At 42.3% G+C, this 72089-nt stretch overlaps 1 non-coding gene across 1 annotated transcript; it reads left to right on the plus strand.

The window, feature by feature from the left end:
- Positions 1 to 27553: 27553 nt before the first annotated feature.
- LOC138434918 (small nucleolar RNA SNORA79) lies at positions 27554 to 27701 on the plus strand. The gene has a single exon (XR_011254975.1). It is a non-coding gene; the product is annotated as a small nucleolar RNA SNORA79 (small nucleolar RNA).
- The last annotated feature ends 44388 nt before the right edge of the window (positions 27702 to 72089 follow it).

Genomic DNA, 72089 nt, shown 5'->3' on the forward strand with positions numbered 1-72089 from the left:
TCACTTCTGTTTCACATGATGGACTAAGTGAATCTGTAGGTGTTGTTTTATTGGAAAGGTATTTTAATTAAAAAAATTCATGGTAAATTCTCAGAACATAATGAAAAATGTTTTCAAACTTTGGAACTGCAATTATGTTTGCAACTCTCTAGAAACGGAAATGTCTATTAATGCTAAAAATACTTTACTAGATCAATCATCTTAATAATAAAATCTTATTAAAACAATCTTTCCTCACCACAGGAATGCCAGTTATGAGACCTTGGTTAGGGAGATTTCCTTCTGTGGTACATAGATCTTTCTCCCAAGTGTTTTTGTTTACTGAACATTTTGAGACTTCTCAGAAGTCTTCTGGTTATACTGCTGCAGAAACCCCTGTTCAAGAAGCCAAGGTCAGCTGCAGTAGCTGCAGACTAATGGAACAGCATTCTAGTCCTTGACCATAAGCTGATACCAATGAGATGAAAATCAACAAAGATAAATTCTATGGACATAAATATAAAACTATTCATTGATGTTAACCCTAATGTAAAGTGAATTCAGGGAAGGGTAGACCTGATTTGACAGCAGTTCATGGGAAAAAGACATAGAGGAGTTGGGTGTCCTTAATTTGATGGTTAGCGACAGTCTGAAGAAGCTGTCAGAAGCATCGCACAGAGACTTCTCAGGTGGTCCAGTGGTTAAAGAATCCACCTACCAGCTCAGCAGACACAAGTTCGATCCCTGGACTGGGAAGATTCCACATGCCTAGGAACAACTAAGCCCATGTGCCACAACTACTGAGCCCTAGAACCTGTGTTCCACAGCAAGAGAAGCCCGGGCATGTCAGCTAGAGAGTGGCCCCCACTCTCTGCAACTACAGACAGCCTGCACACAACAGCAGAGACCCAGCGCAGCCAAAAAAATAAATGAATAAAAAAAAAAAAAGCACCAACACCATCAAAGCAGCAGTCATTGAGGTGTTGCACTGTGCTCAATCTGGGAGGTAGGAAGGAAGCACTTCCTCCTTTGCTGATTTTACCAGCCCTGAAGTGTTATTCTGAGCACCAACCTGAAAGGACACAATGACAAACGGGAAGCTTCTAGATAAGGATAACTGGCATAGAAAAGAAATTTAGGAACTATTACAGCAGCCAATACTAGGGGAATACCTGCTGTCTTTAAGTATTTGAAGGGCTTTCATGTGAATACGAGTGGCCCGTTCATTATATATAGCACCTCACAATCTTCATAGCTCTTTCATTTTTATTAATTAACATGATTCTTCCATTGGCCTGTGAGGGAGGCCAGGCAGATATTGCTCTCATTTTGTACATGAGGAAAATGAGGCTCAAAGAGGGAAACTATTTTCTCAACGTGGGATAGAAGTTGAATGGAGATTCTAGGAATAGAATGCAGGTCTCTTGACCTGTGTTTAGCGCTCTTTCAGTTACTGTAAGTAATATAACATTTAAGACTTCCACATGGAGCTGGTGGGCTACAGTCCATAGGGTTGCAGAGAGTTGGACACGACTGAATGATGAACACACACTATGCTCTGGTGGAAGGCAAATCTAAAACCAAAGGGTTACAAGGAACCAGAAGGCAGTAAATGCAACATAATGAAGATTTTAAAATATATTTGTATATGTCTGTAAGGGCTTTCCAACAGTGGGAGGGGTGGCTCCCCAGAGTCTTGGTGAACTCTGTCATGGATATACTTCCAGTGGAGGTTTGATAAAAGTCCTTTGGGGGCATTCTAGAAAAGATTCCTGAGTGGACAATGACACTGGACAGTCCTCCTTTTCCCAACTGGTATTTTATTTGTATTGGACTGAGAAGGAAGTAAAGAAATAGTCTGGCAACCTGCTATGTTTTCATCTGTCAGTTTGCTAACTAGAGCTGAATGAGGTCTGAAAAGAAAATTCCATTTGAAAAAAATATGATGCGGGCTGGTCCAGATAAATGACTCACTGATATGCTTATGTCAATCTGATTTTTGTTTATCTACTGACCATAAGCACATGGGTGCTGATGTCTCTTACTCGTCAGCCATTTCCCTTAACACCAGTTACTCACGCAGATGAAAGAATGAAAAAATCATCATGAAAAATCAGGCTCGGGGAACTGAGTTGCCAGACTGAGGGCTAAGGCCACGTCACCTTAGAGGCTCATGAAATCCGATGTTTATACAGCCTCAAGTATCTTTATTTTTACTGTGAATCTGAAGCTTCTGACATGATCGAGGTTAGTAACTATGGAGACCAGTGATTTATTTACCGCTGAGGAGGTTCAGCGCTGGCAGAACCAGAGCAGGCTTCCTCATGCAAGCAGAGTGTCTGCTCAGCCTTTCCTAATGGGATCTGCTGAAAAAAGGTGGATGAATGCAACTGAGGGACCTGAGGAAACAGTTTAAATGAAGGCACTTAAGAGCAAAAAGGAAGAAGAAAGGACTTGAAGAAGTACAGGACAGATATTCCTTCTTACCTCCATTTCTCTGCCAGTCTTCTCCTTCTGGAATACCCTGCCCCATCAGGAAAGGTGACCTTCTCCTAGCTTATCCCACCAACCCGAAGCCCACCTTCGACACTGCTGCTGCTGCTGCTGCGTCACGTCAGTCGTGTCCGACTCTGTGAGACCCCAGAGACAGCAGCCCACCAGACTCCGCTGTCCCTGGGATTCTCCAGGCAAGAACACTGGAGTGGGTTGCCATTTCCTTCTCCAATGCATGAAAGTGAAAACTGAAAGGGAAGTCGCCCAGTCGTGTCCGACTCTTCGCGACCCCATGGACTGCAGCCTACCAGGCTCCTCCGTCCATGGGAGTTTCCAGGCAAGAGTACTGGAATGGGTCGCCAGTGCCTTCTCCACACCTTCTACACAAAGGCATTGAAATAAAGCTAACAATATTCCTCCCTTTGCGGACTACGTCAGGTGGTTGCCTATTTACCATGAGTTTCATTGGACTGAACGTTTCCATTCTTGTTCCCAGGGTTGTCCCTTATGGCACACACACATGCATTTTGTGCTCTTCCCAAGGAGTTGTGTGGGGGTGACGTTCAGCCCATGCTCCTTTCTCTGTGCCAAAGGTGACTGTGTTAGTCGTCCAGTCGTGCCCGACTCTTTCCGATCCCACGGAGTGTAGCTTGCCAGGCTCCTCTGTCCATGGGGATGCTTCAGGCAAGAATACTGGAGTGAATAGCCACTCCCTTCTCCAGGGGATCTTCCTGACCCAGGGATCGAACCCAGGTCTCTCACGTGGCAGACAGGTTCTTTACCATCCGAACCATATATTTACCATGGGTTACATTGGACTGAACCCTTTCGTTATTGTTCCCAGGGTTGTTCCTTATGCCACAGACACATATATATTGTGCCCTTCTCGAGGAGTTGTGTGGAGGTGACATCTAGCCCATGTTCCTTTCTCGGTGCCCAAACAGGTTGCCTTTCTAGATTCTCACGTCAAATGCACTTGTGGTGGTCCTCACCAGCCTCTGAGTGCCTGGTATCCACCGTATCTCTTCAGTGAGTCATGTACCCCTTGAGGGCAGAGGTCTGTCAGATCCGATTCTGCACTCCACATAGGGCCTGGTCTTAGATAAGCGCTCTTTAAATTGATTTAAACAGAGATAAGGAATAGAAGGAAGCCACAATGCAGGAAGCACAGAGAAGATGGCCTACGAAACAGCGAAAAGGCAAGAAACTACAAGCAAGAGTTCACAAATGCAAAGACAGTTTCTTGATCCTGATTTTCCCCTTGTGCTTCGAGGGCAGAGGGTTTTTGCAGAGCATTTCTTGCTCTCTATCTCTAGTTCTGTCCAAGGTCTAATGAACCTACAAACCAGGGCTCCGTGGGCTGAGCTGCCACTATTATCAGAGCTCTGTTAGCCAGGTCTGGGTCCTGCCAGTTACTAGGGCAGGGCTGCGGTCTGAGTATTGAGGCCACGGTGCAGCCCAAATTCAGAGCTCAAAAGAGAAGCCACCTCTGTAGCTGCAGAGAGATGACCTGACACACTCCCCTGGCTCCTGTCGGACAACCCCTGAAAATCCTTCCTGTCCCCAGCAACAATGCTCTTCCCTTTTCAGAAAGTAGTGCCCTTTGTCAGCACTCGGGCACAGCCTGACTTCTGCCAGTCAGGTTTTCCAGTGGGGCTTACCTCAGAGTCAGTCCTGGCTGACCGCTTCACATTTAATTCCACTCTTTTCAGAATCAATGTAAATCGTGTGCATGAAATCACAGGCTACTTCATTGCTTCCTTCCTCAAACTTCCCCTGCCTCAAACCCCAAACCAAAAATACCATCAACTCAAAATGCTTGAGAAAGCCAGAGGACCCTGAAGAGTGACTGCAGCCAAATGCTAGCTGCAAAAAGGAAAAAAAAAAGCTGGGGGAAAACCCGTCAAAAGCATGGAAATTTAGGAGTTGCTTTAATTTTTTTTAGGCAGTAAGAAAGCTAGAATCATTTAGTATATGCAAGATTCATCAGCTGGGATGGGTTTTAGATGATCAGAGCAAGTAGAAAGGGCTGTCATTGTTCTGAGGAATCACAGAGTCCCCGCCCTCCCTGACATAGCACAGAACTCATTAGCTAATGCCTTTCACATCTGGGTAGAAGTAATACAAACAAAAACCATGGCTGATGCAGCATGAACAAACTGGATTTTATTGAATAGTAAAACAAAGCGCACATGGAATCGCTATCCTCATATAGACCCTTTCTGTTTAAATATGTCCTAATATCCATATGGGCTTCCCAGGTGGCTCAGTGGTAAAGAATCAGCCTGGCAATGCTGGAGATGCAGGAGACATGAGTTCGATCCTTGGGTGGGGAAGATCCCCTGGAGGAGGAAATGGCAACCTGCTCCAGTATTCTTGTCTGGAGAATCCCATGGACAGAGGAGTCTGGCGGGCTACAGTCCATGGAGTCTCAAAAGAGTCAGAAACAACTTAGCAACCAAACAACAACAATATCCATAGACAATAAAAGTGAAGAGTCTTGAAGTAGTTGTTGCAAAATCTGCCTAATGTCTACTCTTCAGCAACAGCCCAAGACTTTGGCTTTGTGGTATGGGATTGCAAAGGGGTTATTTCAGTTTTTTAGCTTTCTTCTTTGCACATCTGGAGAAAGCAGACTTCTGGGACCTCAGGCAAATCATCAGTGTCTGCAAACTTCAGTTATGTCATCTGCAAAATGGGACTTAAAGTGATATGATGTGGAGTGAGGATTAAATGAAGATGGTTCATGTGAAACAGGGGTTTAGGGCAGTGCCTGGAATATAGGGCTTATTAAACATTTGCTGTCACAATGGTTTAGGTATAATGCCAGCATATCTGGCTTTGGATCCTGCCTTTACTAATAATACTTACTGGCTGTGCAATCTTTGGCAAGTTACTCAGCCTCTCTGCTCCTGTCTGCTTAACTGTAAAATAAGGAACAGATCACCAAGTTGCAGGGTGATTGTGAGAGTTTAATGAAGTAACTTCTTGGAATGCTGACAGGCACACAGTGAGTGCTGTATAAACTTTTAATAATTTTCATTATTTTATAAAGAGAATTTTGTTGACTAGATGCTTCTCCTACCTATTCCCTACTCCCTTACTTCCAATCTTGGAATTCTCAGACTGTATAGCTCATTCTCTTTTAAACTCAAGTTACTAGAAAAGTCTCAATTCCCCAAACCTCTGAGGCAGCATCCCCTCTCTCCTGGTGACCTGGGTGGAGGCACCTCTGTGTGGAAAAATGGTAGATCCAGAAACCTTAGCTGTGCAAGAGCCTTGAGAACTCCTGCCTGCCCTTACTTTCCTGGGCTCAGCCCTGGAGACTCACGGATGGCTCCAAGGATCTGGGGCACCTGATCCAGTGCCTCAGCAGAGCCCAGGTTCTTGAGAAAGACTCAGAGGCTCACAGAGGACTTCAGACTATAGAGTGGAGCAGAACTCCCAACTCCATCTACTAACCAGTCTGCGTGAGCTCTCAACCTGCCAGGCTCCTCTGTCCATGTGAGTTCCCAGGCAAGGATACTGGAGTGGGTTGCCAGTTCCTTCTCCTGGGGATTTTCCCAACCCAGAGATCAAATCCATGTCTCCTGCATTGCAGAAGGATACTTTACCATCTGGGCTACTGGGGAAGTCTGCTAACCGGTCTGACCTTGGGTGAATTTCACAGTCCTGGGAAATCCAAGGCTTAGGAAGGTCACCTAGGTCTGGATGAACTGAAGACTTCCAGTCTGGAATTTTATCCAGGGCTAGAGAGATGCTAGCTATTTTCTGGCAGTGGTAGCAGGGTGATAGTATCTAGATTTTGTCAGCTAAATTATGTTATCAACATAACTTCCCTTTGTGGTTCTTGTCACGGAAATCTAATCTTAAAAACCACGGATCGTTCTGTTCATGGTCTATAGGAAAGCCAGCACTAGCCAGGAGGGAGAACCCAATGTGAGAAAACAAGAGTCAGTTCCAGGCAGCACTGTAATTGTGCAGGAAGGAAAGCGATCCTTGATGAAGATCTATTAAGTGTCAGCCAGCGTGGTCTATGGGCTTCCCCAGTGGCGCAACAGTAAAGAAACTGCCTGCCAACATAGGAGACGCAGGAGATGTGCGTTTGATCCCTGGGTTGAGAAGATCCCTGGAGGAGGGCATGGCAACACACTCCAGTGTTCTTGCCTGTTAAATCCCATAGATAGAGGAGCCTGGTGGGCTACAATCTGTAGAATTGCAAAGTCAGGCACGACTGGGTGACTGAGCTGTATGCTGAGTCACTGAGCATACACGCGCATTGTGCTTCGTATGCTGTTCCTTACAAGATTCCTGCAGGGAGGTACCATAATCATCCCCATTTTACACCTGAGGACTCAGGTTCCGAGCGGTTACCATGGGTCACACTGATGTTGGTATGATTGAGTCTAGACTCAATCTCCATTCTGTTTGATTTCAAAGCCTGTGCAACTGGCTGAAAGTTTCCAGCCTTTCCTCTCTGACTCCCTGTTTTTCAGGTATCTTCTATTCCTTTAGCCTATCCTTTTCAAAACCTCGACCAGAAAAGGAATTTACCACAGACATCTAAGTCTTTGTGTGAATTTAAATCAACATGTCACGGTGCTGGCAGAGGCCAACACAATATTGTAAGAGGGGGAAAAAAAAAAGATCCTTCATGAATTCTAAAGTAGAGGACTTCATTTTATTGAAGATATTAGGGTATTATCCAGTATTTTGGGAGCACTACTCTAATTCTCACTCTAAGGCTGGCCTTGCTAATAATAATAATGATAATAATAATAATAAATAGCAACAGGAATAATTGTATTGGGTTGGTCAAATAGTTCATTCCAGTTTTTCTGTAACATGTTAAGATATTACAGAAAAACCCAAATGAACATTTTATCCAATGCAATAATAATGATGACTGCAAGAACCATCTGAATAGCATGTGCTAGGCTACAGTGTGCTATGCCCTTTACGTAAATCATTTCATTTAATCCTCACCATAAGTCTCGCAGGTGAGTATAATTACAATAATTAATTTATAAATGAGAAAACTGAGCCTCAGAGAGGTTAAGCAACTTGCTTAGCTCATATAGCTAGTAAAGAGTTGGGATTTGGCCTCCTGAACATGCCTCTTCAGAGATGGGGGTGTGCCCGCCCTTTGTGCCATTCTGGAGAAAGTTAAGCTTCGAGGGGCCCCTTTTGAAACAGGTCAGAGGTCTTCCTTACCTTTCCTTCTGTAGCTTCTCCTGCCTTCTTGCACAGATGGCCTCATATGAGAGGTGAGGTGGAAGCAGATGCTCAACAGAGTTTCCATCTTGCAGAAGCAGCAACGGAATGATTCTGTTTCTGGCATCCCCATGTGAGGACTGCCAAGTCCTGAGACCACCCGGGCATTCGCTTAGCCGGATTCCTGTCAGTTGCTTACCTTGTCTCAGTGGGTGACGGTCCCAGGATCCTTTGCGAGCTACATGACTGATTTATTCTATGTGACTTTTCTGAGGAGAAATTAGCTTAATGGTTGCCTTTTGTACATACTCAACTAAATAATCCCCAAACAGAGTTAAAACAGTTCATGTTTCCAGGCATTTTATATGATAACCAATTTTCCCTGTTTTAGGTCAAGCCCCCAAGACCAAGGCTCAAAATACACTTAACATAATTATTCATGCTCTCCTGGGAGGAATCAAGGTTTGCAAAATACGAGAGAAGGCTGAAGACAATGCTAAATATTTCACTACTTCATAGTGATGTTCTCTGTGGGTTCTGTTGAAAGGCAGAAGAGAAAGTCTATATGTGATAGGCATTTGCTGTGCTGCTCAAACCCTCTACATTTGCTGCTGTCTAGTCAATTCTCCTGTAGAAGACAAGTAAGTGAATGGGAAGCCTAACGCTCACAGGAAATGATGAGAATGCATAGAAAGTAAGCCAGCAGTTTTATGAGATCTTGGTGGAACTCCTAAGATGGTAATTATAGATGATGACTAAGGCAATAGCTTGGGAGACAAGCAGAATTCATAAGATGTGTTATATATAGATAGTCAGTTAGCAATCTGTAAAACATGTTAAAGAAAGATAGAATAAATGAAATACCTGTGGGAAAAGAGAAGTATGTTGCTTACAGACAGAATGGGATGAAGAGGGCAGGCCATGACTATGCCAACTCTGTGTGGACAGATACATCATCCTTAAGTTGGCCACCCATTGGTGACACCTACTCTGGTCCCACGTGTCCTCTGTGCAAGAAATGAACATAAAATCCAGAGCATTTGGGCCATTAGTGGGGAGCCACAGCGGTGGCCAGGCAAGCTTGCTGCTGTGTCTCTCTGAGACAGCAAGTGTGTGTCTCCCGCCCAGGGCACTTTCCGTCTATGGGTCCCCTTGCTGCATTGTAATCACACTCTGGTGGTTCAGATGGTAAAGAATCTATCTGCCTGTAATGCAGGAGACCCGGACTCCATCCCTGGGTCAAAGAGAAGGTTATGGCAACCCACTCCAGTATTCTTGGCTGGAGAATTGCCAGGGACAGAGGATCCTGGGGTACTGCAGTCCGTGGGGTTGCAAAGAGTCAGACATGACTGAGCAACTAACACACACAAAACCATGCTATGAATGGGGAAGGCTGATGTCACACATACACGCCCCCCCCACACCCCCCCACACAGAAAGAGCAGATACGCATGTGGTCCTTCCATCCATTTGCACTTCCCACCCCCAACCCTCCCATCCCCATCTCTTTCCCTTTGCCTCTCATGGTATATTTTAATAGGTTTACCAAAACACGCAACTTGAACTTACTCTATTTTGATGCTTTGAGCCTTTCTGTTCTGTGACCTCAGGCATCATTTGACTGGAACTGTTCTCTGAGGCTCCCTTTGCTTTGAGGTGAATTCCCACATGACTTCCACGTTAGACTGTTTCCATTTGGATCTTTTCACTTGTCTCTTCTGTTTCCTTGGCTAAGACTCCAACAGTGGATACTTTTACTCCATCAGAGGACCTAGGAAAGATCTGTGCCAACAGGGTTTGGAATGGAGGCAAAACTAATTTTGGAGAGCTCCACTGTGTGTTGAAAAAGATAGCAATCAAATAAAAATGTGTTATATCACATCCTGAATATGGTCTCAGGCCCTCTGCCAGGTAGTCAGGGAACTTTTTTTTTAATGAATTTGATTTTTTTTTCCATTAGGAAAATTACCAAAGTTCTGAATTAACAAGAGCAGCACAAGAGGGACAGCATGGCTCTGTCATCCATTCAGAACACAGTTGGGAGGAAGGAAGAACGATGGTTTGTAAAAATGGGTCCATAAATAATGAATGATTTTAATACCTCTGAGTGACTTGGATGCTCACACTGAGTGACCTTCTCAATATATTATTTATACTTTTTGTGTTTTTTTTCCTAATATAGCATGTACCCCCCTCCCGCCCCCCACCCACCCCTGGCCTGGTCACAGTATTTCGTTGCCCATTTACTATGTTTTAAACCACAAACTTCTTGCCACTATCAGTCACATGGCTCTAAAGTGAATTATAGATTATGAAAGGAAACACTTCCCACATATTTATGAAATGGTTTCCAGCTGGTTTTAAAAGTGTCTTTGATTCCCCCTAGATATAAGTGTTTATCTGCTAATGCTTAGCATTTGGGAGTCTCCCTGATTGGTTTCAAAAGTGGGAACATGGAGATTCAGTCAATGTTTTAAGAGATAAGAATTTGAGAAACATAAAATTGGATGAAATAAATATTGCATATGTAGAAGAAGATTTCAATCATTATAGGATTTTGAAAAGGCAAAGGAACCAGAGATCAAATTGCCAACATCCGTTGGCTCATAGAAAAGCAAGAGAATTCCAGAAAAACATCTACTTCTACTTCATTGACTATGCTAAAGCCTCTGACCGTGTAGATGACAAAAAACTGTGGAAAATTCTTCAAGAAATGGGAATACCAGACCACTTTACCTGCCTCCTGAGAAATCTGTATGCGGGTCAAGAAGCAACAGTTAGAATGGGACATGGAACAACAGACTGGTTCCAAGTTGGGAAAGGAGTACGTCAAGGATGTAAATTGTCACCCTGCATATTTAACTTATATGCAGAGTACATCATGCGAAATGCTGTGCTGGATGAAGCACAAGCTGGAATCAAGATTGCCGGGAGAAACATCAATAACCTCAGATATGCAGATGACACCACCCTTATGGCAGAAAGTGAAGAGGAACTAAAGAGCCTCCTGTTGAAAGTGAAAGAGGAGAGTCAAAAACTTGGCTTAAAACTCAGCATTCAAAAAGCTGAGATCATGGCATCTGGTCCCATCACTTCATGGGAAATAGATGGGGAAACTATGGAAGCAGTGACAGACTCCTTATTTTCTTGGGTTTCAAAATCACTGCAGATGGTGATTGCAGCCATGAAAATAATAGAGGCTTATTCCTTGGAAGAAAAGCTATGATCAACCTAGACAGCATATTAAAAGAGCAGAGACATTATTTTGCTGACAAAGGTCCATCTAGTGAAAGCTATAGTTTTTCCAGTAGTCACGTATGGATGTGAGAGTTAGACCATAAAGAAAGCTGAGTGCTCAAGAATTGATGCTTTTGCACTGTGGTGTTGGAGACGACTCTTGAGTCCCTCGGACTGCAAGGAGATCCAGCCAGTCAATCCTAGAGGAAATCAGTCCTGAGTATTCATTGGAAGGACTGATGCTGAAGCTGAAGCTGAATCTCCAATACTCTGGCCACCTGAGGTGAGTTCAGTTTAGTTCAGTTTAGTCACTCAGTCATGTCTGACTCTTTGTGACCCCATGGACTACAGCACACCAGGCCTCCCTGTCCATCACCAACTCCCTCTCATGTCCATTGAGTCCGTGATGCCATCCAACCATCTCATCCTCTGTTGTCTGCTTCTGCTCCCACCTTCAATCTTTCCCAGCATCAGGGTCTTTTCAAATGAGTCACGTCTTTGCCTCAGGTGGCCAAAGTATTGGAAATTCAGCTTCAGCATCAGTCTTTCCAGTGAATATTCAGCATCATCTTTTAGGATTTGAAATAACTCAACTGGAATTCCATCATCTCCACTAGCTTTGTTTGTATTGATGATTCCTAAGGCCCACTTGACTTTTCATTCCAGGATGTCTGACTGTAGGTGAGTGATCACATCACCATGATTATCTGGGTCATGAAGATCTTTCTTGTATAGTTTTTCTGTGTATTCTTGCCACCTCTTCTTAATGTCTTCTGCTTCTGTTAGGTCCATACCATGTCTGTCCTTTATTGTGCCCATCTTTGCATGAAACTTTCCCTTGGTATCTCTAATTATCTTGAAGAAATCTCTAACCTTTCTCATTCTATTGTTTCCCTCTATTTCTTTGCACTGATCACTGAGGAAGCCTTTCTTATCTCTCCTTGCTATTCTTTGGAACTCTGCATTCAAATGGGTGTATCTTTCCTTTTTTCCTTTGCCTTTAGCTTCTCTTCTTTTCATAGCTATTCCTAAGGCTTCTTCAGACAACCATTTTGCCTTTTTGCATTTCTTTTTCTTGGAGATGGTCTTGATCACTGCCTCCTGTACAATGTCATGAACCTTTGTCCATAGTTCTTCAGGCACTTTGTCTATCAGATCTAATCCCTTGAATCTATTTGTCACTTCCACTGTATAATCATAAGGGATTTGATTTAGGTCATACCTGAATGGTCTAGGTGAGTGATCATACCATCATGATCATCTTGGTCATGAAGATCTTTTTTGTACAGTTCTTCTGTGTATTCTTGCCACCTCGTCTTAATATCTTCTGCTTCTGTTAGGTCTATACAATTTCTGTCCTTTATCAAGCCCATCTTTTCATGAAATGTTCCTTTGGTATCTCTAATTTTCTTGAAGAGATCTCTAGTCTTTCCCATTCTATTGTTTTTCCCTATTTCTTTGCACTGATCTCTGAGGAAGGCTTTCTTATCTCTTCTTGCTATTCTTTGGACCTCTGCATTCAGATGCTTATATCTTTCCTTTTCTCCTTTGCTTTTCACTTCTCTTCTTTCCACAGCTATTTGTAAGGCCTCCCCAGACAGCCATTTTGCTTTTTTGCATTTCTTTTTCCTTGGGGATGGTCTTGATCCCTGTCTCCTGTACAGTGTCACGAACCTCCGTCCATAGTTCATCAGGCACTCTATCTATCAGATCTAGTCCTTTAAATCTATTTCTCACTTCCACTGTAGAATCATAAGGGATTTGATTTAGGTCAAACCTGAATGGCCTAGTGGTTTTCCCTACTTTCTTCAATTTCAGTCTGAATTTGGCAATAAGGAGTTCATGATCTGAGCCACAGTCAGCTCCCGGTCTTGTTTTTGCTGACTGTATAGAGCTTTTCCATCTTTGGCTGCAAAGAATATAATCAATCTGATTTCAGTGTTGACCATCTGGTGATGTCCATGTGTGTAAAGTCTTCTCTTGTGTTGTTGTTGGAAGAGGATGTTTGCTATGACCAGTGCGTTTTCTTGGCAAAACTCTATTAACCTACTCTATTAACTTTTGCCCTGCTTCATTCCGTACTCCAAGGCCAAATTTGCCTGTTACTCCACGTGTTTCTTAGAATGTGAAGTCAAGCGGGCCTTAGAAAGCATCACTATGAACAAAGCTAGTGCAAGTGATGGAATTCCAGTTGAGCTATTTCAAATCCTGAAAGATGATGCTATGAAAGTGCTGCACTCAATATGCCAGCAAATTTGGAAGACTCAGCAGTGGCCACAGGACTGGAAAAGGTCAGTTTTTATTCCAATCCCAAAGAAAGGCAATGCCAAAGAATGCTCAAACTACTGCACAATTGCACTCATCTCACATTCTAGTAAAGTAATGCTCAAATATCTCAAAGCCAGGCTTCAACAATGCATGAACAGCAAACTTCCAGATGTTCAAGCTGGATTTAGAAAAGGCAGAAGAACCAGAGATCAAATTGCCAAAATCTGCTGGATCATGGAACAAGCAAGAGCGTTCCAGAAAAATATCTATTTCTGCTTTATTGACTATGCCAAAGCCTTTGACTGTGGATCACAATAAACTGTGGAAAATTCTTGAAGAGATGGGAATACTAGACCACCTAACCTGCCTCTTGAGAAACCTATATGCAGGACAGGAAACAACAGTTAGAACTGGACATCGAAGAACAGACTGGTTCCAAATAGGGAAAGGAGTACGTCAAGGCTGTATATTGTCACCCTGCTTATTTACTTATATGCAGAGTACATCATGAGAAATGCTGGGCTTGAAGAAGCACAAGCTAAAATCAAGATTGCCGGGAGAAATATCAATAACCTCAGATATGCAAATGACACCACCCTTATGGCAGAAAGTGAAGAGGAACTAAAGAGCCTCTTGATGAATGTTGGCTTAAAGCTCAACATTCAGAAAACAAAGATCATGGCATCTAATCTCATCACTTCATGGGAAATAGATGGGGAGACAGTGGAAACAGTGTCAGACTTTATTTTTCTGTGCTCCCAAATCACTGCAATGGTGATGCAGGCATGAAATTAAAAGATTCTTACTCCTTGGAAGGAAACTTATGACCAACCTAGATAGCATATTGGAAAGCAGAGAAATTACTTTGCCACCAAATGTTCATCTAGTCAAGGCTATGGTTTTTCCAGTGGTCATGTATGGATGTGAGAGTTGGACTGTGAAGAAAGCTGAGTGCCAAAGAATTGATGCTTTTGAACTGTGGTGTTGGAGAAGACTCTTGAGAGTCCCTTGGATTGCAAGGAGATCCAACCAGTCCATTCTAAAGGAGATCAGTCCTGGATGTTCATTAAAATGATGCTAAAGCTGAAACTGCAATACTTTGGCCACCTCATGTGAAGATTTGACTCATTGGAAAAGACCCTGATGCTGGGAGGGATTGGGGGCAGGAAGAGAAGGAGATGACAGAGGATGAGATGGCTGGATGGCATCACAGACTCGATGGACATGAGTTTGAGTGAACTCCAGGAGTTGGTGATGGACAGGGAGGCCTGGCGTGCTGTGATTCATGGGGTCCCAAAGGGTCAGACACGACTGAGCAACTGAATTGGAACTGGAACTGAATGGTCTAGTGGTTTTCCCTACTTTCTTCAAGTTAAGTCTGAATTTGGCAATAAGAAGTTCATGATCTGATCCACAGCCAGCTCCTAGTCTTGTTTTTGCTGACAGTATAGAGCTTCTCCATATTTGACTGCAAAGAATATCATCAGTCTGATATCGGTATTGATCATCTGGTGGCTGTGTGACACTGGAGCATCTGTGAGGAGATACCCAATGTCCAAGGGCAGAGAAGCCCCAGCAAGATGGTAGGAGGTGCAAAATCGCATTTAGAATCAAACCCCTTATCCACCAGAGACGCTCAAAGGGCTCAAACATACCTTGTGTGCACCAGGACCCAGGACCCCGCAGAGACTGAGACAGAACTGTGTTTGAGTGTCTCCTGAGGAGGTATGGGTCAGCAGTGGACTGCTGCAGGGGCAGGGGCTCTGGGTGCAGTAGACCTGGGTGTGGTATAAGCCCTCTTGGAGGAGGTCACCATTAACCCCACCACAGGGCAGCCAGAACTTACATAGGACAGGGGAAACAGACTCTTGGAGGGCACAAACAGAACCTTGTGTGCACTAGGACTCCAGTGAAAGGAGCAGTGACCCCACAAAAGACTGACCCAGACTTGCCCATGAGTGTCCAGGAGTCTCAGGGGAGGCGCGGGTTGGTGGTGGCCTGCTGCAGGGCTGGGGGCACTGAGTGAGCAGTGCGTGCATGGGACTTTTTGAAGGAGGTCGACATTATCTTCATTACCTCCACTATAGTTTGGCCTCAGGTCAAATTACAGGGAGGGAACACAGCCCCAGTCTTCAACAGAAAATTGGATTGAAGATTTACTAAGCATGGCCCCACCCATCAGAATAAGATCCAGTTTCCCCCTCAGTCAGTCTCTCCCATCAGGAAGCTTCCATAATCCTCTTACCCTTCTCCATCAGAGTGCAGACAGACTGAAAACCACAGTCACCGAAAACTACCCAATCTGATCCCATGGACTACAGCCTTGTCTAACTCAGTGAAACTATGAGCCATGCTGTGTAGGGCCACCCAAGACGGATGGGTCATGGTGGAGGGTTCTGACAGAATGTGGCCCACTGGAGAAGGGAATGGCAAACCACTTCAGTATTCTTGGCTTGAGAACCCCGAGAACAGTATGAAAAGGTGAAAAGATAGGACACTGAAAGTTGAACTCCCCAGGTTGGTAGGTGCCCAGCATGCTACTGGAAATCAGTGGAGAAGTAACTCCAGAAAGAATGAAGAGACAGAGCCAAAGCAAAAACAACACCCAGCTGTGGATGTGACTGGTGATGGAAGCAAGGTCCTATGCAGTAAAGAGCCATATTGCATAGGAACCTGAAATGTTAGGTTCTTGAATCAAAGCAAATTGGAAGTGGTCAAACAGGGGATGGCAAGAGTGAACATCAATATTTTAGGAAAATGGACAGGAATGGGTGAATTTAACCCTTAGAAAAAATGAAGTAGCCATCATGGTCAACAAAAGAGTCTGAAATGCAGTACTTGGATGCAGTCTCAAAAATGACAAAATGATCTCTGTTTGTTTCCAAGGCAAATTGTTGAATATCACGGTAATCCAAGTCATGATCAGGAATGCTGAAGAAGCTGAAGTTGAATGGTTCTATGAAGATCTACAAGACCTTCTAGAACTAACACCCCCAAAAGATGTCCTTTTCATTATAGGGGACTGGAATGCAAAAATGGGAAGTCAAGAAATACCTGGAATAACAGGCAAATTTGGCCTTGGAGTACAGAATGAAGCAGGGAAAAGGTTAATAGAATTTTACCAAGAGAATGCACTGGTCATAGCAAACACCCTCTTCCAAGAACACAAGAGAAGACTCTACACATGGACATCACCTGAGGCAAAGAACTGATTAATTAGAAAAGACCCTGATGCTGGGAAAGATTGAAGGCAGGAGGAGAAGGGGATGACAGAGGATGAAATGGTTGGATGGCATCATGGACTTAATGGACATGAGTTTGAGCAAGCTTCAGGAGTTGATGATGGACAGGATAGCCTAGCACGCTGCAGTCCATGGGGTTGTAGTCAGACACGACTGAACTGAACTCAAAGAAACAAACAAACAAACAAAAAATTGCAGCAACAAAATTCTCACTGTGTCAGAGAATATAAGCTTTGGTTGCTTTTGATCGGGAGGAATGATGTTGTGTATCAGAAGGGCCAAGGTTTAGGTGTGTGTGATGAAATCCCATGTGTACATCAATTCCTATAGCAGACCTCAGGTTCCAGGGCAGCATCCCTGTGGGAAATTATTTGGCAAAGAGAAAAGGACCAGGGCCCACTCCATATGCATCACTGTATTAGGGGGCTCCGAAGGCTTTTCCTGTGGCCACTTTGACCTTGGAGATGACTTCTTGGGACCTTGCTAACAGGAAAAGAGGGAGTCACCACTTCCAGGCAATTGTAAGGGACAGGGAGATTTCTGTGCCTGAATTTATAGGGTTAGATAGATATTCCTTTTCCTTCCTCTTACACAACTCTGCTCTTCCTTCCTAGGTTTATATCTCTCACAGGGTTCATCTGAGGTGCTCCAACTTTGGAGTTCAACAAGACAATGGCATCTACCCAAGACCTAGAAATTGCTTTCAAAATGTTAAAGCATTGAGGAGTCAAGAAACAAAGTCCAGAGCAACTCTCCAAGCTATAACTTGTTTCCTTTTTTTTTGTCACAGCATGTCTCACTGGAGATCTCAGTGACACAACCTGAGATCCAACCTGTGCCCTTTGCATTGGAAGCAGAGACTTGACCTCAGGGCTGCCAGGGAGTCCTCGAAGTTTTAGCTTTGTTTCTATAAGTCTTCTGACCTAGATGCACCCTCCAATCAAAGGTCTACTTTTTCCTTCATTTTAGCTGTCCGTGGCTCAAATGGGTGGGGTGAGACTCCTCTGTTTTCTATTGTATTAATGGGCAAGTAGCAAGATTTATGTCAGGAAATCTTACTGGAAAGAGTGAGTGGCCTGCCAGAGCCACCCAGTTCCACAGCAATAATATTTGAATTGAAATCAAGGGAGTGCTTCCCAAACAGGATTCCCCAGAACATGAGTTGGCCGAACTGCTTAATTTTTTTATTTTTAAAATGTACATACAGTTGACATCAGCAGGCTTGCTTCATGTCAGCTCCTTCGCGGCCTCACCTGGGAGCAGGGGCTGCTTCAGCTGCTCTGCCTACTTCTTGTCTGTGATGATCAAGGTATGAAAGTGGCTGCTGCATCGGACTTGAATCTTCACATTATCCCTCCTTTTCTTCAGCTTGACAGACTTGGCCTTCTTTTGCCTGGCTGTACGCAGAAAGTCCTTGATTTTCTCAATTTTGTGAGGAGCAGACAGCGTGGCTGAGAACAGCTTCCTGCAAGAAGCTGAGCTGACTTTTTGTTTAGTATTTTAACTATTGTGTATGGTCCAAGGAAAAGAGTGTGAAAAATCTTGGGTTGAACACATTTCAAGGAATTCCTTTCTCTGCAAGGCATAAGGAAAAAGATAGGGGAAAGGAGATGCCACCATAGGGATCCAGAGAATCAGTCCATTCCACTTTCTCTGTCTGAGGTAACGTCTCAAAGACCCAGAGGAAAGGGGAGAAGGTAACTACATGGACTCAATTTGCTTCCGGGCTTTTTCCAGAGCCTTTCTGGTAGTCCTTGACAAATTCAGCTGAGTGCCACACTTCACCAGGGTCAGGGATCCAGATCCTTATGTACTGAATGAGGAATGACCTCTGACCGTGGTTCTCAACCAGAGTATCTAAGTCTACAACTGTTCTGGAGCCCCACTCTCTCCATACCAAGCTTTTAAAATGGTCCCTTTGAATCCCCCTCCTGGGGGCTTCCCAGGTGGTACTAGTGGTAAAGAATCCACCTGCAGTCTAGGAGACCCGGGTTCAATTCCTGGGGCAGGAAGATCCCCTGGAGGAGGGCATGGCAGCCCACTCCAGGATTCTTGCCTGGAGAACCCCATGGACAAAGGAGCCGTCAGACATGACTAAGTGACTTAGCATGCACGCCTGGGGCTTGAAGTCAAGGGGAAGTGCCACCTCCTGTTTTGGTGTGGAGGAGGGACCCACAGCAGTTTCCTCCCCAGGGCAGTCTTCCTCCAAACCCTCCTTCTCTCCACTCTCTCTCAGTCCTATAATATCTCCAATGTTAGTCAAAAATTTAAAAGAGTAGATAATCACTTAATAGTTCAGTTCAGTTCAGTTCAGTTGCTCAGTTGTGTCTCTGCGACCCCATAAATCGCAGCACACCAGGCCTCCCTGTCCATCACCAACTCCCGGAGTTCACTCAGACTCACGTTTATTGAGTCAGTGATGCCATTCAGCCATCTCATCCCCTGTCGGCCCCTTCTCCTCCTGCCCCCAATCCCTCCTAGCATCACAGTCTTTTCCAATGAGTCAACTCTTCGCATGAGGTGGCCAAAGTATTGGAGTTTCAGCTTCAACATCAGTCCTTCCAATGAACAGCCAGGACTGATCTCCTTTAGAATGGACTGGTGGATCTCCTTTCAGTCCAAGGGACTCTCAGGAGTCTTCTCCAACACCACAGTTCAAAAGCATCAATTCTTCGGCGCTCAGCTTTCTTCACAGTCCAACTCTCACATCCATACATGACCACTGGAAAAACCATAGCCTTGACAAACCCTTAAAAATAATTTGCATCTGGACTCCTTCTGGAATGCGGCAACATTTGTATCTTTATGCCTCAGTTGAAACTTCAGTTTTAATTCCTTTACAAAGATGTTTGTATGCATATCTTCGAATTTCTCTTATACGATAATTTACTCCGAGATGGTTCTCCGGAAGGGAAATCATTGGTTCAAAGGACTTGGAAAGAGTATTTTCACTCTAAATGTGTGGTTGTTTTCCTTAGCCTTGAGACTGGAGGGGAGGGATGAGTCTGACTCAGGGGTGAAACAGGTTGTTATGGGAATACTAGACCCTGTGTTAAGTGGTGCCAGGGTGGGTACTGAAATTCTTCTAGAAACCTATAATTTGCTTATCCATGTAGTGCCAAGAGTTTGAGGTTCTTCATGCCTCAGTTCTTCTGAGCAACATCCAATGCAGGAACAGTTAGAAAGGGACAAGGCCCATGTTTGCAATGGAGATAGGAGAATCTTAGATGTCAGTGATGAGAGGTGATTTCAATAATGATAATTATTTCCTGGTGGCTCAGTGGAAAAGAATCTGCCTGCAGTGCAGGAGACACAGGAGACGTGGGTTTGATCTCTGGGTTGGGAAGATCCCTGGAGGAGAGCATGGCAACCCACTCCAGTATTCTTGCCTAGAGAATCCCATGAACAGAGGAACCTGGCAGGCTATGCTGTCCATGGGGTTGCAAAAAGTCAGACACGACTGAGGCAACTGAGCACACACGCATATTTATAAAGCATTGGGCACATGTCAAGCTCTGTCTTAGCTACACAAACATGTATTAATTTCTTTGGACCTCACATCAACTCTGTGAAGAGGCACTATTATTATTCCCATTTTATAGATGAAGAGGCTGAGGCACAGAGAGATTAAGGAACTGATTCAGTTAGTAAGTGGCACAGTTGAATGTTGAAGCTATGCCAATGTCTGTGCAGTGTGTGTCTAACCACTGCACCGAACTGCCTCTGACATTAAACACAGCACTCACTATTGGGATTGTCCTCAGAGGCTTTGTCACATTTTCAAAGAAGACTGGAAACGTTCTCAGGACTAACCTGGTTTCCAGGGGTGCCAAACCTGAATGTGCAAGAAAAGAATTGAGAGGGTGCTTGGGATCTGGCTTTGCTGGCTTCATTTCTCTTACCTTTGATGGTGAAGCGGGGCCCAGAGCACAGCTGTGCTTGGTGCATAATAGATGCTCAATCAAGGGCCATTGTATGACTGGATAAATGACACAGCCCACACAGGCAATGACACAAATGCCTGCTCTCTGCATTTGTGTCTTCTATCTTGTTATTATCTCTAATTGTCATAGCAACAGTGTAAGTTAGATATTATTACTCCTGCACTATAAAGGAGGAAGCTCAAGTGCAGAGTAATTAAGGGTGTTATCTTGTCTAAGGACATAGAGCCTGTCAGCCACACATTCAGGTTCCAGACCACATCAGTCACCTCTTTTATTCACCTAATATTTCCCACTTATGTCCTATGACCTTTATAAGAGTAATATTAAGTATTAGCTTATGTCTGTCCCCTTAAAATAGTCTGTTGAAAAGACCCAGCTAGTTTGTGCCCATTTAGAGTCCTCAAATTCAGTCTCACTATTTAAATACTTCTTTGTGTCTCCAAACTGATTGTTCACATCATTTTCATGAAAATTAAACCAGAATAATCTCTCCATAATTCAGAACACTACTGGGTTTGTTAGAAAAATCCCTAATTACATTTTTCTCACATGACATCTTTTGGAATTAATTATTCCATTCTGTCATATCCTCTTTCTGCACGCAAGCCCAGCAGCTCTGTGGGGAGCCTGGGAAGACCTTTCTTCATTGTGTCTTCTGAGGGTGACGATGTCTTGCTGCCAGCATCACAGGAACAGAGGCCCTGACTTGGAGCCAGAGCATCTGAATTCAGGTGGTACTCTGCCCCTCACCAACTGCTCTTGACTTCAGTTTTCTTCTCCATGACATGAACAGGTGTATGAGAGGTCAAGGAAATGCTAGGTGTGCCCAGGGCAGATCTCACTAATCTCTCCAGGAATCCCCCCTTGTTGATTCTCAATGCAGTTTCTCAAGCAAGTTCTATGGATCCATTTTAGGTGAAATCTATTATAAGTCTGTGAAAGTTAGTTGCCTTTGGTAAATAAGAATGCTCATTTCTCACACAGTCCTGCTCTTAACATTTGTGGTCTTGCAAAAGAGCATAAGTGGAGGCCAAGCACTACGTGCCTAAACATTTTAAAGTTATAAATTAAGCTAACAAACTGTTAAATAATGCATGTTTCACTTTCCTGTTTTGAAATATGTGGCTTGACTCTAACCTGGAATTCTCCTGCTCCTTAGAGTTCCACATTGGAATGTGGCAGGATGGGGAGAAATGGTTTACCAATTTTCATCTAATACCTGCAGTCATGTTATGAAGAACTTTGGGTGCAAGCGTGTGGTCACCCCAACCTGCACATCCGCACCGCCCACACTGCTGTAAACAGCTGCCCCCTGCCACCTCGGCCCCAGATGTGAGCATCCTAATGGTGCAGTCAGCCTTCAGGATTTGGGCAAGAGGACTGTACAAAACTTGGACTTGGGAGGCTTTTTGGGGAGAGGGTTCTAGGACTGTGGCTATGGATTTCAAGTTGAAACACCCTATAGGCCTTGTAGACTCTTTAGCTTGTGAGAAGGGATGGAAGAGGGCTAGAGTGAGCTCTCTGAAGAGCAAGGTTCCTCTGGTCAGATTGCCTCTCTAGACACCATTGAGGGTGAGCTCATCCTTTTCACCACTGATCATTTGTGACCATCTGTGTGGACTACTCTCAAATTTATGTGCATGCATGCTAAGTTGCTTCAGTCATGTCCAACTCTTTGCGACCCTATGGATTGTAGCCTGTCAGGTTTCTCTGCCCATGGGATTACCCAGGTAAGAATACTGGAGTGGGTTGCCATTTCCTTCTCCAGGGGATCTTCCTGACCCAGGGATTGAATCCGGTCTCTTATGTCTCCCACATTGGCAGGTGGGACATATTCTTTACCTCTAGTGCCACCTGGAAAACCCAGTTAGAATGAGATTTAGGGTCAAATAGGGTCAAATTTAGAGTCAAATTTTAAATGGAAGGATAAGAGAATGTTTACAGGCTGGGAGAAGGAAGAACTAGAGAGGGAAGGTGGAAGGTATAAGAAAGAAGGGCTAAGTGACAATGCAAACAGAGGATTGGGGTCCAGAGCACAGGTGGAGGGATTAAACTTTGAACCTGAGATGGGATTCATTTTCCAGAGTTGGAGATAGTGGCAATGTGGGCAAGTTTGTATTTGGGCTGTTAAGGCAAATTGTGATTGCTTAGATTTTTTTTCAATGAAGAGATAAAGCTACATGCTGAGAGTGAAGGGAGAAAAATGCAGCCTGAGGATTGAAGGAAAGTGTTGAAATTTTGGAGTCACTGCTTAGTAGAGAATGCAAAGGTTGCTGATTAAGACAGTTGAATTATCTAGTGGCACAAGGGGGCCAAGTTGAGTATGTTGAGTGTGAATGCTGCATGGCAAAAATCTGTGAGATTTTGTGATTTTTTTTTTTCTTCCTTAGAAGTAGTTAGCAGCCCTGGTAGTGGGCAGAAGAGATAGTCTGTGTAAATGACCTGGAGTAGGAGATGCAGGGCTGATGTGCAAAGCAGTTAGAAGAAACAGGTGTTTAAGGGAGGGGTGTGCATGTATGAGAGTAGAACAGGTAATCCTTGAGCTGTGGACCCAGAGACTGAATAGGGAGAGACGTGATGGCCCTAAGGGGTTGACCCATTCTGAGCTGAAGTCAAGGAACAGCATATGGAGTGCAGGTATGAAAGAACTGGATGGTAAGGAGAACCCTGGAGATGAATGCTCAAGATTCCAGAGGAGAAGCAGTTGCAAGTGATGACAAAGCCTTGGATGAGGCCTTTGGAATAAGTGATATTTGGCTGGAATGGAAGTGCCGACTGAAGTCAAGGAGATCATGGACATTCGACATCAAGGTTAATTAGAGTCTACACATTATAAGAAACTGACAATAATACAATAATTGTAGGGGATTTTAACACTCCACTTACATCAATGGATAGGTCATCTGGAGAGAAAATCAATAAGGCAACAGTGATCTTAAATGACGAAATATACCAATTGGACTTATAGATATCTACAGGATATTCCTTTGAAAAACAGCAGAATTCACATTCTTTTCAAGTACACATAGAATGCTCTCCAGGATAGATCACAAGTCTCAACAAATTTAGGAGGATAGATATCATATCAAACCTCCCCCTCACGTTGACCACAGTGGTACGAAACTAGAATCCATTACAGGAAGAAAAATAGCAAAGTAGAAACACATAGAGACTAAACACCATGCTAGTTGATGTTACACATTGTAATTAAAGAGCAATAAAGGGCTTGACGAAAAGAAAAAAGCTGTTAACACTGTATATAGGATCCTCATCTTATTCAAGGCACAAACTTTATGGACACGCTATTCACTCTACCTTTTTATTTATTTTCATGTACAGGAGACATAGAATACCATAGGGAGATGGGGATATAAGGGCAGGAAGGAGAGGGGTGAATCGTGAGGGTGTATTTTGGCTCCTGCCCAAGGCTGGCAGGGAAGCATGTCGGTTCCAAGTGGCACGTTGTGCTTGCTGGTCGGTTCTAGTCAGGACTTGGTAAGGCTGTGGGAGCTGGTCTGCTAGGTTCCATACAGGTTCAGCATCCCAGGAGTCAGGAATGTTGAAATGGACAGTCTCAGAAGACTCAGCTTTATGGGGTTGATTCCTTGAACTGCGGGTGGTGGGAGAAGCGAGGAGAGTGAATGGCAGAGGGAGAAGGGAAGAGAAAATCATGTTTTTTAAGGCTCATCAAGCACGTCACATACTTTCATTTAATTCTCATGATAATCCTGCAAAGGAAGCACCATTATTCTCATTTTATAAATGACATGTCAGCTTGCCTGTAACATGATGTGAATTTCTATAGCGATGCAGATTTTTCTTCCTGAATTCCAAAACTAGACAATGCACACACGGAAAGTCAAATAATACAGGGAAATAAAAAAGCAGGTCAATAAGCAGCACAGCTTTCACGGCTGCCTTCGGCTCCCAGACAATATTTTCTCATACCTTTCCTGTCTCTTCTGTTTAATCGTGGCTCAGGGCCTATCTGTATCATCATTTGACAGGATTCAAAGTGCTATTTCTAACCTTCACCAGCAAAAATATTCAAATTGCAGGCTTTAAAGAGTAATTCGCTTCAGATTGTCTCCCTCTGGGGAGGCAGTTCTGATGAACTGGAAATGCTGCATTGCAAATTAAAACCACGGATACTGGTTCCGATCCTTGCTGCTGACAAAATACGGGACCTTGGGCAAGATATTCAACCCCTCGAGTGTTCTACCTCTAAACAGGGAAAATGATATCTGAATTGCTCACCTTACAGGATTGATGTGTGGGGTAACTGAGATGGTGAAGGTGAGAAGGCATCGGTGTTATGCTGTTGGCAAGGACTGGTCTTCTCTAGAGGCAAGGTAACTCAGAACTACCTATTTTATGTCATGCCATAGGCAGCGTGGACTTGAAACAGCTGCACAAACCTTTATCTGAAAACTTTGTGGCCAATTTGTGCGTCAGAATGAAGCTGCCTTTTTCTGATTTTGGAAAGGTAAAGTGGTGCCCATGTTGCATATTACTTACCCCTATAGAAGTCCAGGCATTTCCCCGTGGCTCAGTGGTAAAGAATCCACCTGTTGCTAAGGGTTGGACACGACTGAGCGACTTCACTTTCACTTTTCACTTTCATACATTGGAGAAGGAAATGGCAACTCACTCCAGTGTTCTTGCCTGGAGAATCCCAGCGACGGGGGAGCCTGGTGGGCTGCCATCTATGGGATCACACAGAGTCGGACACGACTGAAGCGACTTAGCAGCAGCAGCAGCAATGTAAGAGAAGTGGATGCGTTTCTTGTGTAGGCAAGATCTCCTGAAGAAGAAAATGGCCACCCACTCCAGCATTCTTGCCTGGAGAATCCTGTGGACAGAGGAGCCTGGTGGGATACAGTTCTTGGGGTTGCAAAGAGCCAGACTGAGCACCTGTACACACAGCACACGGTAGGCTGAATAGTGGCCTCCCAAGGATATCATATCCTAATCCATGGAACCTGTAAATGGTACCCGGTGGAGAAGGGATATTTGTAGGTGTGATTGAGTGAAGATTTTGATATGTGGGATGAACCTGGTTATCTGGGTGGGCCCTGAATGTCATCAAATGTGTCCATATAAGAAGAAGGCACAGAATGCTTTGACAAACAGTGAGGAGAAGGTGATGTGACTTTGGAGGCAGAACCTGCAGTGATGCAGTCACCAGTCAAGGAATGCTGGCAGTCACCAGAAGCTGGAAGAGGCAACGCGTTCCCCTAGAGCCTCAGGAGGGAGTGTGGCCTGGCTGACACCTTGATATTGGCTCAGGGAAACTGACTTTGGACTCTGGTGTCTGAAACTGTGAGAGAATACATTTCTATTGTTTTAAGCCGCCAAGTTTGTGGTAATTTGGTACAGCAGCCACAGGAAACTAATTCAGTCAGGTTTGCTACCAAATGAGTTATCAAAAAAATTTCGAGCTGTCAGTGTTTTGCATTTGGGAATTGTAAATAGAGTGTTGATATGAATCTAGCACTGGTAACCAAGTATCTTTCAAAGTGGTTGTTAGGCTATTTGTTCATTCACAGCTGATCAGAATGGTAGGGAGGGGCCTAGAATTGCTGGAGAAGGGGGTGACAGAGGATGAGATGGTTGGATGCTATCATCAACTCAATAGACTTGAGTCTGAGCAAACTCCGGGAGATGGTGAAGGACAGGGAAGCCTGGTGTGCTGCAGTCCATGGGATCACAAAGAGTCCAACATGACTGAGCAACTGAACACCAACAATAAGTCACCCACTATGCAGTGAGATGGACATTGAGGTATTTTGGGGGAGGGGGGAAGTGTGAGTCTATCCAGTGACAACATTTGATCTGGAAGGGGGGCAAGGTGTTTTACTTAAGTGAAAAGTAAAAGTGCTAGTCACTCAGTCCTGTCTGACTCTTTGCCGCCCTATGGACTATAGCCTGCCACGCTCTTCTGTTCATGGAATTCTCCAGGCAAGAATACTGGAGTGGGTTGCCACTCCTTTCTCCAGGGAATCTTCCCGACAAGGAGCACAACAATTTCTAGCCATGAATCAGGCAAATGGCTGGTTCCTTCAAGGCATTCAGTAAGTAGCACAGTATCTCACAAGTTTGTGATTTAAGAGGCCAGGTACCAGGCACAGGGAAGGGAGTCTGGGTATCAAGTAGCAGGTGAGGTTCAGGTCAAGGGCCAAGAAGACATCAGTGGACATGGATTTCTGTAAGAGAAATTGAAGACATAGGGACTGATGCAGAAGCTCAGTTGTGTCAATATGTGTGTTCAGTTGTATCAATGAGTGCGTGTGTGTGTGTGTGTGTCTGTGTGTGTGTGTGTATGAGAGATACTGTTTAGGGTATTTGGATGAGAAAAGTTCTTTATTACAGAACATCTTGAGGTGAGTGGGAAAGGTGACTTGGGAAGAATATAAGCTCTGCCAATGTCCTGGGCCAAACTGGCAGCAAGAGAAAAACTCGAGTGAACCCCACAGGGTATGACTTGGGGTGCAAAGTAGGAACTTGAACTAACATTTTTTAAAGGTATTGTTTCAGTTCAGTTCAGTTCAGTTCAGTTCAGTTCAGTAGCTCAGTCGTGTCTGACTCTGCGACCCCATCGACTGTAGCACACCAGGCCTCCCTGTTCATCGCCAACTCTCGGAGTTTATGCAAACTCATGTCCATTGAATCGGTGATTGTTTAGTTTTTTTATTTTTATTATTTATTTTGGCTGTGCTGGGTCTTCACTGGTGGCCTGCAGGCTTCTTCATTATGGCATGTGGGATCTAGTTCCCTGACCAGGGATTGAACTCGAGCCCCCTGTGTTGGGAATGCAGAGTCTTGGCCAGTGGGCTGACAGGAAGTCCTCTGAATTATTGCTGATGCACTTATCATGGGTCAGGATGACCAGGGGACGTGATCAATACTGTGGCCCAGTAGTTTTTTCTTCACACCAAGCTGACTAGGAAATGGGGGCTGAGTGGGATATGTGGGGACAGGAGGGTGACCCAGCAGTAGAGAGCCATGGGCCAATGAAGGGAAATCTCTCAGGTGGGGACACACACACACACACACACACACACACACACACACACACACACCCAGTGTGGGAGGAAGTGGAGAGGCAGAGAGGACAGTTGCTGATGCTGTCAATATCTTTGTCTTCTTTTGTTTGTTTTAAAATCAACTTCCTTTTGATGGCTGTTCCTCTCACTGCTTGGAGCCTTAAGTAGTGGGATTTTAGTCCATCATATAGCTAAACTGACTTGTCTTCACTCAGGGCACTATGGGGATGGGTTGGCTGTCCGTTAGTGCCTTCTGATTTTTGCGGAGTCAAACAATTGTGAAAAAAAAAAAAAAAAGAAAAAAAAAAAAAAAAAAAAAAAAAAAAAAAAAAAAAAAAAAAAAAAAAAGAAAAAAAATCAACTTCCTGATGATAAAATAGTCCATGTATCATGTCATGGATGTGTCTATGATGAAATGACTTAAAATCTCCATGTAAAAACTCATTAAGTTTATCTGAAGGCTATTTTAAAAGTTATGATCTAATCTAAATCACCAACACAGGGCCCAGTTAAGTAAACTGTGGGCATCTATGCAACCAAACATTTTACAGTCATTAATATTATGTTTACAAAGAGTTTCTAAAATCTTGGGAAAATATTTATGTTATGACGCTATGTGAAAAAGGCAGGATACAAGATTGTTTACAGAATATGAAGAAACAAAAAAAGTAAAAACCAAGTATGAAAAACTATCTAGTAGGAAATCCATTGAAATATTTATACAATGATAGTCTCTGGATAGTGGGGCTAATAGCATTTTTTAAAATCGCCTCTCCGGTTTTCTGTTTTCCTAATTATCTATACCTTTTATTTCAGTTATATTACTTTAGTTTATTTTTAGCTATTTTAGTTTTATATATCATATTACTTCTGCAAGGGAAAAGACTCAATAAACTCTCCTTTCTGAAAGAGGCTACACCTAACTTTCTTGGACTTTGTTCAAAATATTTTGTGTTTCATAGGGCAATAGTATCTACAAAGACAAATGTTACTGCATTAAGCCAGTTGTATGAACTCTAGATACAGAAGGTAAAAAATAAATGGCTTTTCCCCACTCCTGCCCAATAAGCCTAACAACAAATGGACTTACTGATTTTTTTTTTTCTTTTCTCATGAAAACAACTGGCAAGAAACTTCAGGCTGTGGAAAAACACTTGAAATAGATCATATTATGGCGCAACAAGGCTTGAATTTGCTACTTAAACACTTTTGCTGCAGGAAGAGGCTGCTTTCAGAGGTGGGTGTGAAGAGGAGTGGCTGTCTCCTGCAGATTTCCTCTAGGAAGCGGATCCTTCCAGGCTCTTCTCAGACATTCTCTCTAGATTCCCCCCAACCCCACCCAATCCTGAGCTGGAGTACGTGTCCTCCCTGTGCATGTCTCCATCACTGTCCATATCACGAGACATCGTTTCACCAGTGAGGTAAGAGTCGGAGAGGCAGAGACTGTGTTTCACTTGGGCTAGTCTTCACAACACCTACCTGAGCTCTTGGCAGATGACAGGTGCTGAATAAATATTTGTTAAAGAAGCCGAGCAAGTCACCCGAAGTGTGAGAGAAACTGTACAAGCTTCCTAGGGTTGCCATGATAAAGTACAGCAAACTGGGTGACTATTCAGGAAGTCAGAAACCTGAAATTGCGAAGTTTGGTTTCTTCTGGAGGGCCTTGAGGAAGGGTCTGTACCATGCTTCTCTCCTGACTTCTGGTGGTTGCTGGTGATCCTGGACATCCCGTGACTGACATTTGTCCCATAGACTCCGCTTATGCTTTAGGACGACGGTACTCTCTCCGGATGTGTCTCTTCTGCACCCTTGTGTCCACATCGCTTTCTTCTTTTAAGGACATCATTCATACTGGATTCAGTATGACTCTAATTCAGTATGCTGCTGCTGCTGCTAAGTCGCTTCAGTCGTGTCCGACTCTGTGCGACCCCATAGACGGCAGCCCACCAGGCTCCCCCATCCCTGGGATTCTCCAGGCAAGAACACTGGAGTGGGTTGCCATTTCCTTCTCCAATGCATGAAAGTGAAAAGTGAAAGTGAAGTCGCTCAGTCGTGTCCGACTCTTAGCGACCGCGTGGACTGCAGCCTACCAGGCTCCTCCGTCCATGGGATTTTCCAGGCAAGAGTACTGGAGTGGGGTGCCATTGCCTTCTCCAAATTCAGTATGAGCTCATCTTAACTTGACAATGTCTGCAAAGACCCCATTTCTACTGAGATTAGGACTTGAATATATTTTTTTAGGGGACACAATTCAACTCACAACAGAAACTATAGTGAATTTGAAATTGAGTGAAGTGGCCATAACCCAGCCCTATACCCAATGTAATATAACGACTAGGCTGAGAGAGCACCTGAGTCACTACCAGCCATAAGGGGCCAGGAGTAGAGGTGCTGGGTCGGCACTACTGGGTGGTAACGTGGAGAGTCAAGCACGTGGGTACAAAGAATAAGAAAGGAAGAAACTGAGTTTCAGAAATTGGGCCAAGTTGCCAGGCATGAGGAGAGAGGAATTTGGGTTTAGTGAGGGAGTAGAGTAATTTACTGACATCTATCGAACCACCCCCATCTTGTCCACCCTGTTTATCACTTGTGTGTCTGGTCATCTTCAGCTCATGGTATTTACTTAGTGTGTGTGCGTGTGTGTGAAGTCGCTTCAGTCATGTCTGACTCTGTGTGACCCTATGGACTATAGCCTGACACACTCCTCTGTCCATGGGATTCTCCAGGCAAGAATACTGGAGTGGGTTGCCATGCCCTCCTCCAGGGGATCTTCCATTACTTTGCTTAGCATCTGACCCCAAATCCACATCAGAAGGTCTGGCATAAAATAGGTAGGAAAAGAGTTAAGCATTTTTCTACTAGGAGTCAAAAGAGAAAATATGTGTTGACTCTGTTCTGTGGGAAACACACTGAGCTATACTCTACAGTTGTCCTAATCATGTATTTTCTGGCATATAAATTCCACAAGAATAGGTAGCATATTTAGCAAAGACTAAATATTCATGAGAGGCTATATATGAAATTTTATATGCAATGTACAACTCTGTGTTTTGAAGAGCAAAAGATGACATGTTGTACCTTCGCTTTAAAACTCATGGTAAAGAGCAATTAATAATAAAAAAAAATTGGAAATTATCTCCATAAATGAACACCCCAAAGAGGAATGGTTTCCATATGCTGTTCTTTTGGGAGAGTCATTTTACCTGAAATCTCAAATGAACTGTTCACTGGTGAACCTGAGAAGAATGTGGTGTAGAATCGTAACATTTCCAAGATAAGGGACTCCAACCCTTTCATGTTCGCAATCCCTTACTATCTATTTCTTGACCAAGAACATCCAAACTTATGGAGATTTTCAGACTTGAATATCAGAAGGTTAAAGGAGAAATGAATGAACTGAAATGCTCTTGCTTGGCTCAGGGTCATGCCATTTGAATTTAGTTTAATTGAAGTAAATACATTACAAGTGGAGGAGAAACATGAGGAGGAGGTAGCCTGAGGAATGCTGAACTAGAAGAAGGGGGAGCCCTGGGATGCAGATCTATCAAACTCCCAGGAAAGACTGCTTACTCCCCAGAATTCTGAACAGGAGATTGGGATTTGCAAGGGCAAAAAGAGATGAGACCTGGGCCTTGTCAAGTGCAGTCATGGTTTTCATGCGGGCTTTGAGTCTGTTTTGATAACCAAGCATTTCTTTTGTAACCCAGGCATAAGGGAAATATTTGTCCCACCAAAGGAGCTAGACCAGATTTGTGGGATGAGCTGTGAGCATTCCAGCCTCAAAGATAATGAAGATGCAAGAAGTTTTCTTCTTGAGCAAGAGTTCAAGAAAAGTTTATACTGACTTCACAATTGGCTCTGACCAAAAGTTCCAGCACTCTTCTATTTGAGGTATTAACTTACTTGACCCCTAGTTTGTATATGCAACTGGTTAAAGAGAGAGGGGGCAACAAGAGAATGTATTTTAAAAATCTGACTTTGAACTATGCCTGGTATGCTAAAATATTTAATTCTTCAAAATTTGGCATTTAGAGTAGAGGATGGATTTAAATAGAGGTTGACCAGCTGGCTAATTACATGTTGCCAACATCTTCTTCTGGCTACTTATTGGATGATCCTGTTTATGTCAAAAGCTGACTCTGTGCTTTATCCTCTCTTGTGGCCAAGAAATGGAATGCCATGCATTTTACTCAATATGAAATGTTCGGGTGAAACCCAAGGCAACAAAGCCCCACTTCACTCTCTTGGTGGGCCAGACAAAGCAGGTGGTAGGAGAGAACTGGGGAGGGGCTCCAGGACAGGTTGAAAATGGTGAACAACTAGGAGTCCAGTTTACCATCTTCTGCATCTCCTTTTAGAAAAGATAATTTCCTCTCCTTAAGATATTGTCAAGTCAAAAGCTATTGATGAAGCGGTGGGTGGGAGGGAGGCCCAAGAGGGAGGGTATATGTATCAGTTCAGTTCAGTTCAATCACTCAATCATGTCTGACTCTTTGCGACCCTATGGACTGTAGCACGCCAGACTTCCCTGTTTATCACCAAATCCTGGAGCTTGCTCAAAGTCACGTTCATTGAGTCAGTGATGCCATCCAACCATCTCATCCTCTGTCTCCACCTTCTCCTCCTGCCTTCAATCTTTCCCAGCACCAGGGTCTTTTTCAGTGAGTCAGTTCTTCACATCAGGTGGCCAAAGTATTGGAGCTTCAGCTTCAGCATCAGTCCTTCCAGGGAATATTCAGGACTGGTTTCCTTTAGGATTGACTGGTTTGATCTCCTTTTTGTCTAAGGGACTCTTGAGTCTTCTCCAATATCACAGTTCAAAAGCAACAGATTTTCAAAGCTCAGTTTTCTTTATGGTCCAACTCTCACTTCTATACATGACTACTGGAAAAATCATAGCTTTGACTAGACAGACCTTTGTCGGCAAAGTAATATCTCTGCTTTTTAATATGCTGTCTAGGTTTGTCATAACTTTTCTTCCAGGAGCAAGCATCTTTAAATTTCATGGCTACAGTCACCATCTGCAGTGATTATGGAGCCCAAGAAAATAAAGTCTGTCACTGTTTCCATTGTTTCCCCATTTATTTACAATGAATTGATCAGATGCCATGATCTTCATTTTTTGAATGTTGAGTTTTAAGCCAGCTTTTTCACTGTACTCTTTCACTTTCATCAAAAGGATATAGGTATACTTCATTGTAAAGCAAAACTAATGAAACACTGTAAAGCAATTATCTTTCAATTAAAAAGAAAAGCTACTAATGGCACATCCAAGGCTAGGTTTTTCAGTGTGAGAACAGAAACTGATTTCTTAAAGCCCCATCAGTCTGGCTGAGCTCTGTGTATATAGTGAGGGTGAGGTCAGCAGAGTTAATAACTGTAAAGGGGAGGGGGGGTGGCCTCTACTTGCATGATTTTTAAGAAAATGAGTCTCCAAGGACCTCTGAAGTGGATTGCACATAAGAGGAACCAAGTATAAATTTGATAGAGGCTGGAAGAAAATGATGCACAGAGATAGAAGGGAAATGAGGGTACATGTGAGGGTCACATGCTGGATGTATCACCTAAGTCCAACCATAAGAGGCCCATCAAAAAGGCAGACTCTGGTAGGAACTGCAAACTCAAATGCCTCCAGGCAGGGACTAGTAGATAATATAAATGTTAGAGAGTATGAGACTATAGAGAATGTCAGGGACCATGTCAAACTGCAACACACTTATCTGGTATAAAGGCATTAAAAAAAAATTAAAAACACCATGCCTATCAAACAAACTGTACCTGTGAGCTGCATTTTATTCTGTAGCTGTCAGTTTGTGACTGCTATCTACTGAGAACTCAACTTTGAGGGTCTGAAATTTGGGGCTGTGTTTATTTGTTGAAAGTGGCTTGTAAAGCTGCTTTACATAAGGGAAAGCTATTGTCTAAACTTCCTGTCATGATGTCAGATTATATAAAATTCCTTTTTTTCCCCTGTTCTTTTTCTCTTGTTGAAAAATGAAGACTACATCCTTGGAAGGAAGACATTCATCTTGGAAATTGTCAGGGGGGGCTGCCCTTCACTTCCTCAATGAAGAGCTAGAGCAAACACTCCGTAATCCCCCTCTGTCACCCACCCTCACCTCAGGGGTTATCAGCACACCATTCTGGGCCTCTCCTTAATTCTAGGCACACTCTGCTCCCTGCTCTGTCCTCTCCAAATCCCAGTGGCTCCATGAAGGAAACAAGCCATCACAACAGTTAAGTTTTAAGTCAATTTTGTGAATAGGGCCGGAAGTTTTTGTTGATTAGAAGGAGAGATTACTTTGTTGCTCTGTGTAAATAAATAAAAATAAATTCTTCTTAACATAGGTGCTCCTATGGGGAGAAACTTGAATGCCTAAGATCTACAGCTGGGATAACCTATGGCTTTCTATCCTCTAGGGCCCTAGAGACCTCTCACTGGAGAATTTCTTAACTCTTCATTAGGGATATTATTTAAAAATAGCTTTGCTGTCTGCTGTGCTTAGTCACTTAGTCTGCGTCTGACTGTGACCCCATGGAGTGCAGCCCGCCAGGCTCCTCTGTCCATGGGGAGTCTCCAGGCAAGCATACTGGAGTGGGTTGCCATGCTCTCCTCCAGGAAAACGTCCAACCCAGGGATAGAACCCAGGTCTCTTTACCATCTGAGCCAACAGGGAAGCCCTTGATGTTAAAAATAGCTTTAACACATGGTATATATCCCTTGAGCACATCTGAGGCTAAACATTATGATAGCTCCATGCTACTGGCCTCAGCTCACCCCTCTTACTATTGCTGAGTTTCCCAGCATCCACTGTGCTCAGACTGGAGCTTCTGTGCAAAAGTTTCCTCTGATTAGACCATAGCCTTCAGGATCTTTTGCTGTGGTCAGACATAAACATCCTTACTCCAGACTGCCAGAGCAAAAATAACACTTGCAAATAGTTTCCAACTGTTTATTGCCTACCTAGTAGTTGTATATGAAAAGTGAAACAGAAATATGTATTAGACAGGTGATAGAAAGAAAAGAGCCATCATTCTAGCTGGAGCAGGAGGCTGGAAAAGCAGAGCAGAGCTAGGTTACGTGCAGTGTTTCTAGCCTGAGGAGTTCAGACATCTTCCTGATCTAGGGAACCCTTGAAAGTTTTTGAGCAGAGATGTAAAATGATGGAAGAGACTTTCTAGAAAGCTTGACTTGGCAGACATCTGCAAGGTGGTTCAGAGAGGGAGAGACAGAGGCTTAGAAATCAATGATAATAAATCCAAGCGTTAAACCTTCTGTAGACTTACAGTGACAAAGGGATACTGAGTTATAGTGAAGACTAGTCAACATTAACTGCATGCTCTGATGTGCCAACAACTGTTGTAAGTGCTTTATGAGCATTATTTAATTTAATATTTGCAACGGCACTTAAGAAAATATTTATTTTTATTTATTTATTTTCTTTGGCTGTTTTGGGTCTTAGTTGCAGCATGCAGGATCTTCAGTCTTCATTGCAGCATGCAATATTTTTAGTTGTGGCATGTGGGATCTAGTTCCCTGATTAGGGATTGAACACAGGCCCCCTGCGAAGGGAAGGATGGAGTCTTAGCCACTGGACCACCAGGGAAGTCCCCTTCAACAGCGTTCTTAAATATCACTCTTTTTCAGACAAGACAACTGAGTCTCAGAGCAATAAAGAAACTTTGTAAGCATTACCTGGCTAGGAAGTATCAGAGCTGTGGGACAAACCCAGGTGGTCTGGCTTCAGGGCCCTCATCTTCAACCACGCTTTCAAAATTTTTATTTGAACATCTCAGTTCCTGGCCTTGCCACGCTGAGGCTGGGACCAAGCATGGGAACACTGCCATCACCCTACCTCATTGTCTGTTATGTTTGTACATGGACATCTACCTTAGATAGCATGTTTGCCTAGATGTTGATTTCAAGACACTCAAAATACTTGCAAATGCTTGTATCTAATTCAAAGGACAGGCTTCCCAGATGGCTCAGTAGTAAAGAATCCTCATGCAAAGCAGGAGACACGGGTTATCCTTGAGTCCAGAAGATCCTCTGGAGAAGAAAAGAACCACTCTAATATTCTTGCCTGGGAAATCCCTTGGACAGAGGAGCCTGACAGGCTATAGTCCATGGGGTCACAAAGAGTCAGACACGACTAGTGACTAAACAACAACAATAACAATTCAAAGGAGACTTGTGAGCAAAGAAGGGAAAGACGAGGCACAAATACCATGAAAATATCTCCAGGACTGCTCATCACATTCTCGCAGAGGAAGGAAGGAAATTCAGGACTTTTGGCCCTGTTACTTTTCATTAAATATTAATGATATTACTTCTCTGGCCTCACTGGCCTTGGTTCAGTAGATTTTGGACTCATTTACTTCCAAAATGAGAGATCTGGAACTTACCTGATGGTAAATTGTTTAGCATTTTGCTGGCTCTTTCAGTCACTATCATATGAGAAAAATTTACTGTGAACCCAAACTGACTACAAGTTTTTCTCAAAGGTACTGTGTAAGATTCCTGAATGTTTTGAGCCTTCAGACAATCTACACAGTCCTCTAAGAACAAAACCAAGAATAGATGTTTGCCATTTAAATTTAACACTATTCATACAAATTTTAAGTTGGGTGCAGATTCAACCAGAAGGTGGCCTAATTAGATCATGCTTAAATTGAGGTAATGTCATATAGGTTGCCTAGAACAACTTATATTTTTTTCTCATTGAAAACCTTTCTTGTATAGAGACATCCATGAACACAGAACATTAATTTTGGCTTGGGCTCTGGACTTACATATTTACTCTTTCACACCATTTAATAACAAACATATCGAGTTCAAGGAATTCTGTTGCAGAGAAACAGACAATACCTTGATTGTAGACCTAACCTTTTACAGATTATTGTCTTCATATCAGGCAATGGAAGAAGTTTACACGCAGGTATTAGATTAGACATCAGTCTCAACAAAACATTGATTGAGGACCTGCATATAACTTAATCCATGTGATGCCAGTTTATTACTAGGTTGGATTCTCAGTGCTGAATTGCCTCATGTATAAGTTGTTTACTGTTTTAACTAGATGCCCTCTAGCCAGGTGTAGCCACACTCCACTGCATCAGCAGATAAACTTATTGATTAACTGCTAAGATCTATTTTTAAGTTAAAACTTTGGCCAGGCAGTGATTGAAACGAATTTATTTTTGCAAACAAGCAGATTACAGAGGCAAGCAGGCTTGGAAGGACAATTGAGAAACCTTGAAAGCATTTTCTTTAGGGAGTTAAATGTCTTTATTCCATAAGATAAATATCTAAGTCTGCACAGTAGAGGTTCTATAAATATTGACATTTAAATAAGCATTAATAAATTTTCAGCTTTCTCTAAAAATATGTTACTGAGATATGTAAGGTTAAGGCTATTAGAAAACTCATGCAACTTGTTTGAAAAAGTTAAAGTAATTTTTATTTGATTTAGTATGGGTCCAGCTTTAGTCAGAATTGATAACAAAAAGTAGGACTTTTTTTTTTTAAACAGTAGAGAAAGTTCATCAAATCCTTGAGGAAAAGTTTAACATTTGGGTCACTCTTCCTAATAATATTGGGTTGTAGAATTGATATCGATCCAGGACTAAGAATTCTATTTCTGCTTAGGAGTTTTAAAAAATTGATTTTAGAGAATCAGTTTTTAAAGCCAACCTTCCTCAAATCCAATTTCTTATTAACTTTTATTTTACATTATTTTTACTGTATTTTCTTTAATATTTTGCCTATAGAACTGACACTTTTTCTATTAAATGATAAGATTCCTTAAAATGGGTTTGGGTCAGGTGACATGTTAAGAATAATTAAACTGTATAATATGCAAACATCTTCTAATAAAAGATTCAGATGGTATTGTTTGAAAGACTGTTCCCACCACTCCCACCAACATTACTTCCAGCTATACTTCTGTGCGTTCAGTTCAGTTCAGTTCAGTTCAGTTGCTCAGTCTTGTCCAACTCTTTGTGACCCTATGGACTGCAGCACGCCAGGCCTCCCTGTCCATCAACAACTCTCAGAGTTTACTCAAACTCATGTCCATTGAGTCAGTGATGCCATCCAACCATCTCATGCTCTGTCATCCCCTTTTCCTCCCACCTTCCATCTTTCCCAGCATCAGGGTCTTTTCCAATGAGTCAGTTCTTTGCATCAGGTGGCCAAAGTATTGGAGTTTCAGCTTTGCCATCAGTCCTTCCAGGGAATATTCAGGACTGATTTCCTTTAGGATGGACTGGTTGGATCTCCTTGCAGTCCAAGGGACTCTCGAGAGTCTTCTCCAACACCATAGTTCTGTGCGTGGTGCTTTGCATAAACAACTGTCTTGGCACATATAGATTTTTGAGTTCCCCCTTTACTTTTCTATTCAATTACCAAATCCGTTTTGTCAGTAAAGCAGTACGTGTACCAGACTTAAAAGGATAAATAATGTTTACTTCCTCCAGCTAGTTAGTAGTAAATTAACAGTTGAAACAAGAAGTTAAACACATGTATCTCATTAGGGAATCTCTTCTATGGCCCTATCCTGTCCACAGGTGGGTGATTCTTCGTTAGTGTCCAGGGGAATATAGGAGATGTGCCACACTCCGTCCAGACCCTTAATTTGTTTCTATCCCATGCTATTATTTTTATGATCAGAAAGAACAGGGCACCTGAAACAGATTTTGATGCTCTTCAAACTTGCCTTATCGTCTCTTCTTTCCTTCTGGTCTTATTCTCCCATGATTGCAGCTGATCTTTTTTAAAAATTTTTTAAAAAAAAAATGTGAATCATTTCAAAGTCTTTACTGAATCTGTTACAATATTGCTTCTGTTTTATGTTTTGGGTTTTTGGCTGTGAGGCATGTGGGATCTTAGCTCCCCCCACCCCCTCCCTGATCAGGGATCACACCTGCACCTTCTGCATTGGAAGGCGAAGTCTGAACCACTAGACTGCCAGGGAAGTCCCGGTTGTTGATTTTTGAGATAAACCATACATTTGTTTGACAAGTGTAGTCATATTTGTCTAGTGGGTTACACCCAAATGTTAGTGAGCACTGATTTCCTGGCACTGTGGCACACTGAATTCTATAGACAGAGAGACTATCTCTCTGTGGCTGTAGCAAATGACTACATCCAGCTAACCTTAGGATCCTCGAATAAAATGGGGGTAATAAGATCTACCTTATATATGGCTAGTGTGAGGAAATAATGAAATAATGTATGTAGTATGTAAAATTCCCTAGTATAATCTCTCAGTAAAGTGTGGTTATTATCACAATAGCGTCAGCACTTGCCTTGAGGATGATGGGGGACACAGGGAAAAGCTTGTAAATCTTTTTTTTTTTCCCCTCCCTGGAGAGTTTTTGCCTGTACTCTTTCCTAAGATCTGAGCACTTTCTCTCTTCCTCATCTGACCAGGACCTTCAAGTTTAGGCTTCAAATTAACTCCCAGAGAGGCTTTCTCAGGCCAGCCTGTTTAAATTAGACTCTCTTCCCCATTTCTTTCTTTTCATGCTTAGACTTTGATTTTCATATTAGTTTTAGATTCATAGACTAATTGAGCTAGACAGTATGCAGAGTTCTTAGGCAGCCCCTGTGTTGTTTCTCCTAGGATTAGCATATAGTTAATATGTTAATATAGTTAATTAATAAAGGGAGTTACAATTGTTTCAATTAATAAACCAACACTATTGAAGGCAATGGCAACCCGCTCCAGTAGTCTTGCCTGGAAAATCCCATGGACGGAGGAGCCTGGTAGGCCGCAGTCCATGTGGTGGCTAAGGGTTGGACACAACTGAGTGACTTCACTTTCACTTTTCACTTTCATGCACTGGAGAAGGAAATGGCAACCCACTCCAGTGTTCTTGTCTGGAGAATCCCAGGGACAGGGGAGCCTGGTGGGCGGTGGTCTATGCGGTCGCAAAGAGTTGGACACGACTGAAGCGACTTAGCAGCAGCAGTAGCTATATTATTAACTGAAGTCCACATTTTATTCAGATTTCCATAGTTTTTATCTCCTGTCCTTTTTTCTGTTCCAAGGTCTCATCTAACTCTCAGTAAATCTTGATGCATGGTTCAGCTTCTGGGAAGGAATTTTCTGAATTGGCAAAATGTTTTGTGGAGAAGTGGAGAAAGGAGGGATTAAACGTAAAGTGACTCAGACAAGGCACTGGGTAAGATATTTTGAATTAGATTAAGTTCCAAGGGGTAAGTACAAAAAGTTCACAGGACAAAATCAAAACACTACAGCGCAAGATAGGGAAAGGTGGAGTTCAGCTTCATGTGGTGACCTTCGTAGAACTAGATGAATGAGTGCTGATTTATTTATAGAACCAATAAGATAGTGGGACCTAGAGAAGGCCAAGGGCAGGAAGTGGCCTGTTAGCTTTTCCCTGTGCTGGTCTGACCCCAACTGTGGCCACTCTGTGTCTCCCCTTTAAGGAGGATGTGGGGAACTGGCAGAACTCCAGAGAAGAGCAAAAATGTAATTAAAGCTTGGGAAACAGGGCTGAGAGCAAAGGCCACAGAGCTGTGGGGTTATTTAGCTTAGAGAATAAAGGTCTAACAGATTGGAAGGGTCATTATATGAAAGACATCGGTTGTTTTCCATCTCCGCAAATGACAGGACAAGAGGAAAGAAGTTTATACTGCACTCTAGAAGGTTTGGGGCTGTGAGAATTATTACCAAGGAGACTGTCAGGCTCACACTAGCATCTGAAAAGAAAAAGGATTTATGTACAACTGGGGATACAGGGCCTTCCCTGGTGGCTCTAGTGGGAAAGAATCTGCCTGCAATGCAGGAGATGTGAGTTCGATCCCTGGGTTTGGAAGATCCCTTGGAGGAGGAAATGGCTACCCACTCCAGTATTCTTGCCTGGAGAATCCCATGGGCAGAGGAGCCTGGTTGGCTACAGTCCATGGGGAAATGCTTTGGGGCCTCCCTGGTGGTTCAGATGGTAAAGAATCTGCCTACAATGCAGGAGACCCTGGTTTGATCTCTGGATGAGGAAGATCCCCTGCAGTAGGGAATGGCAACTCACTCCAGTATTTTTGCCTGGGAAATTCCTGTGGACAGAGGAGCCTGGCAGGCTGTGTACGATCCACAGGGTCGCAGAGCTGGACACAACTGAGTGACTGAACACAAGCACGCATGGGGATACAGCATTCACAATTACCTGGAAAGAGAAGGAAGGTAGTATTCAGACACTAGCCTTTGGATTATTTTGAAAACAAACCACCTATCCTTTGCATAAACTCATAGTTGTTTACCATTTAAATTCAGTTGTTAACAAAAGTTGGTTTGAAGGTATAGACATAAATTAGATAAGTTCGTGATTTCTTGAGATAAGGTCCTGCCCCATTCAATTCATTTTGGCTAATACCAACTAAAATGCTCACAGGTTACCTTTATCTACCATGTCTTGATAATTTTTTTTCCACTTCTTGTTACTGAGTTACATTTTCATTACATCTTAGCACATGGCATCATCAAATCCACTTAACTGTATTTTAGAGATTGTTAACTGTGCTCTTTTAGTAATGACAGGAATGTAGCAAGAACACGTACTCCTCATATACTGTTTACTTCCATAAATGGAAGAAACTCCATTCTGTGTGCTATGTATTGAGAATAGTACAACTTCAAACCCTCAAGAGTGCATTTGCTAGAGCTATAAACAAGATAAACATAGAATAGTAGCCATGAAAGCAGACTATGCACAGGAGACAACAGAAGCCCAAGGATCTTGGTGAAAATTGGATTCTTTCATCAGCCCATAATCCAAGTCGTATAATCTAAAGTAAATGAAGTCTTTTTTAGTATTGATTAGATGAGTCTGTAACGGCGGCTCCCTTTGTCGCTTTGGTTTTGGAGATGTGTATTATAATGCTTGAAAGCTGGGAACATCTTTTGGACTCTCTTTTCCTTTAGTTTGTCCTTAGCGTGCTTGCATGCGAAGTCGCTTCAGGCATGTCCAACTCTTTGCGACCCCACGGGCTATAGCCTGCCAGACTCTTCTGTCCATGGAATTCTGCAGGCAAGAATTTTGGAGTGGATTGCTATGCCCTCCTCCAGGGGATCTTCCTGACCTGATATCGAATCCATGTCTCCAGTGGCTTCTGCATTGCAGGTGGATTCTTTACCACTGAGCCGCCAGGGAAGCTCTTATAAACACAGAATCACTGGTAAGGAAAGAAGGAAGCGTAGCACATATTTCTATCAGCTACTTGGGCTTTTCAGCAAGATGCCAGCTTTCAAGTCAGCAAAATTGCCTTAGAAAGGCCCTCAAAGTTAGCGATACTTAATTCTTTGTTTCCTCCAAAGTGGACATAAATAAATGTTTTCCCTGCTTTAATGCAGACTGTCTTTCTGCATTAAAGAATGAGAGAGTCAAGGCCAACCCCACATCCATTGTCTTTGATATGGTTGTAGTTTTCTGATGATGATAAACCCACAAAACAAGTTTGACTCTATGATCTGACAGAAAAGGTTTTGTTCAAAGTGAGTTGTGATTACTGCGATAGAAATATACTTTGAAATGTTATTTCTGGAATGTGTCATATTGTGATATATAAGTCTGGAAGGAGATATATTCCTCCTTCCCCCAAATTAAATCATCCTGATACCCAAGAAATGTTAACATTTTGGTAAACATTCCTTCTAATGTCTCTATGTGTTTATTTTGTCCATCTATGTCTGTGTGTGTATTTATGTAAATGATACAATATTCTGTTGTGCCCTGTTTTTTACTCAGTGATCTGCCATGGAAATTTTCTTTCCTTTAGTAAGTGTCAAATTCCTTTTAACAGCTACATAACCACCCAGTGTTTGGACATATCAGAATTCAATTCCCAAATAATGGATATTAGATTGTTTCTAAAGTGAAATGTTAGTTGTTCAATCATGTCTGACTCTTTGTGACCACCAGACTCCTCTGTTCATGGAATTCTCCATGCAAGAATACTAGAATGGGTAGCCATTCCTTTCTCCAGGGGATCTTCCCAACCTAGGAACTAAACCCGGGTCTCCTGTATTGTAGGCAGATTCCGAGGCTTAGCTGGTAAAGAATCCGCCTGCAATGCAGGAGACCTGGGCTCGATCCCTGGGTTGGGAAGATCCCTTGGAAGGGGAACGGCTACCCACTCCAGTATTCTGGCCTGGAGAGTACCGTCTATGGGGTCGCAAAGAGTCGGACACGACTGAGCAACTGTCACTTTCACTTCCTTACAATCTGAGCCACTTGGGAAGCCCCAGGTTGTTTCTAGTTTATGATGACAATAAGCAAGTGCTGAGTGAACATTCTTGTACCTTTATCTGAAGAACTTACCAGTAGAATAGACGAATTCCCAGAAGTCTGATCTATGTCACTCATTCGCTTTCCAAAAACTTTTTTGTTTTATCAATTTTCATTTCTACCAACAGCATTGGAGAATATGGTAGCAGATCCTTCAGCTCACTGACCTGAAAGTCTTCAAATATTCAGTCCTAATAAACATTAATTTTGGCAGACAGGTGTCAAGTGTTCTTACTGAGTAGATCAAAACAGACGTGACATTAACAATTAAGAAGTCTTTCCAACTGTGTGCCAAGCTGTCAGAAAAAAGTTTCTTTTCCACATTCCTACACACAATACTTTGTATATCGTCTCTTGAAACATATTTGATTTTGTCATATATTCTTAGGTGTCTTTCCAATTGAAATATTAGTTCCCTGAAGACAAGAATTGTCCTGCAACCCTGCAAGTATCTTGTAAACTGTGCCTGTCTGTCTCACAATAAACTTTGTGGATGAACAACCACAAAATTTTCTGTTTGCTTCTCCCTCATTTAGCAGCTTCCACCTCCTTCTTTTCCTTTGGCTTTTGAATATAAGAGTAATATTTGCCCAGGGCAAACAGACTTGGAGTTTCGGAGGCAGTATTGTGTAATGGATGTTAAATCAGCCAGTTTAACTTTTGGCTTTCTCATTTGTTAGCTCTATAACCCTGGGCAAATTGCGTAACTCTTCTAAATCCTAATGTTCTTCTCTGTAAAATGAAGATAATATTTGACTTCAAAAAGTACAGATTAAAGGAGATCGTATTTTAAAACCTTTAGCATGGTGCCTAGTATAATACTTAATAAATAGTAGCTGTAACTGTTATTTCATCAAAGGAACTGATATACTAAAAAAAAAAAAAAAAAAAAGCCAAAACCCAACCCACCAAACAAAACACAATGTCACTGGCTATTTCTGTCTTCTACTCTAGTGGACACATTAACTTCTGGATTGGCAGCAACCAGAAGCTAGAAGTTAATGTTGATTAGGTCTGAGATGCTTAACAAAATCAATCTAAAACATATTTGTAGATAAAAATTAGGTTTTTCTTTTTCAAAACTAAAAGAGGTGCTCAGTTTATTGAAATAAGGGAAGAATAGGATTGGGCCAAGTAGAAGTAAATATCGAGGATTTTATTTGATTAAAAACTGAGTTTAGATAGTCTCTAGCCTTAAGTACCTCATTATACAATTCCAGGGAATTTTTTAAAAAATGTGAAAGTTGAACTATTGTGATCTTTGTTCTTTCCTAACTAGCAACTGACCTTTTGTAATGACAACAGTCTGTAACCTTTTTTGCACTCGGACCATTTTGGGTTTTCACCAGGCTTGCCTCATTATACTTGAGCATATATATGTATCTGAGCTTATTTTCCATGTAACCATTGAGTCTTACAAATGTGGGAACATCTTATGGATCTGCTCATTAAAGCGTTGATCAGGTCTCCGTATTTGCTGCTAGAGGTGGCTCAGAAAAACTTAGCATCACTCGTGTGTCATATTTTCAATACTTTCTTCCCTTCACCTGAACTTCTTGTATAATAAGCTGATGATAAACAGTGAGTGCTCTTCTAAAAAAAAAAAAAAATCTATGGCATCAAAGGTGGCAACATCTTCTGCACATAATAAGTATTCACAAATCTTTTCAAAGATAGCTCTCTTTGAAAAGCAGAATTAAAAAAATGATGAGTAAAATACATACTTCATGAGACCAAGTGCATATCCTCTTCTATGGAAGCAGACACACTTCTCCCCCTTCCTCTAAGGAAGCCAAATCCTGATTCATTTTTCGTTCAAGACTCAGCAGAAACACAATGCCTCGTTTTGTAGAGGCTTATTACAACACAGTGACAGCACTATAATTTCCTCCAGGGCAAAGTGCCTCACTTGGCTTTAGGCCAGCTAAGCTCTGCGTCATTTAGCACTTCTATAGCTTCTGACAGAGGCGACTACCCTCCCGTTTGTGCGTTCTATATTCCTTTAGGAAGCATTTTTAAAAACGTTGTTTTAAACGTTTAGAAGCAGCAGTTAGATTACGTAAGTGCCAGATTTCTTTTCCTTTATGCAGACATTCAGACAGTCTATGGACCGTTGCAAGTGACTTTTCCACCCACTTCTTCTGAGGCCAAAGTAGTCTTAAAATGTTTGGCATGCAGGGGGCCTTTTGTCATAGGAAACCTGTAATTGTAAAATTCCTCCTTGGTCTCATTGTTCACATAGACCTACATAGAGTTCCCTTGTCTTTTTCTGGTTATGCAATGTGGTCAGTCTTGACGTTGTTCTGAAGAAGTTATAGACAGTTAAGTAAACATCTTATGGAAATAGCTAAGATCTAAAGCTAGAAACACTTCATATTTTTTGTCTATTGAAAAAAAAAAGGCATATCTTTTTTCTCAGAAGGCCTGTGACCCTACCCCGCCCCATGCCTTGTTATCACTGTGGACTTTTGCCTCAGGAGACTATGTCTCTACATAAAAGTTGTGTAATCCTTGTTTCCTGAATGGGACCTACCTAAGTGCTTACACAGAATAATCACCTCCCACGTGGACAGGCATGGTGGCTGCTGTATGAGGGGAGGGGACATTCCAGAGACATGAGGGGAGGAGTCCACAGAGGCAGGCACAGCTGTGGAGCAGGTCTCTGCTCCAACAGCCAAGCTGAGTCCAGCCAATTAGAGACATTGCATTCTCCGTTAGCAATGCTGCATGACATGGCAAGCATGCTGAGACTGCTTCCAAAGATTCCCCTCCTTTTGGCTTAGACTGGGGGTGGGATGAGGATAGGAAACAAAAAGTCTAAAGGGAAAAACAAATGATTTGTTTCTTCATTTATTGACTACAAGCTCAAACATTGACTAGGTGCTCTTTGTTGGGCCAGGTACTGTGCTCAGCATTTTACATGTAATCTCTTTCTTAATTCTCATAATACCATCAAACAGGTAAGTTTTAATCTTCATTTAGCCGTGGAAGAAACTGAGCCTTTGGAGAGGCTGAGAAACTTGTTCAAGGTCACACAGGAAGAGGCAAAGCTGGGGCAGTGTGCTGCTAGCAGGCCAAGCCTGTGCTCTTAACCACTGCGCTACACTGCCTCCCTGTGTTAGGACATCTTTTCTCCCCAGCATAGTGGAAGCTAAGTAGAAGATAAGAAGTCTGCTAGGTGGTAGATATCAGCAGGCACTATTTCTTTGTCATTGTACTAATATTATGTTATTATAGTTCAGAATGTTAAATGGTTATATTTATACAAAACAACTGAGAAACTTAAATTGGCTTGAGCAAATGTAATTTGAGCTGTTTGTGATTATAAAATGCGACAATCATGATGGCTGTCTGTTGGCCTCTATCTGTCTCTGATTTTCTGAAGTGAGCTTTTGTTTGGCAGGAACAGTTGTTAGGGAGCAATACCAGCTGCAAGGGAACAATTCTTGACGTTACCTCCTCCCCAATCTCTGTCTTCCCTCCTCACAACCTCCGCTCCTGGCAAGTTTACTGTGGGACAGATACAGTTTACAAGATCCTTGCAGGGTTGCAGGACAGTTCTTACCTTCAGGGAACTAACATTTTAATTAGAAAGACACCTAAGAATATAAGCCAAAATCAAATATGTTGTAATAGAGCAATATACAAAGTATTGTGTGTAGGAGTGTGGAAAAGAAACTTTTCCACAAATACTCTTAGTTTGAATGGATATTGCCAGGGACGGGAAACTCTCGTATTTATTTCTCTGGTACAATTTACTGAAGCCAAATCTTCTTCAAAAGAGGACCCAGCATTGTATCTGGCTCAGGGGAGGAGAAAGTCTGTCTATGCTATTTAGTTGGAAGCTACAGAGACAGAAGGAGGAGAACACTTTGGGAGTTTTGAGCACTCTGATGTTCACAGTCTTCTATTTTTGGCAACCTGAAGGACATCTCAAAGCAGAAACTGGAATTCAGAGAACTTCTGAGATCATATAATGTTCTCTGTTGGTGACATTAGATTTAGGGTTGATCTAATTTACTCTTGAGAGTCCCTTGGACTGCAAGGAGATCCAACCAGTCCATTCTAAAGGAGATCAGTCCTGGGTGTTCTTTGGAAGGAATGATGCTAAAGCGGAAACTCCAGTACTTTGGCCACCTAATGAGAAGAGTTGACTCATTGGAAAAGACCCTGATTCTGGGAGGGATTGGGGGGAGGAGGAAAAGGGGACGACAGAGGATGAGACGGCTGGATGGCATCACTGACTCGATGGATGTGAGTTTGAGTGAACTCCGGGAGATGGTGATGGACAGGGAGGCCTGGTGTGCTGCGATTCATGGAGTCAGAAAAAGTCGGACACGACTGAGTGACTGAACGGAACTGAACTGAATTTACTTATATGAGTTTGAACAAACTCCGGGAGATGATGGACAGGGAAGCCTGGTGTGCTGCAGTCCATGGGGTTGCAAAGAGTTGGATATGACTTAATGACTGAACAACACAAATTTACTTTGACTACTCAGTTCTGAAAATGGCCTCTGGGGTGCAGAATCCATCCTTAAATTAAGCCTTCTAACTCCATGTTTCCTGCAAGGGAATATGTTTGGATAATCAAAATCAGATAACCATACAGATAGCCAAGATCTGTGTGTATTCCCCAGGTCTTGCACAAAAGCATAAAGCTTTCTGTTATATTGGAGGTTCTCAATCTTCCGTGTTTGTAGCATGCTTTCAAGTGCCGGAATTATTGGCAACACAAAGGGCTTCAAAGAATAAAATCTATACCACCAACCACATAATAATAAAACAGTATCTCATGGTGTTCATAAAAATAACTACAGCAAGTCACAGCTTGTGTGCTTGCCTTTCTGTGCCATGTCTAGGTTCAAGGACAGCTGTTTCCTACCCTTACTGTGATGTCTAACATGTTTATGGAAAAAACTAGTTACATGTTTTAAAAAACATACAATCTTTCTTTGTTGCTGGTCTGCTATTACTCTTTGCAAGATGAATCTTGACTTCTTAGTGACAGTATGTATACTCAGTTGCATCAAATATTAATTTTTTTTTTCAAAATTTGGTGAAGGGTTCAGTTTCTGGGGTGCCACAGCATAATGTTTAGAAACCATTGCCTTATATACTTGAAAAATAAATCACAATAAAAGGAAGAACAGAATGAAAAACCAAAAATACATCTGGAGGGAGCTTGCCCAAATGGCCCTACACTGGCCTCTGAAGCAGACCTTTATCCTTCTCTGGGTGGGGTGACAATGCTTTTCATGGTAGTGACACCGAGCTGACTGCTCTGGGAGACATTTAGACATGAGTTAGCTTGGTAGAGGCTGGATAATGAGCCAAGAATTTCAAAGGATTCTCATAGTTTGATGATTTAGAGGTGGATATGTGGAAAACAGTATTAAATATATATACTTTAAAGTTGTCACTTGTTTGGTATTAAAGGATCAGGTTGACAAGTGCCTGGCATGCATTTAGAGAAGCTTGTGGTATTATCACTCCATGTTCAAAGTTCCCCAAGTGATTCAAAGGAGATTAGGCAAGTTTATTTTATTTATATGCACATTAATTTAGGAATTCAGCTGAAAAACTTTCTTTCCCTTTCTCTTAAAGCAAATATTTTTAGTCAATCCTTTTTAAATACTGCAGAATTCATTCCTCAACTTTCTTAGTAGCATAGGCAAATGTAATTCTGAGTAGTTTTGAGAAATAGGCCAGAAAGAGAAGGGACGAATAAAACCCAGCATATGTCGGAGTTAACCTGTGCCTAGCACTTATATGGGGTGTGGCTGGACCAAAGCTACCTGGTTCAAACATTTGTTGATGGTCTACCATGTACTGAGTCTAAATTTTAAACTCTGGGGATATAACAGTAAGAGGATAAGTTTGCATTGTCCCTGATCTTAAATTTTACTAGAAGGGATGAATAATAAGCAAGTATAAGACATGGTAGAAAAGGAGGAACAGAGAGTCATGGGGTGGAAAGGGAGACACCAGGGCTAATTCATAATGGGCACTTAGATGAACCATGTGGGTATCTGTGCCAACTGTATTCCAGGCTTGTTGCTGTTGTTCGGTTGCTAAGTTGTGTCCAGTGCTTTGTGAACCCATGGACTGCCACATGCCAGGCGACCCTGTCCTTCATTATCTCCCAGAGTTTGCTCAAACTCATGCCCATTGATTTGGTGATGCCATCCAACCATCTCATTCTCTGTTGCCCCCTTTTCCTCCTGCCCTTAATCTTTCCCAGCATCAGGGTCTTTTCCAATGAGTCGGCTCTTTGCATCAGGTGGCCAAAGCATTGGAGCTTCAGCTTCAACATCAGTCCTTCCAATGTCTATTCAAGGTATTCCAGGCTGAAGAACATCAAAGGCAAGGAAGCAGAGGTGGCAGCATGACTGGCAAGCTCAAGAGAAGCAAGAAGACCACTGTGACTGTTTCAGAGTGAGCCAGGATGGCACTGGTTAGGTGATAAGATGGAGGGTGTGGGGAGAATCACGTTGGTCCTTATTATAGATCACTGTAGGACTTGGCTTTTATTCTGAGTGAGAGAAATCCACTGGAGAGTTTCAAGCAGAGGAGTGACATCATCAGGCTTCTATTTTGGTTGCTTTGTGGGAGACATGGTGGCAGGGAGAGTGGGTAGGAGGCTATTTTGATAATCCAGGTGGGAGATGATGGTGGCCTGGACCCGGATGGTAGTGGTGGTAGCGGTGAGAAGTGGTCAGACTCTGGCTGGATTTTAAAGATAGAACTGATGAACGTGGAGTGTGAAAGAAAGAGACAAAGACGACTCCAGGGTATTTGCCTCTTGAAGCCCAGGGAAAGTTTACTCCCCTGGGCAGGACTTCTAGACGTGAATTGTGGGTGGACTGTGGGGAGTGAGGGCACAAGGAGGCAGGATATACTCAGAATGGGGATTTAGGCGGCCTGTTTCTCTGTGCCAAACTACAAACGGCTTTGGTTCAACCTACCCCTTCAGTACCCAGAGTCTGTAATGATGTTTGGGAAACCTCAAACCCAAACCAGAGCATTTTCCCCTGCAATTCTGAAGGCAGTTCTGGCTACTCCTCCTCAAGAATGAGGAAGGGTAGAGAGGAGGGTATAGAGGGAACATTGTTTAAACACCTGGAGGGCAGACAAAGAAGTCTTTTCTCTGGAAGAATGAGGAATAGTTCAAAATTTGCAAACTTATGAAGGGCAGGGGGAAAAAACACAGATTTTTTTTCACCATTCCTTTCAACATTAGAATTTGTCTCGTTAAGCTTAAAGAGTTAGTATTTAGGCAGTGAAAAGGATCTGTTATTTTGCACAGTAGATAATAAATAAATAGAACTATACTCCAAGGATGATACAGTTTGACAATATAAAATTTAGAAGAGTTTAGAAAATTCAGTGATGGTGTATATAATAAATTATTATGCAAACTAGGGATTCAGTTTTACTTTACCAAAATTTTTTGAGTATGTGTTTTTGTTTATTATACTAACTACTATTTGAGATATAGTAATAAGTAAAATACAAACCCTTTGCTCAAGAGTTTATAATCAACTGTAACCAATCAGTTGAAGCTGAAGCTCCAATACTTTGGTCACTTGATGTGAAGAGCTTTGACTCACTGGTAAAGACCCTGATGCTGGGAAAGATTGAGGGTAGGAAAAGTTGGTGACAGAGGGTGAGATGTTTGGATGGCATCATCGACTCTTCGGACATGAGTCTGAGCAAACTCTGGGAGATAGTGAAGAGCAGGGAAGCCTGGCGTGCTACAGTCCATGGGGTTTCAAAGAGTTGGACACGACTTAGCAACTGAATACCACCACCACCGCTACCCCAACACACTTCATGTCCCTCCAAGCAATTGATACCTGAATTCCTAAAATGGGACGTGGTCTCTCATGCCTTTCTATAGTCTTTATCTGTTTCTGAAAAACCCTTCATGCCCCTCTCTTCCTGATAGCAAGCTTAGCTACTCCTGTGGAAAGTCATCCTAATGCCCCAGGCTGGATTATGTGCTTCTTCCCTGTGCCATGGAGACCAGCTCTAGCACACACTGGTAAGTTTATTAAAAACATTTCTTTACCTTAATGTAACAGAGTTCTAAGTCCTGTAAAGAAAGGAGAAATATTAAGAAAACCGAGAAGCCTTCATAGAAAAAGCAGTAGCTGAAATGCTCCTTATGGATGGAGAGGGTTTTGGAGGCAGAGAACATGTCAGGCAGAAGTTACAGTCATGAACAATGGCAAAGCAGTACTCTGGTGGCTCATTTGTCCAGGAGCATTGTGGTGGAGAATTCATAAGCTGTTGCAGTGGGACAGGTTGGAGAAGGAAATGGCAACCCACTCCAGTATTCTTGCCTGGAGAATCCCATGGACAAAGGAGCCCGGTGGGCTACAGTCCTTGGTGTCGCAAAGAGTTGGACACGATTGAGTGACTAAGCACGTGGGACAGGTCCATTTTCTGGGGGTTTAAATAGCATGTTAAAATATTTGCTCCATTTTGTATGGGAATGTTAACATACAAATCATATTCCAATGGGTTACTTTGGAAGCAGAGTGTACAGTATATTGGGGGTCAGAAGAGAAGGAGGGACTGGATACGTGGAACCATCTCTGGGTTTCTGGAATAATCCAGACAAAAGGCAGTGGTGATAGTGGGAACGTGTATGAATATATAGGACAGTCACTAAATGAGGATGTTGGGAAAGAGGAGATAATTGAAGATGACTCAGTCATCAGAAGATGACTCTCCTAGTATCTAGGAAAGAGGAGCAGGCTTAGCAGAATATTAAGTCCAGTTTGGACACATTGGGTTTGAGAGGCATGTAGGTGGAGATCTCTAGCAAGCACTGAGAAACAGGGACCTGGGAATCAGATCAGAACTGGCACATTTGGGAATCTTTTGTCTATAAAGGATCATCAGAAGTACAAAGTCCAGGAAGATGAGAAGCTCCAGTCAGATCCACACATAAAGCCTTTATTCATGGGGCAAGAAGAGAACATGGAGCCTGTAAGGGAGATAGAGACAGAAGGAGAAACTAGAGCCAGATGAAAGGACATATTGGACGAGGCAAAATGGGAGCCTAGACTGGGATGGTACCAATTTCAGATCAGAAGAGAAGCCAATGAGAATGAGGGCTAAGAAGGCAGGAGTGAAATTGATCATTAGCAGGACGATTGTGGGTCTTTCCAGGCAGTGCTAATGGTAAAGAACCTGCCTGCCAATGCAAGAGACATAAGAAATTTGAGTTTGAGCACAGGGTGGGGAAGATCCCCTGGAAGTGGGTATGGCCACCTGCCAGGAGCCACCACGGGAGATCCCACCCATGACAAGGTCATGTGGAAGAGAACTGTTAAGCAAGGCTTCAGAACTCAACGGGCTCCCTAGGCTTTCTTGAGCATCTACCCCCAAACCAGAATCTGTCTGTTTTACTATTTCATGACTTTCACCAACTCCTCTGACATTAACAGGGGGCTATTCCTGACCACCTTTCTCTGGAGAAAATCAACTTAGGGCTATAGCTAATAAGTCTTCTGGACATGAGAAGAATATTTCCAATCAAAACCCCTCTGTTAGCATTTTAGCTTGCTTGGCAGATATATCCAGACTCTTAACAGCTACACATGTGATTATTTACAGCCTCCCAACTGTGAGAGGCACAGAAAGCCTAAAACATAGAGCCTTTCAAAGAGTTAAAAGTTATTAGAGCAGTGCTAATGTAGGATTTCATTATTGGGCCAATGCTTGTTGCTGAGTTCCCATATCTCTTATCCACTGTGCACCTGGGAGTGCATTAGTTAACATAGTTGGAAAGTAAGAAAAACAAGTGTAGCCTTGAAATTAACCACATCAGATTTTTGAGCTAATTGGTTCTTTCTTGTAACTCACTGCACCTTTGCTTCGTGAGACTGTAACTCTGTTTAATACTTTTTGAGGCTGACGTAGATTAGAAATATAAGAAAAAACATTTCAAGGGGAAATAAGTTTTCTAGTTGAGAAGCCTTTATCAAAAGAGGGTCATAAAATGTTCACAGGCCTCCAAGGCCAGAAGATAATGTACACAAAATTGTTTATGGGAAAGGTTTGCAGAAAAAAATCCCGGTTTTGATAAAGACAAAACCGATGTAATGTTTGGGCTGACTCTGTATGACTTTGCATCTTTCATTTCCCTCTATGTACAAGTAAAGGTATAAAAGATCCTTTTGAAAATAAAAACAATGGGCCTCACTTGAAGAAGCTTGGTCACCCCGTGTTTTTCTTTTCTCTCTTTTTTTTTTCTCTCTTACTTTCTTTTTCAGGCTGATCTCTTGGAGCATAGAGGCTCCCTGCGTTCAGTTATTTGCCCGGGTTTCTGAGACCTGAATGGAAAGACGTTCTGCGTCTTCACCCCCTCGGGAGACCAGGAAAGCACCTGTGGCCTCCGTGAACAGGGCAAACTTCTTGTTCGAAGTTTTATTGGCTTTCTATGTAAACCAAGGAATATCAGCCTCTTTCTCCCCTCTATTTTCTTATCTACAATATTCTTTCCTTATCTCTCTCTAAATCATCCGCCGACGCCGTTTTTCCTTCAGGTTTCCCTGGATCCTGCGGGGGCTGGACCCCGGCAGCCACCCACTCCAGTATTCTTTCCTGGAGAATCCCATGGACAGAGGATCCTGGTGGGCTAAGTCCACAAGGTCACAGACACTTGTACACGACTGAAGTCACGGAGCACTCACACATGCAGGAGGTCGGTGTCTTTGAGGAAACAAAAAAAAGTTTTGGTTTATAGTTACAGGTTCTGAAAAATTGCAGAGATTGAGTTGGGATAAATGAGGAAGTTGAAGCAGGGGGCATAGATTCCAAGAGATGTGATGAGAGATGAAATAAGAGTTGAGGATTATGGTAAGACATTAATGATTTCAGCACTGGTATAGAAACATGGGTTAGAGTGGGATGGTGTTGGAATAAGGGATGGTTTAGAAGCTCCCAGAGGAAATGGGAAAGAGAATTGAGAGCACATTAGGGGAGATTCGCCTTTCATTAGAGAACTGCACCCTTTTTTTCCCTAACATGGCAAATAGAAGAGGAGCATTTATTCTTTACCATAATGGGGAACAACCTTGGCTTCACACAGTCCATACATGAACTGTACTCACAGAGACAAAATATTCACACTAAATGATCAACCACTTGACATTGTCTGGCAATTGTCATTTCTTAACTTTTCTTAGAAGTCAAAAGTGTTTAACAAATGAAATGTGAGTATGTTAGTCTCTTCAAAACCCCACTTTTAAAAAAATATATGACCAAGAAATGTCAAACTGCTGAGGTAAAACAAAAGCGCATGATGTTTTAAAGGGTAGGAAACCAAGCAGATGTTGTTTATCAAATGTCTATTTATCCATCTTTATTTATGTCTCTAAAATGTGAGGGTAATGGGAATAGATAATAATTTTGGTGTAATGTTAGACACAATCTTTATATGCTTTTTAGCTTTAGTATTCATTTTACTTTAGTATTTTGTAAAATAGAAAGAAGTTTTCACGGGTAGTTTCAAAAATAGACCCTTAACTGTATATGTATTTACTTGCTTTATAATGAAGTGAAACACAGATGAAAATATCTGTGCTAAAGTGGTAGATAATTTGAAAAATTATTCATCAAAATTCCCTTCAATGTGATTAGTACTTTTATGACCCCAAAAATGTTGAGAATTGATCTTTGAACCAAGTCTTTATATAAGGAGCAGTTGAGGTGGGGTTTCTTATTGCTTTGCTGGTTTGGTTCCAGTCCTGAGTCGGTGCTTAGAAGATCTTTTATTAGACTATTTGGGTGACTTTTTTTCACTGGGGGTGCCAGGATATGGATGGAATAAAAAGCCTAAGGGCAAACAAGGCTGTTGCAGGTGGGTGGACATTCTCTCGAGTTGCTTTCATGTCATTTGGCAGGAAGTGAACCGGCCACCCCCACCTCACCCCTCATCTCCTTTCTTTCTGCCCTCGCACAGACTGTTGATGATGTTCGCTAAGGACAGGCTGCAGAGTTGAGGGGTCCCTCGGAAGAAGGACTGCTTTGATCTCTGCTGGACCTCCCAGCAACCCTGATCTCTTGGGTCATGTCTCTTTTTGAGGATTCCCAGTTTGTGACGGTATCTGGACAAGGGAGAAACACTGTGCCTGCTCTTTTGACTGTGGTGCGCTTGACTGTGTGTCCTAGTTCAGATTCCAACACACCCTATTGAAGCGGGAGCCTTACAAGTCTGAACTTTGGCTTGGGCAACTGAGAATGAAAGCATTTTTCTTTTGAACCATTTGTGCTTTATAAAACACCTCAAGGGGAATGATTTTAATACTGGAGCTCTAATAAAGAACACAAGAAAAATGTGGTTTCTTTGATGAAGAAAAATCTTGAGGCATAAAACAGATGATACAAGTAACCCTGTCTCCCTAAACACTGTTACTTAACCTGTATTTAATGCATTTAGGATTCTTTAGAGATAAAGCATAATGTAAGCAAAAATAGCAGAGAAGGGAAAATGATAAGTTTTCCCCAGTACTGTTTATAGACACTAAGATATGGAAATTCTTCCTTGAGTGTCTATAATTCTTAATAAAATTTCCAAGAAAATCTACTTTAAAATTAAAAGTCAGAGAAGCTACTAAAGAGCTTTAGCTTCAAAGCTAAAGAGGAGAAGAATTCCACTTTCTGGGAATTCTCAGGGGCAGACAGCTAAATGGAGTATCACTTAAATGGAGTATCAAAGGAAAAATTGGTGTGTCACTCAAATGTAGCTCCATCTCCTGGAAGAGGGCATGGAAATTCACTCCAGTATTCTTGCCTGGAGAGTCCCATGGACAGAAGGGCTTGGCAGGCTACCGTCCATAGGGTCAGAGTTGGACTTGACTGAAGCGATATAGCACTTACGCTTCTATTTTCTCTAACTCTTTCTAAGAGCTGATTCTGAAACTAGGGTAGGGCTTCTGTCTTCTTTTCTGACAATTCCCAGGCCAAGTCTTTGTTTCCTCCTTTTGACCTTTTTCTCTTTTGCAGGCACCTGACGATTGTTGTTGTTGTTTATTTGCTAAGTCGTCTCCAACTATATGTGACCCCATGAGTTGCAGCCTGCCAGGCTCCTCTGTCCATGGGAATTCCCAGGCAAGAGTACTGGAGTGGATTACCATTTCCTTCTCCAGGGGATCTCTGTTTCCATGTACGGGGAGGTAAGACCTCAATCATAAACCACATATTCCCATCCTCTGACAGGATATGATTGCTAATAATCTAAAATCCTGATGGCTTAGGTTTAGACTTGAAGTTCTGTTGGCTTTGGGGGATTCATCCTTGATATTTTGAACTTATTGTAAGTAACAGTTCATGTATGTATACTATTGAACATATCTATTTGAGTCTATTTTGCCCCCTTTATTGCTGTAGTGAATCTCCATCATCCTCAGATAAAGCCCAAGTTCTTTTGAATGCCTAGAATCTCCTTTGCATTCTTGGTCTGGTTGACCCTTCATTTCTTTATGGGTTCAAACCATTAATCAATTACAGGAAAGGTCTTGGGGTTCAGGATATAAGCCGTCACCCCAAGTCTGCTCTTGTATCACTTAGCATATCATGATAAAGTCATCAGTCTTTTACTGATTCATTGGTTTAGCAAATATTTATTGAGCATTTATTCTTATTAGGGTAGTACTGTGAGCTCCACCAAGCAGGGTTGTTTGTTATAAATAGAGTTCAAAAAATGTTTGTTCAACTAAAATGGATATAATATTATTTTTATCTTTAAAAAAGGGTTAATTGATTACTCATGAATGAAATTGTCATTAGAGAGGCAATGTGATGTGGCTAAAAATAAAAGAACTCCTGTCCCTGGTGTTCTAAGCAGACTAGATAAGTGCTGCGCTAAGTTGCTTTGATTGTGTCCAACTTTTGAGACCCTATGGACTTTGGCCTGCCAGACTCCTCTGTCCATGGAATTCTCCAGCAAGAATACTGGAGTGGGTTGCCATGTCCTTCTTCAGGGGATCTTCCTGATTCAGGGATTGAACCTGTGTCTCATATGTCCATGTTGTTGTTGTTGTTCAGTCACCAAGTTGTGTCTGACTCACTGCAACCCTGTGAACTGCAGCATGCCAGGCTTCCCTGTCCTTCACTATCTCCCTGAGTTTGCTCAAAGTCATGTCCATTGAGTCAGTGATGCCATCCAAACATCTTATCCTCTGTCATCCTCTTCTCCTCTTTTCTTCAATCTTTCCCAGCATCAGGGTCTTTTCTAGTGAATCAGCACTTTGCATCAGGTGGCCAAAGTATTGGAGCTTCAGCTTCAGCATCAGTCCTTCCAATAACTATTCAGGGTTGATTTCCTTTAGAAACGACTGTTTTGAGCTCCTTGCTGTACAAGGGACTCTTAAGAGTCTTCTTCAATGCCACAGCTCAAAACCTTCAGTGTTAGCATTAATTGATCAATCAATCAAAGTCCTTAGCATAAATTCTTCATTGCTCAGCCTACTTTATGGTCTTTCACATCCATACATGACCACCGCAAAGACCATAGCTTTGACTGTATGGACCTTTGTTGGTGAAGTAATAGCTCTACTTTTTAGTATACTGTCTAGGTTTATAACAGCTTTTCTTACAAGGAGCAAATGTCTTTTAATTTCATAGCAGCAGTCACCATCCACAGTGATTTTGGAGCCCAAGAAAGTAAAATTTATCGGTGGTGGCTAAGAGCCTAGATTTCAGAGCCAAACTATGTTCAAATCATGGCTCTTCTGCTTGCTACCTTTGTGACATTAGGTCAGTTTTCCAGTCTCCTTGTGTCTCATATGTGAGATGGAAATCACAACAATACTTGGTCCACCGGGTTATTAAGAGGATTAAATGAGGAAGGTACGATGAGGAATTGTTTCAATGAGGTGCAATTAAATGAATAAGGTGTGGCTTGTAAACTCCACAGTGTTATTTATTTATTCAGATTACTAATTTTCTCAATTTCATCCTTGGTTGTGCTTCTCAAGCTTTAATGTATATACAAAGTATTTGGGGATTTTTGTTAAAGTACAATTTCTGATTCTGTAGGTCTAGGATGGGGCCTAATATTATGGATTTCTAACATGCTCCCAGGCATGCTGATGCCCTAGTTCACAAACCACACTTTGGTCTAGTCTAGAGCAGTCGTTCTCAGACTTTACTGTGCACCAGAATCTCCTGGAGGGCTTGTTAAAACATGACTGCTGGTTCTCACCTGCAGAGTTTCTGCTTCAGTAGGTCTTAGGTGGGGCTTGATAATTTCCATTTCCAACTAGCTTCCTGGTGAAGGTGATCTGGGAAATTCACATTTGCAGAACCACTGATCCCGAAAACAGAAGATTGTTTTATTTGGAGAGCAAATTTCTTTGCTATGCTACAGGAAACAGGAATTGGAGACTTGAGATTTAGGTTCTGACTCTTAGATTTTAGTTCTGGTACCTAAAAACAGTTTTTATTATTTTTAAACAATAATTGGCACTGTGTTCTTATGGCTTTGTCTTGTCCAAGACCTGCCACAGCTGTAGCTGTAATAATCTAATCCTAACCTAGGACCCCTGACAAGGATTGCCCTGAGAGCCAATGAAATTTTGGCTCATGACCAAATGTCCTCTTCCTCAGGTGAAGGTGGAAAAGAGAGGAAAATATTTCAGGAAGGTTTCCACTAGGCATTGTGAACACTGGCCCATGTTTTGATAGCTTTTGCCTGAATCACTCAGATAATCGATTCTCATCATGGACTTAATAAGGAGGGTTGGTACACCTGGAGGACAGGCCTGGTTTATATGGTTATCCAGGGATTTATTCCTAGCAAATCATTGAAAAAGAGACAGGGGTAGTGGTCAAACCTTTTTCTAATTAAGGCAAAAATTAGAAAGATGAAATATCAAAATACACTAAACTAAATCTTTCTCTGTTTGTTGGTACTCTAGCTCTTTTGAGTGGAGATAGTTCATGGCATCTGGTCCCATCACTTAATGGCAAATAGATGGGGAAGCAATGGAAACAGCAACAGACTTTATTTTGGGGGGCTCTAAAATCACTGCAGATGGTAACTGCAGCCATGAAATTAAAAGACGCTTGCTCCTTGGAAGAAAAGTTATGACCAACCTAGACAGCATATTGAAAAGCAGAGCCATTACTTCGCCAACAAATGTCTGTGTAGTCAAAGCTATGTATTTTCCAATAGTCTTGTATGGATGTGAGAGCTGGACCATAATGAAAGCTGAGTGCCAAAGAATTGATGCTTTTGAACTGTGGTGTTGGAGAAGACCCTTGAGAGTCCCTTGGGCTGCAAGGAGATCCAACCAGTCCATCCCAAAGGAAATCAGTCCTGAATATTCATTGGAAGGACTGATGCTGAAGCTGAAACTCTAATACTTTGGCCACCTGATGTGAAGAACTGACTCATTTGAAAAGACCCTGATGCTGGGAAAGACTGAAGGTGGGAGGAGAAGGGGACAACAGAGGATGAGATGGTTGGATGGCATCACAGACTCAATGGACATGAGTTTGAGTAAATTCTGGAAGTTGGTGATGGACAAGGAGGCCTGGCGTGTTACAGCCCATGGGGTCACAAAGAGTCGGACACAACTGAGTGACTGAGCTGAACTTTGGTTGCACGTTTTGGAAGATTAATTGTCTTATGTTGCCTGGTACTATTAGGCCAAGAAACATAAAATGCCCAGAAAACAAAATCATGCTTCCTTATCCTAAAGATGGACCAGCTGTTTATAGTCCGTATTAATACAGCAGCTTGACTGTGTCAGGTTTTAGGTGCGGCACTCAGGATCTTCTGCGTGTCATGCAGGACCTTTTGTTGTGGTACGTGAGCTAGTCCATGGGCTCTGGAGTGGCTTGTGAGATCTTAGTTCCTCCATCAGGGACTGAACCTCCTTCTCCTGCATTGCAAGGTGATTTCTTAACCACTGGACCACCAGGGATGTTCCAATGCCTATAAGCTTAAGAGAGATGAGGATTCACATAAATATTGGTACTGTAAGTGAACTAGAATATCTGATCTATTAATCATACTACCAATGTAAAGAGGGATGCAGAGGAAACAATGACACATTCTGCTTGAGGAAGTTGGGGAAGGCTTAAGGAGGATGTAGTATGTGATTTGAAACTTTAAAAACAGTTCATTAGATGGAGGCCTGTTGAAGGGCTTATAGCTACTGACTTAATACACTGAGCCTAGAACTAAAGTTTCCGCTTACTGTGCCTTGTAAGCATTGTGTTATTTTCCTCATCAGTGATGTACAATGCAGAAAAATAGAAGTGAACTTTACTAAAGGAAATGTGTGTTACATTTTATTACATGAAAGGTCAGTGGTTGCCTAGATACTTGTTAGATTTCTGTGCCCTGATTGCTACAAGAGCTAATAAAGTTTTTTGTTGTTGACCAGATGATTGGTTTTTCTCTTGGCACAACTGTAAAATAAGTTCAAGGCTGTCTATAGTTTAAAAGACTGAGAACTTCCTAAGACACACTTCAACTCTGGAGTACATAATGGTGAATTAGTTCTTTACATCTTGTGGAGCCTCATAGATTATTTATAGTAAGAAAGTTGGGCTTCCCTGGTGGGTCAATGGTAAAGAATCCATCTACCAGTGCAAGAGATGTGGGTTCAATCCCTAGGTCAGGAAGACTCCCCTGGAGAAGGAAATGGCAACCCACTCAGTATTCTTGCCTGGAAAATCCCATGGACATAAGAGCCTGGTAGGTTACACTCTATAGGGTCACAAAGAGTTGGGCACGATTTAGTGACTAAACCAAAAAACAGGAAGGTTGGATAAGATTTTTAAAAGAGAACTAATGGTCTAGTACTCTTGCCTGGAAAATCCCATGGACGGAGGAGCCTGGTAAGCTGCAGTCCATGGGGTCCCGAAGAATCAGTCCCGACTGAACGACTTCACTTTCACTTTTCACTTTCATGCATTGGAGAAGGAAATGGCAACCCACTCCAGTGTTCTTGCCTGGAGAATCCCAGGGACGGGGAGTCTGGTGGGCTGCCGTCTATGGGGTCGCACAGAGTCAGACACGACTGAAGCGACTTGGCAGCAGGTGCAGCAGCAATGGTCTGTTTAGATCTGAATTTAAATTGGATAGGAATCAAACTTGTTCTTTGCTCTCAGTGCTATCACACTTACTTTGGGACCCCATTGGACTTTCATTTCCTTGACTGATTTATTTCTTCAGCTGTTAGGTTTCCTCCCTATCAGCAATCTTCTGGCATAATTTCCTTGGAGCCAGCCTAGACTCTGTAACCTAGCCTTTTGACCACTCTCAATTTGGGTCACTATAGTATTAGTTGGAACTGGCCTTACCGTCCTTCTTTGGTGTGTGCTCAGTTGCTTCAATTGTGTCTGACTTAGCGACCCCATGAACTGTAGCCTGCCAGACTTCTCTGTCCGTGGGATTCTCCAGGCAAGAATACTGGAGTGAGTTGCCATACCCTCTTCCAGGAGATCTTCGTGATGCAGGGATCTAATCCACGTCTGTTATGTCTCCTGCATTGGCAGGTGGGTTCTTTACTACTAGTGTCACCTGGGAAGCCCCTGTCTCTGGTAAAGCTCAGCTATGTATTGTGCCTTTTTGCAACATTTTGTTTGAGTGTTCATAATGGAGAGAGGACGAATGTTAGCTCAGTCTGCAGCCCTGGCTCTCATGTACTTCTTAAGACACTTCTCATTTATCTTCTGCTATCATCAGCCTATGGAAATTTCTGTTGCTAATAGCAGCTCCATAGTGTTGTGTTTAATTACTTAATCCTGTCCTGCACAACTTGCAGAAAGCTTTGACTCTGTTGACTACAGATTCTTTAAAGCAATCTCTTCCCTTGACTTCCAAAACACCACAGTTTACTTACTACCTGTATTGATTTTCCTTTTCAGTTTTCTTCCAGGACTTCTCATGCTTACCCGTTTCCTATAATCAAGGGGACTTGGCCCTCAGTCTTCTGTCTTTTCCCCCTCTATATATCTTCACATGGTGATTTCATTAAAACTTCTGACTTCAACCGTAATTTTATAAGCTTATGACTCCCAAATTTATTACCATTTTGGAAACATAGCTCAGTATTTCCTGTTACCCATTGGTATACTACTCACCAAAAGTAAAAACAAAACCCAAAATACATAGTATCACAAGTCTCAGAGAGAGGGACAAGACTCCAGTGAGGAAATAGCTGCATGGTGTATCTAGGCAGACAAGTCTTAGACACTTGAATCTATGCTTCCCTGATTTGTCTCCAAAATAATTGTTCAGGACTACAAAACTGTGGGAGGCTGGCATGAGGACTCTTCGAGATATTCTTTGGTCTACTTTAGAGGTTGGTGGCACTAGTGGTAAAGAATCTGCCTGCCAGTGCAGGAGATGCAAGAGATGCGGGTTTGATCCCTGGATAGGGAAGGTCCCCTGGAGGAGGAACTGGCAACCCACCTCAGTATTCTTGCATGGGAAATTCCACAGACAGAGGAGGCTAGTGGGCTACAGTCCATGGGGTTGTAAAGATCAGGCACGACTGAGCATGCATACACTCATTATTACAGGTGAGTAGCAAGTGGCAGAGCTAGTACTAGAACCCAGATCACCCAGAGATGCTCTACTTGCTCCGTCTCAGGACCTAGCAAGGTGGTTCACTTCCCCTAAATCCGAGTTAGTGTAACACAAGGATGTCAAGAGAAATTTCCCTTTCTCTAGATGGAATAATAAATAATAGGTGATGTCAGGAGTTTTCAGTTGTATTAATTATTACAGTTGGTACATAATATTATTATTATTTTTTTGTAAGTGATATTATAATATCTTCTCACATGTTGCAACTTTATAGCAATGTATACATATGTGTAGGGCTTCCCTCATAGCTCACTTGGTTAAGAATCCACCTGCAATGCAGGAGACCCTGGTTCGATTCCTAGATTGGAAGATCCACTGGAGAAGAGATAGGCTACCCACTCCAGTATTCTTGGGCTTCCCTTGTGGTTTAGCTGGTAAAGAATCCACCCGTAAGGCGGGAGGCCTGGGTTCGATCCCTGGGTTGGGAAGATCCCCTGGAGAAGGGAAAGGCTACCCACTCCAGTCTTCTGGCCTGGAGAGTTCCATGGACTATATAGGCCATGGGGTCGCAAAGAGTTGGACATGACTGAGTGACTGTCACTTTCACTTTCTTTTCATGTATGTGTGAAAAAGACACTATTAACAGAAACTTTGAAACTTTCTACTCTAATCATATGTCTGCTTTTAGCCAGTATTTATGAAGGCCATTATCCCTCTTCAGTTACTATATTTCCTTGTTTCCCCCAAGGGTCATGTGAAAGACTGTATAATTCAGAAGAGATATTTCTACATTGAGGAAAAAATACCTCATATTTAAATCCATTCAAGTCTCTTCCTGACATCTAGGCTGTATCTAGGACACATCTGGACATTTGGAAACATCCAAATTTGAGTTTTCTAGTTTTCAGCACATTTAGTAAATAAAAGAAGGAGGAACTTATACTAATCATTATTTTTAAGGGAACAGCATTTCAGGGAAGCCTATACCCCTAAAGCACAACCTTTATTTCTTGCCATACATCAGACTTGCTGCATGTTAGTGGAGAAGGCTGATGTTAAACGGGTGTGGTTTTTGAGGTTGCCACACAGCCTTGACATGACTTAAAATATCTCTCTCTGGTTGCCAGATGGCCCGAAGAAGCACCAGACACAGGCCTCATTGACCTCAGAACTTGGTGTCTTAGGTCTGAAAGCTCTTTCAGAGTACTCTCTGAGCTTTGGTTTTTAAATATCTGGAGACTTACACCAAGATCTTGCTTCTCTTTTCTTCCTACGTTCAGTCAAAGCAGAGGGTAAGAACTGATTTGGAGGAGCACAGAAAATGAATGTCGATATTTTGCCATTCCCCTAAGAGCACTAGCCTTTAACTGCTTTCAGGGAGAAAGTCTCCCTTTTTCCTTCTAAATCCTTTAGAAATTGTGTGAATAGAGACTTAGAGAAACCCCAGGGGAACCTCTTCTGAGAGTCTATGAATAGGTCCAGGCCTTAGCGTACCTGGTGAGGGCAGGGGAAGGAGCCTCGTGTATACTCTTCAGTCCAATTCCCCACTGTGCATAGATGCAGAAAATGCAATTTGCTTCCAGTTATTGAATGATAATGTCTTGAAAATGAGAAAAACAACCATCTTGAAGGAAAAGGCAAAGAGCATAATTTAGGGAGGGGAATTGCCTTTTCTATTTATAGAATAGAAAGAGGAGATAAATTGGTCTGAAAAGAGAAAAAGAAAATGTTGCAAGGAAGACTTTATTGATCAAACACTTTTTGAGCACCCACTATTTGACAGAGATGGTTCTAGGTTCTGGATACATAATTATCAGTGGACTAGCACACTTTTCTCTGGCCTCATGGGCTTCCCACTCATTCCAGTGGAAAGGATGACAGAAGACAATTCAGTGTGTGTGTGTGTGTGTGTGTGTGTGTGTGTGTGTGTATGCTTGCACATGCATGAGCACTTGTGTGTATATGCATGTGTGTGTGCAGGAATCCAAAGACATTCCCCTAAAGAAGTGATGTTTAAGCCAAGACCTGAAAGAGGTAGATGAACAGTCATCAGTTTAGTTTGGCTTCACTTTCAGTGCTCTTGTTACAAAAAAGACAGAAATTTAGTTTTTTGATATTTCATTTTCCTACTATTTGACAGTTGCCTGCCAGAGATACAATTCCAGTTTCAAGAGGAGATAATTAGATTGCTATCTCTTTTTCCACCCCTTGCATAGACATCTATTATTTCTTACATTGCCTTATTCTTATATATGCCTTCTATTGCCCCTTCATGCATCACAGCCTTGTCATGGTGAAGAGTCTTCTGTAACTCAGTGAAGTTATGAGCCATGCTGTGCACGGCCACCCAAGATAGAGAGGTCAGAGTGGAGGGTTCTGACAAAATATGGAACTTCAGCTGAGCTATTTAAAATCCTAAAAGATGATGCTGTTAAAGTGCTGTACTCAATATGTCACAAATTTGGAAAACTCAGTAGTGGCTACAGGACTGGAAAAGGTCAGTTTTAATTCCAGTCCCAAAGAAAGGCAATGCCAAAGAATATTCAGACTATCAGACAATTATGCTCATTTCCAGTACTAATAAGGTTAAGCTCAAAATCCTTCATGCTAGGCTTCAGCAGTATGTGAACTGAGAACTTCCAGATGTACAAGCTGGGTTTAAAAAAAGCAGAGAAACCAAAGACCAAATTGCCAACATTCATTGGATCATAGAGAAAACAAGGGAATTCCAGAAAAACATCTACTTCTGCTTCATTGTTCTTGCCTGGAAAATCCCAGGGACAGAAGAGCCTGGTGGGCTGCCGTCTATGGGGTCACACAGAGTCAGACATGACTGAAGCGACTTAGCAGCAGCAGCAGCAGCTGCTTCATTGACAATGCAAAAGCCTTTGACTGTGTGGATCACAACAAACCGTGGAAAACTCTCAGAGATGGGAATACCAGACCACCTTACCTGTCTTCTGAGAAACCTATATGAGGGTCAAGAAGCAACAGTTAGAACATTACATGGAACAACTGACTGGTTCAAAATCGGGAAAGGAGTATGTCAAGGCTATATATTGTCACCCTGCTCTTTTAGCTTATATGCAGAGTACATCATGCGAAATGCCAGGTTGGATGAAGCACAAGCTGGAATCGAGATTGCTGAGAGAAATATCAATAACATCAGATATGCAGATGACACCACTCTTACGGCAGAAAGCAAAGAAGGACTAAACAGCCTCTTGGTGAGGGTGAAAGAGGAGAGTGAAAAAGCTTAAACCTCAACATTCAAAAAATGAAGATCATGGCATCCAGCCCCATCACTTCATGGCAAATAGATGGGGAAAAAGTGGAAGCAGTGACAGATTTTATTTTCTTTGCTTCCAAAATCTCTGCAGATGGTGACTGCAGCCACAAAATTAAAAGGTGCTTTATCCTTGAAAGAAAAGCTATGACAAACCTAAATAAACATCATATTAAAAGGCAAAGACATCACTTTGCCGACAAAAGTCCGTGTAGTCAAAGCTATGGTTTTTCCAGTAGTCATTTATGGATGTGAGAATTAGACCATAAAGCAGGTTGAGCACCAAAGAATTGATCCTTTTGAACTGTGGTGTTGGAGAAGACTCTTGAGAATCCCTTGGACAACAAGGAGATCAAACCAGTCAATCCTAAAGGAAATCAACCCCGAATATTCATTGGAAGGAGTGATGCTGAAGCTGAAGCTCCAATACTCTGGTCACCTGATGTGAAGAGCTGACTTGTTGAAAAGGCCCTGATGCTGGGAAAGGTTGAAGGCAGGAGGAGAAGGGGACAACAGAGGATGGGATGGATAGATAGCATAACCAACTCAATGGACATGGCTTAGAGCAAACTCCGGGAGATAGTGAAGGACAGGGAAGCCTGGTGTGCTGAAGTCCATGTCCAACAGAGTTGGATACGAGTTAGTGACTGAACACACATATCCCCTTTGGCAACCTTAACTGTGTTTTCTATGAGGGTTAATGTCTTAATAGTCTCTGTCTCTATAATGAGTAAATAAAGAAGTCAAGATGGATAAAGGAAAAGAAAAGAACGGTTTTCACAGCATCACCTTGCATCGAGAGAACTATATCAAAATATCCTTCCTCCCATACAATTTTAAATCCTTAACAAATTTATTGAGCATCTACCATGTGCAGGGCCTGTGTTTGTCATGCAGATATGATGGTCAATAAAATAGACATTGTACTGGCTCTTGCTAAGTGTATAGTCTGATAGAGGAACACAGATAATAATCACTCGGGTATCTAATTCCTAAGTCTATTGAAAGAGACAATGGAGGTAAAAACATGGAACTACAAGATTTTAGCTGAATATGGACTGCAAGGAGATCCAACCAGTCCATTCTGAAGGAGATCAGCCCTGGGATTTCTTTGGAAGGAATGATGCTGAAGCTGAAACTCCAGTACTTTGGCCACCTCATGCGAAGAGTTGACTCATTGGAAAAGACTTTGATGCTGGGAGGGATTGGGGGCAGGAGAAGAAGGGGATGACTGAGGATGAGATGGCTGGAAGGCATCACTGACTCTATGGACGTGAGTCTGAGTGAACTCCGGGAGTTGGTGATGGACAGGGAGGCCTGGCGTGCTGCGATTCATGGGGTTGCAAAGAGTCGGACACGACTGAGCGACTGAACTGAACTGAACTGATAGTAGTTAAGTTTTTGGATGCATCTCATGTTTTCTTCCCTTCTTCCTCCCATCCTCCTGTAATAATTAAGTTTTTAACTCGAGATTTCTCTAGCAAAAATAGCATGAATTACTGTTTATTTTAGTTATTTTATTGCTTGACTTGACTCCATGGCTAATGGCAAAACCCATTTCGAGGTAAACACACACCTGATTTACCCCACAGTTGTTTCCCAATAGTGCTGACATTTAGTGAGTCAGAAATCCATTTTTGCATGCAAGTTTTGGAGCTCTGAAAAATTACCAACACTCATAATCAGGGGTGGGTGTTCTTGCATATTAAGAATATGAAAAGACAAATAGATACAGTGGTAGAAAATACGAGTAGTGGTCTCTCACACAGTTGTCCAAATGTTGGGAGGACTACTCTCAGGGACTTCACGAAATAATTATACATAGCACAACATATTTTGTTCTGGCTTAAAAGACCTAAGAAAATAAAATAACCTTGTAGTATTAGAAAGTGGACACTGTAGGAGCAAACTAACTTCTTTATTATGGCAGAATGACACACTACTGTTCAGTTGATGTTTCATGGTCTTCTTTGAATTTTGTGGATATAAATTAGAAAAAAAATCCAGAATTCATTTCTTTTTTATTTTTTTTCTTGTTTGCCTCCCTTCTGTTTTTTTCTTTTTCCTTTCTTATTCTCTGTTCACCTCCCCTTCCCTTTCCTTCCCTTCCCTCTTTTTTTCCTGAGCGCTGTCATGTGGGTCTCTGAGCTGTGTTGCTAATATTCATGATACACATGCTATAGGCAGTAAACAAGTATGAGGGTAAGAGGGCGCACGACCCAGGGTAATGGGGTTGGAGAATACTTCTCACAGATGTGTTATTTCTTGGGTTGAGGAAACTGCTAATAATCTGAAAAGGAAAGACTTATTTACTACTGTTGCTTAAAGTCATGCTCTTCTCTTGTAAATTTATCTTTATTGAAGTATAGTTGATTTACAACATTGTGCTAGTTCAGGTATATAGCAAAGTGATTCAGTTATATATGTGTGTGCATATATACATATGTATATGTGTGTGTATATATGTATATGTATATATATATTCACGCTCTTCTCTTTCTTTTTTTGACAGAAGACTAACACATTTTATTCATATTAATTTTTTTTTTTGCTATATAGTAGGTTCTTTTTGGTTATCCATTGTAAATATAACAGTGTGTTCGTGTTGGCCCCAAACTCCCTAAATTTCCCTCCTGCCATCCTTCCCTCTTGGAGATGCAGAATCTAAAAAAAAATGATACAAATGAACTTATTTACAAAACAGAAACACACTCACAGACTTAGAGAATGAATTTATGTTGTGCTCTTCTTGATGAAAATAAGATCTTTTGTCCTAGTCTGACTTGGAATTGCTTACCATTTTAATAAAAATACTAGAGCCGAATTGAGAAGAATAAACATAGAAAGTGAAGGAAGATGGCATAAAAGAAATGAGAAAAGAGAAGTGTGAAACACCACTGACATTGTCACCCCTAAAGCAGATACTTCCTCAAACCAATGTGCCGCCTCTGTTCACCTCTCTGGCCACAGATAACAGCCCGATAAGAATGGTATAAAGAAGCGGTGAGTAGAACAGTGGTTACCACAGGTGGAGAAAGTGGGCAGATGGTGGTCAAAGTATATAAACATGTAAGGCATGTCGTCTAGAGAGCTAATGCACAGCATACAGCTGCAGTTCACCATACCGTACTGAATACTGAAAATTTGCTTAGAGAGTAGGTTCAGGTGCTCTTACCACATGCACACAAAAGGTAACTGTCAGGAGATGACATGTTCATTAGCTTGACAGTAGTAATCATCTCAGTATGTATATGTATATCAGACATGTTGTATGCCTTAAATATATATAATTTTAATTAAAAACCTATATAAGATGCACTTCATATGCTCTAAATCATGTATTCTTGGCGGGATGATTTCATCCCCAAGGAGTTGACGACTAGTTTACACCCAGTGTATCTAGTGTGTTAACATTTCATGGAGGAGGGGAGTGATTTAAACTATGCCTAAAAAGGTCCTTCGGGGAAGGCAATTGTGAAAACCAGTGCTTGAGAAACACTGCCCTTGATGGTATCTTTGTAGAGGAGATAATTTATCTCTGGTGAAATTACTTAAATCTTACAGAATTTGATATTTATATTACAGCATCAACTAGGAAATTACCATGATGGGATGAAGTCAAAATAGTAGCATAACTAGTAAGTGATGGATGAGCTTGAGGCAAATTGATAGGCTCCTCAGTAACCTTGTGTGCATGCATGCTAAGTCGCTTTAGTCGTATCCAGCTCTTCATGACCCTGTGGACTGTAGGCCATCAGGCTCCTCTGTCCGTGGGATTCTCCAGGCAAGGACACTGGAGTGGACTTCTGTGCTCTCCTCCAGGGGATCTTCTTGACCCAGGGATTGAATCCCTGTCTCTTAGGTCTCCTGCATTGGCAGGCAGGTTCTTTGCCACTAGTGCCACCTGGGAAGCAGTAGCTTCTCTGTAAATCTAACAAGCCAGGACCCAAACAGAGTTTTCACATTGGCCATAAAAAAGTGGTAGGAGGTAAATCCATTTCGCTTATTTACTGAATCTGTAGTTTTCATGTGTACATGTGCAGTAGCCATTCCTTTAATTAACTTGACAGATTGGCAGAGGTTCTCCATACCCTCTGTGATCCATCCTGGCTGATGTCTGTGGCACTTGGAAAACTCCAGACTAGTAGGCTACTCCCTGTTACAGCTTATGCTTATGTTCTTCCCAGTTGAGTCATATGCTTAACAAGAGTCAACTTGGTTTGTTCCTGAGCCTGTTAATTTATCATTTGCATGTGTTACTATCTTAGTTATTACTCAACAAAATAGCAGGTAAGCCTAAGAAAGCAAACAGAAAGAGGATTATTGTTTCTACAAGCACCAAGATGAATGCTTTAGAAAGAACCAGTAAAGTAACAAATTAAAGTTGAGAAGAGTCAAGGAGGCTGTAGGCTTGTCCCCAGCCATGTTCGAGTTCAGGTACAAAGAAGGTAGAGCTTTGGATTTAGCCAATTTGGGGGTTTTATCAGAGGAGTATGAGGGAGGGAAAGAAGATCTAGGGAGTTAAAGGTGAATGTGAGTTAGTGAATGTAGTGGTGGATATTAGACTTTAGGATGGCTAAGGAGGAAAATGAGAACATGAAGGTTGTGAGAGACATTGAAAAGAGGGCAGGCTTGGTCATATGCAGGGCATTGAGGGTAGGGGAGTCACCTGAAATATTGGAGGTTGTAATTGGAGAATGGGATGCCTGAAGTGGAGATTACGGAGGAGGTATCGTTCGTGGTAATGGCTAGGTAGGATTGGTGGCTGTAGTGTTGCAGAGGACAGCTCAGGGTGAATGAAAAGGATATGAGAGGCCAGGTTATATTGGGGACGGATATCGAAGCCACCAAGAACTATCCCAGGAATAGGATTGGAGGGGGACAGTGAAGTGGCTCAGGGAATAAAGAGTGACATGAGATTTAGTTAGTGGCAAATGTATAAAAGACAGAGAAGGTTGTGGGCTGCCACGGCTGGGAGAAGTGTTGTGGAGGAACATGGTTACCCCTGGGCATTGAAGGCTGAAGAGCCAGGCTGGGATGGACAGAGAGGACAAGGGAAGGTGTTTCAGGCTGTATGGGTCACAGAATAAGCGAAGGCCACATGGCAGGAAGGCGTGTAGTAGATTTTTGAGGTCAGCTAGTTTAGCAGGAGTGGCAGCTTTGGATTGTGAAAGGTTTGGAATGCTGGAGTGAGGATCTTTTGCTTCTGTGCTTTTCACTTTCTCTGTAGAAAAGTAATTATTGTTTGGCTGCCTTTTCGAATTCTCTCAAAGCGCTAATCTTTACTGATGTTATCCTGTGAGTCAGATTCATTCTCGCTTCGAAGCTTTGAGGCTGTGAGAAACTGCCTATACTTGTAACATAGGGAAATAGTCAAACACATTAAAATATAAAATGACAGGTGGAAATAGATTAGAAAACAAAAATTTAGCGTGTACCCAAGAGGCTATATTTTCAGAAGCTTGTGTCTGGTAAACCTCACAGTCTTTATCTTTGAACCCTGATCTTAGAACACTTTATCTTAGAATGCCACCCCTACAGATTTGTGTGTGTGTGTGTGTGTGTTTTTTTTTTCCATACAACTGAAAGTAAACTAAGTTAATTCTGCCATTTCCACTTCCCTTTGGCTTTCCATTCACTATTTTTATAAAACACAATAACAATTTACTGATTTGAGAAGAGATATTGAACTTTCATGAGAACTTATATATATATAGGGACAGTCTGACCAGGGTCTTCTATTTCTTAAGCTAGAACAACATGGAAAGTCAAGTTATGAGAAAGCTTCCAGCTGAGGTGTAATCAGAATAAGGGTAATTTTTTTTTGATAAGACAAATATCTGATGATATCAGGCTATGTTTACACACTTGTTCATCTCCAAAAAGGTCTTCCTATTACTTGTCATCACTTATTTGAATCAGGGTCCTGGTGGGAAAAGGATGGAATTGTCGCAAGTTTCATTGAAGGGACTAACAAGAAGACTCTTTACAGGGGTGAGGGCAGGGTTGAGGGAACTAGCAAAGATGACAAAGCACCTAGGGGGCTAGCATCGCTGGATGCTATTACTGCTCCTTGGCCTGAAGGGACAAGGGGAGTGAGTGGAGACAGAAAACCCAGGACGAGCCGTAGCCATGGAGAGGAGCAACCACCACAGGGGCTGTGGCCCCGTGTAGAGGAGTGTGCCACGGCCAGTACCTTGCAGTCAGGCGGAGCAGACAGAACAAAATCCTGGTCTCTCTCTCTTCTCACCCTCCAGCCTTGTCCAGTTGGTGGAAGCCAACAGGAAGCCAGAAGTTAAGAGAGCCTAGAGTGGTCAACCTCATAGCAAGAAAGAGAAAAGCCAAGACTCTATCTGGAAAGGAAAGAGAGAGAAACCAGCACCTGACTTTTTCAACTCTTCGATTCAATTAAAAATCTGGAAAAGTTCTTGTTATGAAGCCACTGGCAGGGTTTAGAAATGGGCTCAATAAGTAGAATATAGTGATGTTAGTCACTCAGTCATG

Source organism: Ovis canadensis, chromosome 2 (assembly GCF_042477335.2).
Source record: "Ovis canadensis isolate MfBH-ARS-UI-01 breed Bighorn chromosome 2, ARS-UI_OviCan_v2, whole genome shotgun sequence".
Lineage (NCBI taxonomy): Eukaryota > Metazoa > Chordata > Mammalia > Artiodactyla > Bovidae > Ovis > Ovis canadensis.